General features: G+C 30.6%; 2 protein-coding genes and 1 long non-coding RNA gene across 6 annotated transcripts; 1 reads left to right on the top strand and 2 right to left on the bottom strand.

Moving 5' to 3' along the window:
• Positions 1 to 14,146: 14,146 nt before the first annotated feature.
• On the bottom strand, positions 14,147 to 20,644 carry LOC139097410 (uncharacterized). The gene has a single exon (XM_070649232.1). The coding sequence runs from the start codon at positions 20,642 to 20,644 to the stop codon at positions 14,147 to 14,149; it is 6,498 nt and encodes a 2,165-aa protein (XP_070505333.1).
• An 11,108-nt stretch (positions 20,645 to 31,752) lies between these two features.
• On the bottom strand, positions 31,753 to 33,934 carry LOC139097402 (uncharacterized). Of its 2 annotated transcripts, XR_011545060.1 has the most exons (4): positions 33,860 to 33,934; positions 33,768 to 33,810; positions 32,754 to 32,855; positions 31,753 to 31,992 (listed from the first exon to the last, which is right to left on the bottom strand). It is a non-coding gene; the product is annotated as an uncharacterized lncRNA (long non-coding RNA). The 2 variants fall into 2 exon arrangements; XR_011545061.1 differs by lacking the exon at positions 32,754 to 32,855.
• A 984-nt stretch (positions 33,935 to 34,918) lies between these two features.
• Positions 34,919 to 63,309, top strand: Dop1R1 (Dopamine 1-like receptor 1). Of its 3 annotated transcripts, none has more exons than XM_070649210.1 (7): positions 34,919 to 35,156; positions 58,242 to 58,359; positions 58,921 to 59,100; positions 59,554 to 59,683; positions 59,962 to 60,207; positions 60,439 to 60,653; positions 62,910 to 63,309. In XM_070649210.1, exons 1-7 carry the CDS (start codon positions 35,097 to 35,099, stop codon positions 63,227 to 63,229), a joined length of 1,269 nt encoding a protein of 422 aa, XP_070505311.1. In that variant the 5' UTR covers positions 34,919 to 35,096; the 3' UTR covers positions 63,230 to 63,309. The 3 variants fall into 3 exon arrangements, with proteins under 3 accessions (XP_070505311.1, XP_070505310.1, XP_070505313.1); XM_070649209.1 differs by having other exon boundaries at positions 34,919 to 35,168; XM_070649212.1 differs by having other exon boundaries at positions 35,094 to 35,143.
• Positions 63,310 to 72,089: the final 8,780 nt, after the last annotated feature.

Raw genomic sequence — 72,089 nt, 5'->3', positions numbered from 1 at the left:
TTCGTCCTTTTCAGTGACGTAGCTGAAATTGAGGTTAAAAGTAATTTTTTGGCTATTTTACTATAGTTTGTAAAATTTACAGGACATTCATTACTCTAATTGTTCAAAATACTATATGAAAGACATCATGATAAGGTAAGTGCTGCAGCATGCTGAATAGATTATTGTGAAGCCAAAAAGCGCATTCATATTTAAACTACCTTTTTGCACTTTTCGCTATCGAAACTCAACGTAAAAGTTGTCACAAATGATATCGATACAAATGTCAATTTTCTTCCGTTCGCTCTTTCGATGGTTTTTAAAGCATGACTGCCAAATTCATTGCTTGAATATTTTTTGATAAAAAAGTTGTTTTCTGATATTTATTATTCATTTTTTTTATCGAGGAAATAAGGCTTATTGTGTGAATGTCAAAATATTTCCAAGCTAAAGTATTCTTACTCATTTTGTTGCTTTAAAAAGTTTTCGATTAAGATTCATGACTTTGTTTTTTATCATTAACTAGGGTATAATTTCGTCAAGCATGAACAGTTTCAGTAAAATGGAGCGTGGCTTAAACAAACTTAGAATTTTTAATCATTTTCGCAGCCATTTGGTATTGGTAATTGGAATAAATCAGCCAACGATAGAACCAGCTTCAGATGCTTTTGGTGCTAATATGTTAAAATTCCGTGAGGGAGCCTTGATCATATGTGTCACTCGGGTTGTTCATTTAAGTCGCTCGGAAAGGAAATTAATATATCCAAAACTTAACTGTGGCATGACAAAGTTTTCATGTCTTCAATTTGTTCATTTTGTCTTTCTGTGTTCATTCCATTCTTCATAATTGCTATCATGACTTATTACTGACTGAAAATGTAAACGACAAAGAAAAAACAATAAACTTTATGAAGGAAACTTTTCTCCTATTCATGAATGAAATTGATCTATTTATGTTAATTTTAGGTTGAAGCTAATTGCTTAGGAGGAAGAAGAAATTGAAAATACAGCGTAAGTTAATTTAAGAGGGTAGATATTCTTCTTGTTCCTAGAAAATTTTACAGTTTATTTTATCGAGTTTTAAGTGTCTAAGCCAGCCTTAAATATTGAAATTGGTAATATCATCCTCATGTAAATTTTATATTATTTCCTAAAAAAGTTTCTTGTGTCTTCAAATATCAATTATCAATTTTACACCAAGCAGCGGCTGGTAAGCAAACTTAGAAGCATGTGAAGCTTTCCTATTTTGTGGAAAATATTTAAGTTGTATCGTTCGGGTCTGTTGTTTTAAGTAAATTTTGTAAGATTATAGAGTAAATATTTTTAAATGAAGACTTCGCATTTTTAACTTCATTCAATGTATAATTTATTCACAAATTAAAATTTAGGTACTTTAGAAAAAACAATTGTAAATATAAAAAAATGTATAGCCATTTAAGAAATTTAAAACCCTAGGTAGAGAGTAACTCTTATTAGCAGAGTAAGTTGAGATCACGCTTGTGAGGATGTTCAACTAGTCTGTTTAAGTAGAGCAAGTTCTTAAAAGCACGTTTTTTGCCTGATTGGGATAAGCAAAACCATTGTTGTACAAATGCTGCAACACGGATCGCTGATTAATCACAGGAAAAAGCTCAAATGTGGCAAAATTTTCTACCATCAAAGTGGCTCAAAAAAGTTTGTCTAACACTGAAATAGATAATGAACCACAAAAAGCATTTAATTGAAGACCATAGAAATCTTCAAGCACCATATCATCAACAGCATTTCTGTACAGCAAGCACGAAAAGTGCAAAAAGTAATCAAACTCTTTTTTACAGCAATGAACATCACTTTACTGTTTTCAATCCGCACATTTAATCAAATTTGTTTGATATATATTTTGCAAGTATTTCAAATGTGCTCATTTGCACTACGAGTACAGTTTGATGAATGTAAACAGTTCGCTTAACATTTCTTTTTCCGTTTAATACTTTATTCATTGCAATCTATTGAAAAAATTGAATTAAGTTCATACAAAAACTCGTGGTGTTGAAGAGTATTTTAAATTGCATACATTCAGGAAAAGTTTTAATTCGGAAGGTATCTCGCGTGATGTATGTAATGTGTACTTAAGTGAAAATTGGATTTTCCACTTTAAATTATTTTTTTCATTTTCTATTAAAACGCTACGGTTGATTAGCAGTTGAATGTTATGTTAGGAAATGGGAAAATGAGAGAATGACTTTATGAATTCAAGGTTTTTTGAGAAGGTAACGTCAATTTATATTTATTCTAGTATAACTGACATTTTCGCTATTTCATGTCAAATAAGGATGCATGGGGATGCACATTTTAGTAATGAAATGTATATGCACACATGATTATTTAACTGTCTTCATCAAATTTTATTCATTTTACCATCAGTCCTTTATTCATGCATGAACTGATAAATTCATTATATTCCCCGAACATGAATTATAAATTACAATAGATGTGGTATGTAAGTATAATGAATGTGGAAATGAGGCTAAAGTGAAAGTTTGTAGATGTGAGAAAAATTACAGATGTAAATGAATAAATTACTTCCGCAAAATTTGCAAATGAATTTATTTGAAATACTAGAATGAAAATCTGGCAAGTATGGTGGGAAAATATTCGGGATTCTATTGGAATTTATGTGTAACTGTAAATTTAGAAATTAAAATAAAAACAATTGAGCATTTTGTCAAAAAGTTCTGGATTAAAAGCGGAATGACAGAAAGACAGAATAGCGTGACATTGAGCTTACAGGCATTGAGCTTGCTCTACTTAAATATACTAGTTAAGCACCCTAACATACAAAGAGCATGCTCACATTAATGAGCATACTCAAAGCATGCTTTTTCATACAAATGAGCATGCTCACAAAAGTAAGTATACTCAGAGTATGCTTTTTGTCTGTTAGGAGCATGCTCACGATCGAGCTCTCAGCTTACTCTGCTCTTTAAGCTTTACTCTTACTCTTCTAAGGATGATGATCTAAATTATATTAGTATTAGAATAATGTAAGAAGGAAACATTTTGCTGGTTTCATACATAATAAACTAAAGTGCAGTTCCTTTACAACTTGACGGATAGACATTTACATGCCCTACAAGTGCTGTTTCTATGGAGATTACATATATTTTAAGTTTATACGGAAGTCGTCCTAATGTTAAGAATTTATGAAAGTGGGGAGACTTAAAGGATCTTAAAGTTTACAAAAATTAGCTAATTCTTAAAAAATTCATGATTTCTGATTCCGTAATTTTAAAAATTTTATTAAAAGGAAGCAATGCATATACCAGAACGACAAACAGAAGAAATAATGGCTGTAATTATACAAATAAAAATTCTTCTGTTTAAATTATGATATCAAGAAAAGTTCCTTTTGATTTATGATATTAAGGATAGCTAGAGATGCATAAAATAAGTATATTTTTAAAAATAGATTGTTTTTAATAACTTTATGATTACAAACGTCTGAACTTTCACATGCAAGCAATGTATATTACATATTTCTGTCAAGATTTCCATGTTCAACTGTAGTCAACAAGTAAAATAAGTACAGTGAACATGTAAGTGCAGATTTTCCATCAGTAGTGTTAAGAAAAGTTTGGAATTCGAAAATTTAAATAATGAACTTTTACATCAGAATGAATAAAAAAAATTCCAGAGCGAGTAGAACAAAAAAAAAATGTTCACGCTTCTCTCTTATGGAGCTCTCATGAGCATGCAATGCTTAATGCTATGCAAATTCATGTATTTAACGATAATCATAAAAAATTCAAAAGGATTTTACATCGAGATGTGAAGCGACTGACTTTATATTCCTTTAAGCATTCCTATATCATATTCACACCAAATTTTCAATTTGGGTGAATATATTGCTTTTGGTATTTTGAAATTTCAGTTTTTTTAATTTCCTGCATCAGACTTACAGAATTGACAAACATTTCCAATGGTGGAAAGTCTGTGCCTGAAAATACCAATCCAACAGTGAAAACCGCATCTTGATTGGTGCTTCCAGTGCAGAGAAATCGCAAAAAAACACTTTCTGTTATTTAGTTAGTTAGTTAGTTAGTTAGTTAGTTAGTTAGTTAGTTAGTTAATCAGCACGATATCTCTCTTCAAACTCAATACTAAGACTTCGGGTTTTTTGCTTCTGGTAGGGAATGGATATGGCAAGAACTGTATTGTTTTTGGAGCCATAAGATGCTTCCATTAAGGCACAAGATGTAAAAAACTGTCTTTTTTTGGTCCAAATTATAGTCGATTGTTGCAAAATACATTTTTGTAAACAAACAAAAAAATAAATTGAACTGAATCTTACTGGATCTCATTTTAATGGTCTAGAAGTGAACTGGATCCTACTGGATCTTGTTTTTATGCATCTGGAAGTTGTATGGATCCTACTGGATCTTATTTTAATGGTCTAGAAGTGAACTGGATCCTACTGGATCTTGTTTTTATGTGTCTGGGAGTTATATGGATCCAACTGGATCTTGTTTTTATGTGTCTGGGAGTTATATGGATCCTACTGGATCTTATTTTAATGATCTAGAAGTGAACTGGATCCTACTGGATCTTGTTTTTATGCATCTGGAAGTTGTATGGATCCTACTGGATCTTATTTTAATGGTCTAGAAGTAAACTGGATCCTACTGGATCTTGTTTTTATGCATCTGGAAGTTGTATGGATCCTACTGGATCTTATTTTAATGGTCTAGAAGTGAACTGGATCCTACTGGATCTTGTTTTTATGTGTCTGGGAGTTATATATATCCTACTGGATCTCGTTCTAATGGTCTAGAAGTGAACTGGATCCTACTGGATCTTGTTTTTATGCATCTGGAAGTTGTATGGATCCTACTGGATCTCATTTTAATGGTCTAGAAGTGAACTGGATCCTACTGGATCTTGTTTTTATGTATCTGGGAGTTATATGGATCCTACTGGATCTTGTTTTTATGTGTCTGGGAATTATGGATCCTACTGGATCTTGTTTTTATGCATCTGGAAGTTGTATGGATCCTACTGGATCTTGTTTTTATGCATCTGGAAGTTGTATGGATCCTACTGGATCTTATTTTAATGGTCTAGAAGTGAACTGGATCCTACTGGATCTTGTTTTTATGCATCTGGAAGTTGTATGGATCCTACTGGATCTCATTTTAATGGTCTAGAAGTGAACTGGATCCTACTGGATCTTGTTTTTATGTATCTGGGAGTTATATGGATCCTACTGGATCCTGTTTTTATGTGTCTGGGAGTTATATGGATCCTACTGGATCTCGTTCTAATGGTCTAGAAGTGAACTGGATCCTACTGGATCTTGTTTTTATGCATCTAGAAGTTGTATGGATCCTACTGGATCTCATTTTAATGGTCTAGAAGTGAACTGGATCCTACTGGATCTTGTTTTTATGTATCTGGGAGTTATATGGATCCTACTGGATCTTGTTTTTATGTGTCTGGGAGTTATATGGATCCTACTAGATCTTATTTTTATGTGTCTGGGAGTTATATGGATCCTACTGGATCTTGTTTTTATGCATCTGGAAGTTGTATGGATCCTACTGGATCTTATTTTAATGGTCTAGAAGTGAACTGGATCCTACTGGATTTTGTTTTTATGCATCTGGAAGTTGTATGGATCCTACTGGATCTCATTTTAATGGTCTAGAAGTGAACTGGATCCTACTGGATCTTGTTTTTATGTATCTGGGAGTTATATGGATCCTACTGGATCTTGTTTTTATGTGTCTGGGAGTTATATGGATCCTACTGGATCTTGTTTTTATGTGTCTGGGAGTTATATGGATCCTACTAGATCTTATTTTTATGTGTCTGGGAGTTATATGGATCCTACTGGATCTCATTTTAATGGTCTAGAAGTGAACTGGATCTTACTGGATCTTATTTTAATGGTCTAGAAGTGAACTGGATCCTACTGGATTTTGTTTTTATGCATCTGGAAGTTGTATGGATCCTACTGGATCTCATTTTAATGGTCTAGAAGTGAACTGGATCCTACTGGATCTTGTTTTTATGCATCTGGAAGTTGTATGGATCCTACTGGATCTTATTTTAATGGTCTAGAAGTGAACTGGATCCTACTGGATCTTGTTTTTATGCATCTGGAAGTTGTATGGATCCTACTGGATCTCATTTTAATGGTCTAGAAGTGAACTGGATCCTACTGGATCTTGTTTTTATGCATCTGGAAGTTGTATGGATCCTACTGGATCTTATTTTAATGGTCTAGAAGTGAACTGGATCCTACTGAATCTTGTTTTTATGTTTCTGGAAATTATACGGATCCTACTGGACTATAAGGCTTAGTGATTTATAAAAGTACTGTAATCTCCTCAAGTCGGGCGAGCGAAGCTCAGCCCGGCTCGTATAGTGATCTGTAAAAGTACTGTAATCTACCCAAGTCGGGCGAGCGAAGCTCAGCCCGGCTCGTATAGTGATCTATAAAAGTACTGTAATCTACCCAAGTCGGGCGAGCGAAGCTCAGCCCGGCTCGAATAGTGATCTATAAAAGTACTGTAATCTGCCCAAGTCGGGCGAGCGAAGCTCAGCCCGGCTCGTATAGTGATCTATAAAAGTACTGTAATCTCCTCAAGTCGGGCGAGCGAAGCTCAGCCCGGCTCGTATAGTGATCTATAAAAGTACTGTAATCTGCCCAAGTCGGGCGAGCGAAGCTCAGCCCGGCTCGTATAGTGATCTATAAAAGTACTGTAATCTGCCCAAGTCGGGCGAGCGAAGCTCAGCCCGGCTCGTAAAGTGATCTATAAAAGTACTGTAATCTACCCAAGTCGGGCGAGCGAAGCTCAGCCCGGCTCGAATAGTGATCTATAAAAGTACTGTAATCTGCCCAAGTCGGGCGAGCGAAGCTCAGCCCGGCTCGTATAGTGATCTTTAAAAGTACTGTAATCTCCTCAAGTCGGGCGAGCGAAGCTCAGCCCGGCTCGTATAGTGATCTTTAAAAGTACTGTAATCTACAGAGTTGAGAAATGGTTCGATCGAAGCTTGAACTCAAGTAGTTCGAACGCAGCTCGAACTTGGTTGAGCGAAGCTCACAAATTTTTACGACCTGAACGGAGCGAAGCGAGTGAAGGCGTGAAAATTTTCCCAAGCACCAGAAACTGGATATCTATGAAAATTTGTTGCCGTTAGTAAAGAAAAAGTTCGAGCGAAGCTCAAACATTAACAGTTCGAACGCAGTTCGGACTTGGTTGAGCGAAGCTCACAAATTTTTGCGACCTGAACCGAGCGAAGCGAGTGAAGGCGTGAAAATTTTCCCAAGCACTAGAAACTGCATATCTATGAAAATATGATGCCGTGAGATGAGAAATGGTTCGAGCGAAGCTCGAACTCAAGTAGTTCGAACGTAGTTCGGACTTGGTTGAGCGAAGCTCACAAATTTTTGCGACCTGAACGGAGCGAAGCGAGTGAAGGCGTGAAAATTTTCCCAAGCACTAGAAACTGCATATCTATGAAAATATGATGCCGTGAGTAGAGAAATGGTTCGAGCGAAGCTCGAACTTTAATTGTTCGGATGCATTTCATTCATTTAAATAATTTTAGTTAACGTGTAAATAATCATTTTTTATCACATTTATCTCATAAATCAATTATTTTGTTCAAGTTGTGTTTTTAATTCTTACTTTTCTGTACAGTTTTTTGATCTACGTATGGTGTGAATATTCCCATGAAGCGTGATCCGCTTCATTACTAGTTCTTCTTATTCCACTTTGGTGCATTCTTGCATCATTTTATGCATTTATTCAAAAAAGAAGAAAAAACAACGTGCTAAATCCACTTCACACTTTGAATTTTATCATAGAGTTTTCTTCATATTCTATTTTGATTGATTGAAGCTGAAAATTGCAGTTTTGAAACTTTACCTGTACTTTTTATTCCCTCAGCAGTTTCAAAAAGTTGAAGTATTTGCTAAAGCGCTTTGTCACTTCTTTGTACAAAATCAACAAGATGAGCATTACATACTACATAGAATAAATGTGAAGCTTTCAATTGAATAATTGAAGCTTTTCATTTTGGCAAATAAATTTCAAAAAAAAAGAAGATAGAAAGTAAAAGTGAAAAACTAATGAACTCTAAAGTGCTTAAGCCAACAAACTTAGCTCTATTATTCGGTTCCTGTTTTGACAGCTTCTTTTTATTGCCGTGTATAATTCTCAAGCAGCTCTTAAACTCAATATTGATTTTGTGCTTCAGAACATTTTGTAAATACACTTTCAACTAGAGCTCGAAGTGGACTTGAATTTCAAACTGTCTAGAGGAATCGATTTTTTCTAACAAATCCTGACCCTTATAGACATAAAGACCGATTTCAGGTACCGTAGTATTTACCATAAAAGCATGCTTTTTTGGGCCATTCACTTATTACGTTCGCTTTTTAGGGGGGACCACCCTCCGAGTGTACGATTTTGTAACAGCCTAAACCAAAACTTTTTTCGCATGGTTATTTTGTAACGAGGGAGGAGGAGAGTTCTAGAAGTTCGTCTTTTTTTTGCGTAAAGTAATAAGTGAACGGCCCCTTTGCCTATTAAGGCTAGTCGATTTCGATTTCAGCTTTCAACTGCGGGTCTTGGTATGATTGCTAATATATTTATAAAGATTTTTTATTTTATTTTAAATCCTTTATGAATAAAATATATGAGAAACACAGCAACCAGAACATTAATGGTCTTATGTAATGGCTGTTCCATTTTCTTCTATTCTATCTATGGTATTTACGACTTACATCATAATTTTCAACAAAACTTTATTATGATTGCAGTTGTCATGAAAATGTTTTTCATTAAAAAAATAATATTTTTTAAATTTTTCTCACAAAAAATGTGCAGAATTCTCGGTTTTTATTGGAAATGGAATCCGGTCTTATAAATTTCAAACATTTTTCTCTATTTTACAGAGTTTCATATACTATTTGTATGTGTACATTTTATAATTTTAAAGAATTAGGGAAGAATTCTTTTGTATTTTATTTTTTTAAATTTTAAGCTTTTGTAAAGCTTTTATAAAGTTGTGAGAGGTACTGGAGATGGAGTTCAACTTTCTTGAATTTTACGGTTGATACGAGATAAATAGAGATGCTTACATTGGTATACGAAACTCCGCATGGTCAAGTATTGTCCAGTATGAGAGTGTTTATGTATCTTGGGCTGAAAATATTAAAAACATCGGATCAGAATGTAGAAAATTTGTTTAATTCCTAGAAATGTTTCGTGAAAAAAAATTGAAAAAGAAATTCAATCTGTTTACAGCAGACAAAAAATAATAAAAGGAAATACAACGTACAGAAATGAATGGTAAAATATTAAAGAAGATAAAAAATTTGGCATAAAAGAATGTTTTTTGACTCTTATCTTTCACAAGGCAATAAGAAAATTAAATTTACCTCCATTATTTCATCTTCATTCGCTTACATAAACATTTTTTTTTTCTTAGATAATTTTATTTCATTTACTTTAAATTCACCTCAGCGTGATCAATCTTTGTTGATTAAAGTAATGAAATTGTTGTTGGTAAATAGAATTTAAATGTGACAAAATAAAGAGAATAAAGGAATTTTTAAAGTTGAATTGAATTTTACAAAGTTATTTCTTTATGAATACCAATACCATAAAGTAAATATTTGGAAAGCCAACAGAACTTTTCTTATAAAATCCAGTTTTGAGCTGTCATATTTCACCCAGGCAACTGCCACAAGTCATTCATTATAAAAGTCTTTATGTTTTCACTCCAGTGCTCCTATAAGTCCATTATGATTGAAAAGTGACATCTGGCATTTAATTTGTTACTAATGTAACATTTTTTGACATCATTACTTCCGAATAACTTGACTTATGATTAGCACGTTTACATCTTCTTCGAAAATTCCATCATTGTAAGTGAAATGGGAATTTTAGAAATTATTTTCCTAAAAAATTCTTAATTTTTAAAATTTTAAAGGTAATAAAATCACAAAATAGTGAAAATATAAAGCTTAAAGTTAAATAAAGTCAGAATTCAGTGATTAATGTTTAAGCAGATAAGTTAATAATATGACTTCCTTGCTTTTATTATTTGAATATTTATCACAGACTACCGACTACTCAGAAATCTTCCGTTAAGAAAAAATTTAAAATATTTGAATTATTTTTGAACGTTGAAAAATTCCATGAATTTTAAGAAAATCACACTAAATACTATTCAGTTTGATAAAGAATCATGACTTTACTCCTTATTACAGTTTAAAATCAAAAATTATATTGTAATTAACGAGAAAAATGACAATCTATGATTGCAAAAGTTTGGAAATGTTTTGTAAACAAATCTTTGTATGTGTTAGTGCGTGAAATTTTAGAAATTTGCAATTTCAAAATTTTTACTTAAAAACAGAGAACAAGAGTGCATAAACCTAATTAATAAAGCATAAATTTGCTAAATTTTGGTTTAAACACTTCAGTACTGTCCTAATACAGTGGAAGGAAAGGTTTTTCAAAAATTAATTTTTTCATCCAAAAACTGTCAAATGAAATTCAAATTTTCGAAATAATTGTCGAATTTTTTCGAAGTAAATGTCGAATTTTTTCGAAATGAGTTGTCGGTAGTCTGATTTATCATTATTTTATAAGACGATAAATTTCATTATTTCACTGTTTTCCTCACATTCTGCATGGATATAATTTATTACTATTAAATGAACATTTTCAGAAATTTTATGACTTTAAATAGGCATTAATATTAATATATATAATGAGAATTTCCGAGTAAAGCATCCGTTCAAACTATTTGATATGCCATAAAAATGATTCCTTTATGCTTCAACTTTGTGAATGGATTTTCCAAGAACATCATTAATGAGCGATCTTTTCATAAAGCTTTACAAGCAACTTTTTATTGTAAAATAGCAAAAAAATTGTAATATTTTTTAACGCATTAACAATTTATTAAGTCACAAATTTTCATTAATTTTCAATTACATTTTTGATGACAAGCGAGCTCAAAAACAAAGTATGTGTCATTTATAAATGATAAATTATGTTCAATTTTCTTTTTTTTTTAGTTCTTTTCATTTTTTAAATTTGACACTTTTTGTTTTGAATAATTAAAGGAAAATCTCGGTTAATTAAGTACAATGGAAGCTATAAATTCGAATTTGAATTCTTCGAAAAACAAGTTAGGACATTGGTGGTCAATCTTAGTACTTCAGCACACTGGTGTGTCGTGTGTCGATTCTCAGATGTGCCGCAAAAATTCTTCGAAAAATCACAAGTAGAAGATTTTTGAAAGTTCAAATAATTTGGTGCAAAAATGTTTTAAGCTCGGTATGCTTCCTCTTATTTTCTATAGTCATTTTCCGTTGATTTTCTATTGAATCCTCTATTTATTGTAATTTTAATATTAAGTACTTTACTCAATGTTAATTAATTGAGTAGAGCAAAATATAATTTTTACCAAGTGGGGTACACAATTTCATCCATTCCAGCTGATAACTTCATCATCTTAATCTACTCTCTCCCTTAAAGCTATAAAAAAGTAATTTTCTTCATTCTCATCATTATTATCGCGAAGTGAGTTTACTGGCTTAATATATAAATTTCATAATTAATGAATAGATAATTTACTTTTCAATGGATTAGATGTTGAATAAGGAAAAGTGAAAATTACTGCTGAAATTGATGGAAATAAAAGAATAGATGGGAACGATGAAATATTAATAAAAATTCTGTTTAATAATTTCAGATGAATATAAATTTCTAAAAAGATACAATGATGAGAATAACGTATGAGGGAAGCTTTAAGGATATTATTAAAAATATTTGAGGTTCTCAATTAGCACAAAGATATCGATGTTGAGTGACTAAAGGCATTACTAATTGATATACTGAAGAGATCTTCATAGGTTAGGCATTATTTAAGGTTAAAAAGTCCCAAATTTCCAAAGAGTATCAAATTGACTTGACATGTTTGTGGAACTTTGTTTAAGATATGTCGTGATGATACCTTTGTATGAAATAATGACAAATAATATTAGTACTTCCTTCGTTAGAACCTCTAGACAGCACACAAAATGATACACCATAAATGAATGTACGATAAAAGATAAATGAGATGTGATAATGTCTCATTGCTTTATTTTCCATCAGTGCTTCTTTTGTTTTCTTCACAATCTCGTATAAAATGATAAAGCATCACATGAAATAATTCTATTTTTAAACTTCCATGTCTTTTACACTTCACAGGTTCTGCTTTTCTTTTTTGACAATATTTTACATACAGGTTCTCATATTTTTTGAAGGTAAGGAGTCGCTTTTTATGTGCTGAAAGTTTAAATTTCAATAAGAATTTTTTAATAGGTTTTTAATTAATTTTTTGCACATTTTTGTATTAAATTTCATGTGGCATGGCTGCTTACTGTTTTGTTAATGAAAAATATTTCCAAAACTTCATGAAAATTAAATTTATTAAGCATTTAAACAATCGAAAAAATTTGTTTAATTTTGCACCTTTATTTACTAACTGAAACGCACATTTGTCTTTGAAGCGGATTCAGGCGCAATTTTGCGAACGGGTTAATTGAAAGACCGGAATAATTTATTTCCTCAATTTTGTTTATTTATTTCAATATTTGCGAGTTCACACTTAAAGTAAAATAGGAAGCGTTAATTCAATATATATTAATTATAAGATTTGACTTACAATAAATGCTGGTTACAGTCCGTCTTCAATGACTATAAAGAACTATCACTTGAACAATAAAAAGGGGTCTTAAAATAGTGAAAAGTTCAGGACGTGTAACGGTTTCAAGGTGGATACAAATTTTAAATTCAAAGCTCTGATCGGTTATAACTTCTGTCATTCAGTAAAAATGACATACTCAAAAGGGGGGAGAAAGTATTAAATTCATAAATCTTTATTCATAAAGCAAAAAAAAATTAAATTTAATCGACTGTAGATTCAGCTCCCAAGTCAATCTGCAATACTTCCTCATCAGAGTCCGAAACAATGTCCTCAAATGGGCTTTCAGGTGAGTCACGTATCTCTGGAATTGTGTTGCCCTTTAATGTTTCATCTACCGGTTTTACGATGATAGAAGATACCTTTTTCTTTGGCGACTTGCTTGAGGTAGCCTGAGACTCATGAACCTTGGCGACTTTAGGATTTTCAGGATGAGACTGGTAAGGAACATGCTCACGCTTTCGAGTAAATTCACTCGAATACTTTGGGAATTCAACATCCTTATATTTCAAATGAAGCTTTTGCACTAGGTCACTTTTCTTGATTGTCTTTTTTCTGCCAAGTGCATGGGAAATTCATAAGTCATGACAAGTTGATTAATTGCTGCTGCTTCCTCTCCCCATTTTGTGATTCCTAGGCTGAATTGGTCAAGATCTTCATAGCTTACCAGCATCGGAATGTTCTCACTTAAAGTAGCACGAATATCACGGCATTGTATTACATGATTTACAAAAGCGCCGTCTCCACTACAAGCTCTAGCATCTGTTTGACTCAAAAAAGTGACAAATCCCTGACTAGTCGACCAGTTACGTTTGTCGTTGAAACCCAGGCGAACTCCTGTTACTGCTCCTTTTTTCTCAAAATATCTAGCCAGTTCCATTAAGTAATAGATGGTAACTTCCTTTTGTCGTTCTATTCCTTTGAGAAGAATCGTAACAGGCGCGCCATCAAAGGAACTCTCGAAACTTCTGTCATTACGAGTAGCTCGTCCTACTTTCATAGGAACAATTGTGGGAAAAATGTATTCGCCGTTGTATTGAAATTTGATGGATTCTAACATTTTTGCACTAGAATGATTCATACAGTACAAAAATACCGTTTCTCCCAATCTCTTTGCCTTATAATCACTAACTCTCATGACACCAATAATGTCTCTGGCATAAGGCGAAGAATCCATCAATATTCGACTAAGTTTGACGTTTACGGGAATTGGAGAGATTTGAACAATAGTATAAAAATCATCTTTTGTGCGCTTAAATTGTGGATTGCTGATGGTGACTTCGATTGTCATTTTAAATTCTGAAAATAAAGAAATAAAAAAACAAATTACTTTATACGATGCGTATAAACATAGAACTGATGAGTTCTGGAAAAATTTAAATTTAATAATATGAGTGCATAACATGTCTAGTCATGCGAGTTTTTGTAAATTTAGTTTCGCAAGTCTATTGACACTACGACGTTTTCGAATTGTGCCGTCAGGCATCTGGACGTCCGCTACGCGACTTTTATTATCCTTAGACTTATATATCTTTATTATTTTGGCTCTCTCCCAAGCTGATCTAAATTTATTGGGATCACATAGCAGAACTAAATCATTGACACGAAGCGGCGGATTATCTTTGAACCATTTATCTCGCTTGGTTAGGATAGGCAAATAATAAGCGATGAATCTTCTAGCCATGTCTTCGCCTAATATCCTTCCACGACGGTACACATTTTTGTCATTGACAGGATCATGAACTTCTTTCATTCCATGAATTGATGGTAGTAACGGCCATCCGCTTCTGTTTTTTGCGATATGATGAGGCGTCAAAACTTCTTCATCCTCTGAGCTTATTGAATTATATGTCAATGGACGACAATTGATCCTGTGGGCGGCTTCTTGCAAAGCGATATTGAGCTCAACCTTGGAAACCTTTCGATTCTCCGTTGATGACTGTACAGCTCGTTTTACTTCCTTTATAAGACGTTCGTAGAAGCCGCCAAACCAGGGCGATTTCACGGGAATGAACTTCCATGAGCAATATTTGGTAGCTGCATATTCTTTGTTCCATGATTTGTTAGCTTCTCGCATTATTCTGCACATTTCTTCCCTATCACTGCTGATAATTCTTGAAGCTCCAATAAAGTTAGAGCCATTGTCAGAGATAAACTGGCTTATTGGGCCATGTGCTGCCCATAATGATATTATAGCTTCTAAGACGCCAAGCGTATCCATGTTATTCAAGAGATGTAGGTGAATGAAGCGTGACATGCAGCATGTGAACACTAAAATCCACACTTTCTTAGCTTTGCCATAGTTATAAATTATCAAGGGACCAGCACAGTCTAGTCCTGTGACTTGAAATGGACGTAACGATGAGTCTACTCTAAATTGTGGAAGTGCTGCCATTTTCGTTGGTAAAGGGTTTGCACTCATATAATTGCAGTGGTTGCATTTAGCTTTCGTTTTCTGCAAACCTGCACGAAGTTGAGGCATCCACATAGAGGACCTAAAGTCGGCTACTTGACTTTCTAAACAGACATGATTGTAACGATAGTGATAATGAAAGAGTAAAATGTCACTTAAAGCATTTTTCCTCGGGACCACGGGAGCATTTTGTTGAGCATATACATCATGAGGTAAGCTGACGCGAGAACTTATTCTCATCACTCCATCTTGATCTAAAAATACATTAAGTTGTAATAATTCCTGACTCTTGACACTTTTTCCTTCTGTTAATCTTTTATAATCTTCTCCATAAGACTCTCTTTGCATCTTACGGATTAAGAATAATTGTCCTCTTTGCACTTCTGCTGGTGACAAAACTTCAACGTTGACGGCATCCTTAAACTGTCTCCAAGAATGTTTATCATTCCATTTCTTAGCCTTTGTAATTGGGATTATGAGGTCGAAATAAATTTTTAACGTACGAGATGATGCACGCACCAACTTTGTCCAGTTGCTAGTAATAGAGGCTGGAAAGAGATCGATTATGTAATCGGAAGCGAATAAACAATTGATGTGTGGTAGTCTAAATGGAAGATGAACCATTTCTTTTAACCCCACTGTATTTATGTTGAATTGTTGACTATTGAAGTCAATTTTCTGTGTAGGCCAGTATGATTGCGGAAGTTTTAGGAATTTGGGGCCTTGAAACCACTCTGAATTTATATCGCCAAAATTAAACGGCTTGATTTTAGTTGCAATGTCAGCAACGTTGTTTCTCGTATCAACATGTCGCCAACTTTCAGCTTGCGTTATCTCTAAAATTTCCTCGATGGGCGATACTGCAAATTTTGGCAGCCTTTGATTTGGGTTTTTGATCCATCTTAGCGCGACTTCACTGTCTGTCCAAATATATACTGAAAGTTTTAAATCTTTGTGAAGATTCAGGATCGTATTTGTTAAACGTGCTGCTATGAGACATGACAATAACTCAAGCCGTGGAATTTCAGTTATTTCTGTCTTACTTTTCATTTTGATAGGAGCCACCTTTGCTTTGGCCATAACTAGACTTGTATAACGATAAGAATTTATCGTTGCCACGAAATATGATGATGTGGCGAACGCTTCTTTGCCAGCGTCACAAAAGGTGTGTAATTCCAGTACGTCGACATCTGACATATTGGCATAACTGAATCGCATCCGTGGGATTTGAAGCTTAGAAACCATTTGTAAATCGTGCAACCATTTTGTCCATAATTGATTTTCTTCCTCTGAGATTTCTTGATCCCAATCAATCTTATTTCTCCACGATCTTTGAAGTAAAATCCTTCCACGAATTATGCAATGTGCCAAAAATCCATTAGCATCAAATATTCTAGCTATAGTGGAGCACTGGTCTCTTTTTGTCGGTCTGTGTCCACAGTCTTTAACCATCTTAATTAGCTCATTCTTATCTAATTGAAAAACAAATACGTCCTTTTTAGGATTCCATGCTAAGCCAAGAACTTTTGTTGTATAAGTGGCTTCTTGTTCTGTCATTAATGGCATAATTTCGCGTTTTATATGTGATTCTGGCAGTGCTTTTAAAAATTCTGTACTATTGCTTTGAAAGCCAATTAAGTCCCAATTAATGGTTTTTAAAATTGCAATGCTTTGAGTAGCAACTTCAATCGCTTTTTTAACTGTTGGTTCGCTTGTCAATAAATCGTCCATGTAAGTATAGGACTTCAAAGCGTTTGCAGCATTAGGAAATTTCTCTATATATTTATCAGCGATTTTATTTTTGACGTACTGGGAGCAAAATGGACTACAGTTAGGTCCAAACAACATCACCATTTGAATAAAAATTTGCATTGGCTGATCCGACGATTCTCTCCACAATATTCTTTGACATTGTTGATCTCGGGGAGAAATTTTTATTCGATGAAACATTGACTTGACGTCTGCGGTAAACGCGACATAATTCATCCTCATTTTCATAAGTGGTTTGAGCATATCTACTAATAAATTCGGTCCCATTAATAGGTGATCATTGAGAGATGTATTTTGATACCTCGATGATGCGTCATAGACTATTCGTGTCTTAATAGGCTGTTTATTTGTGTTAACTACTAAAGATATGGGAATGTAATTAATGTTGGGCCAAGAACCTTTCATATCTTTTTCTGTAGCTGCCCTCACGTATCCGTCGTCAATCAGTTTTTTGAAATCCCTGTTAAATGCTTCTAGAAACTCCGGATTTTTTCTCAGCTTGTTCTCATGGGCCAATTGTCTTTTGAGGACCATAGGGAAATTATTTGGTAGTTTCGGGATATTCCTCTCAAAGTCTCTATTCCATATAAGCGGCAATTCAACTGAACCATCGCTCAGAATTTTCATTTCTTCTTCCATTATTTCGATGGCCTTTTTCTCTTCTAAAGTAAGGTGGTTGTCCTTATGCTTTATCCCTAGGCTCTCAATTGAACATGCATAAGCAAAGTTTTCATCTAATTGCTTATTTGTAAGCTCTTCCTTGCTGTCATATGATGGATTTTGCGTCGCCACAGCTTGTAAGCAATATTTATCATTTTGATGACATTCTGGAGCACCACCATAAATAGTGTAGCCTAACTTGCATCTAAGCGCTACTGGCTTACAGTTTCCGCCTTGTTTTACAGGCTCAATAGCTTCAAACATGTGTGCATGACGTGATCCAATAAGTACACAAGGGATTGCGTCATAATAGGACTCGAATGGAACGCCTCGCAAATATGCAAATTGCTTTTTCAATTTTTCAACATTGAGCGAACGAGGAGGGAGCTGTAAATTATCAATAGCGTAACATTCATTTAGCATTAACATTTCACTATCAGGTAGAGTGCCTGATATGGGCAGGTCAACTTTTATGGCATTTGTTGTTTTCACTATCGAATCGGTCCATAGTAATTCAATCGTACAAGGTTCTCCAATAATATTTAAGTCTTCAATCAATTCCCGCTTAACTAGGGTGATCTCAGCCGCTGAGTCTCCAATTGCATAACCTATCGCTCTTTTATTATTACCGTAAAAGTATGTATTAAATAGCTTAACAGTTCGTTGTGAACTTTCATGCACTTGATGACTGCACGTATTACACATACGATATCCGTTAAAGGAAATTTCATTTGGATGTAACAAAGATACTGTGCTGGCTGAGTATCCTCTGTATTTATTATTCGATTGTTGACTGGTTGATGCTTGATTGGTTATATTTTCCTCAATTGCTGGAGCTGTAGGCGCTTGTGGAATTATTTGAGAAGCATCTTTAGCTTTATTGTCGCTATTACTATAACTTGAACGTCGTTTGCCCTTTCTATACGAATTATTTGAATAAAATGATTTACCCCGATGAAGGGTAATGTGATGTTTTTGAGAGCATTTACTGTTGTTGTCAATGTTGAATCCACAACCTAACTTCAAATCACATTCTCCAGGATGATGTTCAGTTGTTAGAAGGCAGTTGTTGCAAATTCCTTTCATTTTTACTATATTATATTTTTTGTCCATTGGCATTGCGCGATATTCACTGCACTCAAGCGAAAAATGACTCAACTTGTTGCAAATGTCACATTTCTTTTTTAGTAAATTAACCTTTGCCAAATCATAGCCAATATAAGGAGCCTTCTCTTTATCTCGAATTTCATACTTGAAATCGTCTTTGTTGCCTTTATAATTTCTTACTTGAAATTTGGAAAAGGATGGCTTCGTCTGTGTCTCGGGTTTTGGACTGCTGAAAGAAGTTGAAAATACACCGAAATTTTTTCCTGATGATTCTTTCTTGTCACAGACTTTTGCATCTCCCATAGGCAATGTATTCGCAAGATCGTTTAAAAACTCGAACTGTGCATCGAGTCTTTCAGTTCTAGTCATTCCAGGGAATTTCTCATAAAAATATTTATAATATTGTTGCTGATGTAATTGATCCAGTTGATTATGTATATGGATAGAAATGCTCATATCCAGAACCGGAAGTTGTGCATATCGACATGCTGCCATGTACGATGTAATTTTTGTCGTCACTTCCATCGCTGAAGAATGAGTCAACGGTCTTGCGAGTTTAATTGAAAGCAGTTTCTTTCTAGCACTTGCCACAATATTGTTCGAGCAGCCATAACTAATTTTCAAATAGTTCATGATTTCGGATGCCGTAGAAAAATTATAAATGCTGTCGACTCTTTCTAAAGGTTGTCCAGTTAGTGCTTGACGAATAATATTCTTAGCAAGGCTGTCTGAATATTGTCCTTCCCGCACATTTCTTTCTATTGCTCGTTCAAATGTCAGCCATTTGTCCACACTTCCATCGAATTTTTCAACTTTAGGTAAGCACTTACGGATGTCACGAAGACTAAATGGCTCTGTTGGATTTTCATTCGTAGGTAATGCATAGCTGGAAGCATTTTGAACGTTTGAGGTGTTGGATGCATTATTTGTAGATGACGATTGTTGAGGATTCAATTCACGCGTAATTTGTTCCATCATTTCATTCGCTTTAAGTACTTTAATGCTGTAAGAAAGTTCTCTCAATTTTGAAGCCTTTCTATTTGCATCTTCCACATGAGTCTGACTCAAAGGGACAGAGTTGGATACATTACTATGCAAGGATGGATTAAAGTCACTTTGGTGAGAAGGATGTTTCATCACCATTGTTGATGATAACTGAGGAGGATTGTGTATCACTTCTTTCGAAGTCGATGCGACTTGTAAATTATGCAGCTTCGAGTCTTGTAAAAAAAGTCTTTCTTGGATGGTTTGTTCTAATTGCTGTATTCTGACGTTGAATGACTCATTCTCCTCGACTTTTTTCGCCAATAAATTTTTTAATTCCAATTTTTCTTGCTCAGCTTTCAAAATATTCATTTTCATGGCCTCAACTTCGTCTCGCTGATTTATGAGCTTTGTGCCTAATACACGTGAAATTTCAATTGGCTGTAAGTCACCAAAATTGATGTGTAGCGACTTCTCAATCCCAGAAATGTCAAAAAATGATTCAAGATAATCACGTTCGGACTCATCTTTGCCTTTGTCTCGTAATGGTGATTGTAAGTCCACTTCAGTAGTAAATTTTTCTAATCTGTCCTTCAAAAATAATTTATGTCCCCCTGCTTTGAAGAATTGTGTAGCATATTCATTAAGTGGATCCTTTAAACATTCTTGACAGATCCAGGGAGTTTTATCATCTACTAAATCGACATCCGATACGTTCGCACAACGTTGATGAAATATTCTATCGCACGAAAAGCACAACAAAAATAAACGAAGCTCTTCTCTGTCTGGATCTTTACAATCTCTTTGCAATTTTTGACACCTAACGCCAGTAGCACACGAAAATCCCTTTTTTAATGTTTTGTCGGATATCATATAATTATCGATTATATTTGCTCCTGGATTAGTTGCCATATAGCTCATAAGCCAATCTTTGTCGACACTCAACAATTCTTTTAGGGATTTTGCTGTTTCCATGATGACAAGTGATTAAAAAATTTATTAAAATTTTGAATTTAGTGCCTTTTGATGGCTCTTGAAAATTGTAGACCTTTTGATGGTTTGTTGACCTCTTGATGGTCTAATTGTAAGTTTTGAAACGTCCTTTGAGTGACGTTTGTATTGGATGATGATGGGATCTTTTGATGATCCAGTGGATCTTTTGATGATCCAAATTTGAGTAAGGAAATTAGTATATACCTCGGTTTAGACACCCTGCGTGCATAAAGCCGAGTTGTGCTCGAATCTATAACCGGGGGATGCCGTATAGTTGTCCGAGGCTTAAGATAAGTATAAAAGTAGCACTATATATATATTTTTTTTTCACAAGGTTATGCACCCAAATTTTTTTTTTTTGTAATCACTATTTATTGCACTTAAACTCACCTAATTCTCTCCAATTGTCTCTTTGGATCTCCGATGGTACTTCTTGTGTCTTTTAAGTGATTTCCGCCTGTCTATGATCCAGAACTGCGTTTTTTGAAAAATTGGGGGTTCTTGGAAATTTATACTTAATTCCTGGAAGTGCTATTTTTTTTCTTCTCTCCTTATTTTTTTTCAATTTTCTCGATGCTGATGATTATTTATCACCAATTTTCAGCTGATCCTGATCGTTGGTTGATACACCTCGCTGACTTTTCTCAATTTGACCCTTAATAATGGCGTCTTCGCGTTTAATTCTCGATTTAAAAAATTTTTTTATCGCGTATGATCCACGGGATAATTTTTTTTTCACGTAATTTTTAACGGAATTTATTTTCGTTAATTAAACTGAGTTTAAGAGGTGCTCTATTTGCAATCAACTTTTTCACTTGATTTTTGTAAATCATTTATTTGTGAAAATGTCTTTGAAGCGGATTCAGGCGCAATTTTGCGAACGGGTTAATTGAAAGACCGGAATAATTTATTTCCTCAATTTTGTTTATTTATTTCAATATTTGCGAGTTCACACTTAAAGTAAAATAGGAAGCGTTAATTCAATATATATTAATTATAAGATTTGACTTACAATAAATGCTGGTTACAGTCCGTCTTCAATGACTATAAAGAACTATCACTTGAACAATAAAAAGGGGTCTTAAAATAGTGAAAAGTTCAGGACGTGTAACGGTTTCAAGGTGGATACAAATTTTAAATTCAAAGCTCTGATCGGTTATAACTTCTGTCATTCAGTAAAAATGACACACATTATCTGCCAAATTCATTAAAATGAAGTTCAAGAATTCAATGAATTTCTAATTTAGTAGAAAAATCTGGAAAAATTCTTCAAGGCATTCTATTCGTTACGAAAGAATTTTTCTTGTTTTTATATAATAAATGTAGCATGAAATTAACTTTGGTTGATGATCTAGACTTGTTGTCATTTTTGAAAATCCTAAGCAAAATATTTTGCCATCACGAAAATCATTTTCTTCTTCTTTTACCTTACCGACAGATTAATTAAACGATTTAAAAGCTCTTGTTTGTGTTATTTATTTATCAGCAAGTTGCGTGTATCCTTATTTTAAATTTTGTTAATATATACACGTGTTACAGCACCTTTTCAGCATCAACACTTTTGAAGTCATTACTCATTGATAATTATCACCATGGTAACGTGGCTTCTTCTTAGAAACAGAACTGAATAGATTAATATTAATCCTTGCAGTCATTATATAAAATAATGAACTCTAGATATTTAAATTTGAAAGATCCAGAGCTTATGTGAGTTTCACGACTAATGACAGTTTAACTAGTTAGAGTTCGCCAAACCACCACACTCAAGCCTAGAACTACAGTTTATGGTGGGATCCAAAACACACCAGCAGTCATTATACAGTCATTTTAAAGCCATCACATAAACCTATAAACACCAAATGTTAAATTTTATTAAATATCTGTCAAATACATCCGATTTGAATGGATATGATTCAAATAAATTTTTATTGAATATAAACATTTCAATAACATTGATGACAGGCAAAAAATGACATATTGATAAACATCAGGCAACAAGTGTGCATCAAATTGATGTACACATACAATCGAAATGATCCCAATTTATTTTATCTTTTAGCAGCCTACAGGTATACATTTTTCAAAAATTTTGTTGAACCTCAACGACACAAATAAAGGAAGCTCCGCCAAGGAGCTTTTAAAGTTCTGCTGATGCTCTTTAAATGAGGTCGCCTGCATTCAGCATTCTAATGTCGGACCATTCATCATTTATGTCGCAAAAGCTATAAGAAGGATAGCATTGACTTCTTTAAAACAAAATTGCATGGATATTTTGAGATAAAAGAGCGTCTAAAAATGTCATCTTTGATGTACGTCATATCATGGAAGTCAGATCAAATTGCTATTCGAATTTTGAGATAAAATTCAATCGTATCAATTTTTTTTTGAAGGAAATAACCTTAAAAATCTAAAAATGGAATTGACGTTTTCACTACGTTTGAATGGTTCTCCATAGATTGTATTGGGAAGGAATCTTACTTTTCTGTGAATGTTGCTGTGTCAACTTATTTTTGCAACGATAAATCTTCAAAAAAAGTCAAAAGAGCGACTAAGGAGGAAAATTGATTTATCGGCTGAAAGTCACGGAAAAATTTCTTTGCCATCTTTATTTCTATTTCTTATTTTTATTCAGTAACAAGTGCTTCAAAGGAAAGCAAGCAAAAAATAAAAACGATTCAAATTTCTTTCTTTTTGTGCAGGTTCAGTATATTTCTATAAAAAATTAAAACGTGAATTGAACAACGAAAAAGTGAAAAGCAAATGAAATGGAAAATCGATTCTCAAACAATTCAATATGCATAAGTCGATTGAAATGTGAAGGCGTAGGCATTAAAATTACTTTTATATTCATTGCTTAATCTTATTTTTGTATTTATTGATAAATTCATCATAAATTGTTTAAATATTAAAAAGATTTTAAGGACCTAAAATTGAAATTAGTTTTAAATATTTGATGATATTTGACAGATCTCGAATCCGGCTAAGATTTTGTGTGCAAGGTCAAATGAAGTCTAGGGTAGGGTTGTCAAAATTCACACTGACGGCATTTGGCATTCGTCGCTTAAAAATACAATTGTAATTAAATTTAAGTTACTAATTGAGATTTGTTTTTGAAATTAGTGTTTAATGCACAGTGAATTACGATTTTCGACCCTTCTCTGTACCATACTTAAAGTCGAAAATGTCGAAAAATAAAACCCTTTAGAAATTGTAAAAAAATGTAGGTACTTTGAAATAAAACTTTCTATTAGAAACCCTTAAAGCAGTTGTTATTTCATTGGTACTAAAATTGATAATTGCGGTCTGTCTCCTTAATTACATATCACAAAGTCAACAAAACCCTTAAATTATTTTCTTTTTAAATATCACATTAAATTTATTTTTGAAGCTTTCTATTCAAATAAAGTCTGAAAAGGATTCACAATTATTTCAATTTCCTTCTCATATTCGTTTCTTTTTTTTGGAGTATTCAACTAGGACCGAAATAACATTTCATTCAATGAAAAAAAAAGCTCGGCATCACATTGAATCAAATTGTTCGTAGAATGCCTTTTAGCCTCCCACGTATTGAAGAGCACCAGGAGTTTCTTCCTTAATTAATGTTTCATCACGTTTTCATTAAAATTAAGCATCGTCGAGGGAAAATTTTCCATATCTAATGAGAATGTAACAGTATAACTTGACCAATATTAGTTGAATGGTGAAGCTTTCATCATGTCAAAATGTTTACCTTGAACAATCTTTTTATTAGTTTCTGCGTAGTTACACAATATTTCTTTGGTTGTTTCTATTTTATTTATCTTGATTATTTACAAGTAAGAATATTTATGTCCAATTAAATTTTAAATTTCATCTCGAGTCCCTTTTAAAAGGTTTACATTTTTTATTTTCTATTTAAATATAGAAAAGATTCTCAATTTCAATAAAATTCTATTGAGAGCTGTATATCTATAATTTAAAATGTAATATAAACGTAAGAGGATATATCAATGATTCTCACATGTCGGTTTATTTTATTGCATTCGACTATAATCTTTTGCGATGATTGAATTCACCTTTCCGTTGTAAATTCTTAATGAGACTCTGGGTTTTTTCGCTCCTTTAGAATTTTATAAAAAATTTAAAGTCTTAATAACATAAAATCTGTGACGTCAATGTTGCGATCTTGAGTATTACACTCGCTTAGTCAACTTCCGTGCTTGTGAAAAAGCTGCTTTGTAATTTAAAATAAAGAGTATGTTTCGCTAACAGGGAAAGAGCAAGCTTTAATGGTCCAAAAGTGCCACTACGATATATAAAAGTGGCCTCTTTGCCTGTTAAGGTTCGTCACTGACATTGATTAAATTTCTTGGTTTGGAAGAACAGATTATAAATCCTTTATTGAATTTGCTACTTTAACTTGAATAAACTGGTAGCTATTAAGTTATTAAATTCTTTTTAAAGCTTACTGCTCTGCTGTTGCATACATGAAATCACACAGTAAGACGGAGAAGATAAGCAGTCATCCACAAACGATGTTCATAGATTTTTAATCTTTTGTGCTCTGTTTAAACAATTTTATTAACAAAAGGGATTTTTTGTGTATAGAATCTATACTATATTATAGTATCTGTTGAACTTACTTACTTAGTCTATGTTGAACATCTGGGTTGGACGTCATTTGTGAACGACATCCTGAAATAATATAAAATGCAATAAAAAATCATAACGCCTTAAGATATGTTATCAGCATAGATTAATCATTTATTCCTGAACTGTATAACTTTTAACGGTTGAGGTAAACCCAAAATTAATGTAATAATAAACAAATTATGTGTTGATTTTATAGCTTTTGAATTTTGCTTCAATAAATTTGATTTATTACTTCAATAAAACTAAATTTCCATTTAGGCATCAAATAAGCCATGCTTAATTTTTTTATATTTTCTCGATCTTGGGAAACGTGATTAAATTAGGTAAAGCGAGTATACGTGAGGTGACACTGGCCAATATTAATATGAAATTTAATTCATATTTAAAAAATAATTCATAATGCTCTGTGCATATAAATCAAGTATCCGTGATTCAGATTGCAAGGTTATTCATGAATAGCAATTTAATATTTTAAGGCAGTAGAAATGGATGTGTACATACATGTGCATACCGTTTTGCAGAGCTCTAAATTAAATTGATTGAATTTTGTTCCTCAAAAAGCTCATGGGACCATCACCAAAAGCAAACTTTTAACTTTTATTGCAAAAGTTTAGTCAGATATAAATTAAAGTTTTTGAAATGACAGAACCCACATAACGAATTGCTACTAATAATTTGAAAGAATAATTCATTCTTTTATATGATTATAAAAGAGTTAAAAACTTTATCTGATTAATGTATAATGTAAGTTAGTTAGTATGTGGCGTTCCACATATTGTGAAATTTTTGGAAAAAATTAAAAAGTTGATTTTTATGCATAAAAGAATTAAAACTTTCTATTTTTCTCTATTTTATTAAGGCTCAGTTCCGAATCACATACTTTTGAAATTCAAGTTATTTTTACCAATTTGCAAAATTTCAGTTCTTTCAATATAATAGTACCTAGTATAATATAATATAAGGGTACCTAGTCCACAAGCTTAGGAAATATTCTTCATTTTAAGTGCCATAATCCGTAAATAAGTATGCAGAAATGTCATTTCGGCGTCTTACTTCATAATACTTAAATCTGAAGAAGGAAGAAAAACTGCAAACGTCAAAGAAGATCATTTGTAGTCATTGAATTTGAGAGAATTAATTAAATGAGAGGTTAAATATAACTCTTTAATTGCTCTGAAAGGTACAAGAGTAAGAGTCATTATTAAAATGAAGCAAATTTTCATTCGACATTCCATGACTGAGGAAATTATGCATAGCATTAATTGGCATATTTACACGAATTTTTCAAGTCAGGTCATCGAGCGAAAATTGCACGATTTACAAGGAATATTCCATTAATCACCCAATTTGAATAAAATTCTAAAAAACTCAAACCTTTCCAAAGTAAAGATCTCCCACGCCAGAAAACAACAAGTTTATGTGTAAATGCTTAACAGCATGAAGCATAAAAAATTGTTTACCCTTGAAAATGTCATCAAAATTATATTCAACCTTTTATTTTCCTTTTCTATAACATATAAAAAACAAAAATTTATTATTTATGTACCTATATTTTTCGTTATATCATACGCTCATTCATTCTTTAATACGAAAAGAAAATCACTAACTTTTCCTTTCATAAGATATTTATTTTGTTCCTCAAGAAAATAATTTTATTGCGTTAGGATGAGATATACTTATTTTTCTTATTCCTTAACCATCAACATCGCAATAAATGAGAAGATTTTTCTTCAGTTTAACAAGATTTACAGAAATAAAATTAGCTTAAATGTGTATAGTATAAGAAATGTGCGTAATATTTCATCCATTCATTAATTTCTGCAAGTTGGGGTTGTGGCTCAGTGATAGGGAAAATTTGATTTCATTTTCTGCTCAAGTTTATGCGTGTTTTAATTACAAAACTTTTTATGTTTCTCAGGAATGAAGTATTAGGTTTTGTTTATGATCTGAGAATTTTTTTTTGGGGTGCTAAGAGTGATGATTTTTATCGCCTGTTATAAGCGTTATAGTCCGAGCGACACGAATGAAGAAAGCTCCGTCAAATTCCTTTCAATGGATGCCTTGAACATCGCAAGTTGCCTTTCTGTTTAGCCTTTGAAGCTCCGAGATGGAACGTTCTTCATTTGTTTCGCTCGGGTAGGTAACTTTTATGCTGAAGATTATTAAGCTCATTATGAATCAAAATAAACTTTTGGTCCAGACAAAATCCAAAATAATTCATAACTGAATTTCTTAAATGAAATCAACTAAGCACAAAAAGTTAGTCACCCAATTATATTGTTATTCTTTTCATGCATGAACACAAAAACCAGATTAATGCTCTTATTTTATTAGAATATTTCAGAATAAGATTATTTCACACGAAAGCTTGTTCATTCATATCAAACAATAAAGTATAATATCATATTCGATTTAATAATTCTCAGGTACTATAAGCATATCATACACAATGATAAATGAAAAGTAACCTGCTGATCTGACAAACTTCTTTATGTGTGTTAAGATGAACATGCATTATTGCATAACTCACAACGTGACAAAATATATTTCTCAATTTTATGTGCTATTTTCCATTTTTCAATTATATTAAATGTTCCTGTTTTCACTTCACGTATGTAGAAATGCATGAATTTCTGGTTCTAAAGAGTAAAAGACAACGAATGTTCAAACTGATGAGAACTTCGTTTTGAACATTTTTTTTTTCGTTGCTACTTTTCACGGTTCTACGTCAGGCAACCGTACTAAGTCAAACTTTTTTCAAAGTGCATCACTGATCTAGTTCAACGTCATTCAGTCATGCAGTTTTTCAGTTTTTTTTAGACTACGTCACACCTTAAAATGTGAATGGAAATAGTGAAAATGACTTTTCTGTTGAAATTTCTTTCGCTTAAAAATAAAACTCATTAGTGAGTTTGTGCATATTTTTCTCAGGAATACATAAATAGATATGAACACATTGTAGTAGTGCGCTTTTGTATTTAAAATGAAAAACGACAACCTGCGATATGTACTCATTGATGCCATTACAGCATTTTATTTAAAATGTAGAGCAAAGTGTGAAGTTTGAGCAAAAATTCATTCATTTTCCAAGCAAAATTTTCACATTTTGTAGAATCATCTAGTCCTTGTGAAAGTTGTGTCTACTATTTTTAACACATCGACACAAATTAAGAAGACTCAGTCACTAATTGAAAGTCGCCTAAATTTAGCGTAATTCTGTCGATTGTAAATGGTTTCCATTTGGCGTTAAAATAAGATACTTAGCTGAGCCTCTAATGTTCTCTGTTGAGCCTGCTTCATTTGTGTCATTTGATGTCTAAACAGTGTCTAAACCTGAAAGTTATTTAAAATTTGTAAAGTATTTAATTTTTAAACAAAACTTATATTATAATGATTTAAAAAAGTACGAAGAATTTAATTAAAAATACACACAGGAGCTCCAACATATATGTTCATACATTTACTCTTAATAAACTCATTGCAGCATAATTATTATGCTTCCTTATGCACGCGATATTTACCAATGAGAATTGTGAACGGATAAGTTTTTAGAGAGAAGATAAATGAACACAGCTTGATACAAAGAATGCATGTTTACATTGACATCATCAAAATTGAAAGGAATAACAGAAGTTGATGAATGCTCGTACTCAGAATAACAAACAAAAAAATATATTTCACAGTTTTCGAGTTACATACATGAGAAATAGAAATAACAAATTGAGGAATAAACTTTTGGAATAAAAGCATTTTTGTTTTTCAAATACTTTTATGAAGGTAAATAAATGCAAATAGAGTTAAAAAAGTTGATTAACTCTCTGTTGAATAAAACTTGCAGCTGTTGTCAATAAGCAGCTTGCGATGCATATACATGAAATGTCAATCTTTACTGAGAAAATGAGAGCAAATTTGCTTTGTAATTTTAAAGCAATTTTCTAGTAAATTGTTTCAATTATTTGTGTTTATTCACTTTATCGTTTGAAAAATTTTATTTTGATTTCATCTGATGTTGTGCTGCAAACTGCACACAATACGTCACTGTTATATTTTGATTGTCTTGTAGATTTTGATCGAAATTTTTTGGGGTTAGAATATTTTCAATCATAAAAGTTCTCATGTGTATTATGAACATTTCATTCTTAATCATAGGAAAAAGAGGCGGTTAACAAATGATTTTCGGATTCTGTGAGGGTTTAGAGATGTGCACAGCTGTATGACGCTTGCCATACCGAGCGACACAAGATGCGATTAAGATGCCATTTGAAGGCAGCTTTCATTTGGTTTCAATAAAATACTGTAACAAGCAAAGATACCGCTTTTAGGTGCCGTTTATGGTTTATGGTATTTCTGCACCATGGAAGCAAGCACTCTGTCTGCTAGGAATAGGCTAAGCGAAGCCCTAAGAACACCGTAACGGAGCCTTTTTCTTCTATGTCACTCGGACATGTTTCGCTACGAACAATTTTCTAATGTTCGTCTACAATCTCTATTAACGTCACTTGTGAAAAACTCAACAAAAACTCATTTTCTTAATTTTTCCACATGAGTCTAAACCTTTGTGCTACACAATTTTTTTAAACGTATTTAATCTCAATTTTCCGTAAGAACAAATTTTCAACTTAATTTTTTTTTTTTGTAAAATCCTTAGAAAATCCATTTTATTTTCTTGAAAATAAAACCAAAGAACAGAAGTAAGTAGATTAAAATAACTTTAAATCCTCTTTAAAGATTTTCTAAGATATAAGTAAGGAAGAGTAGAAGCAAAAGAAGGAAAAATGCAAATGTGAAGGAATGAATTTTGTTGCCTAAAACATCCTCATTTGCATTCCTTTTAAGAGCACATCTCTTAATGAAAAAGCTTTAATGTTCCTGATGGTTTCTGCTATATGCATTATTTGTTGATGTTGATAAGAGCTTTTCTGCTTCAGCGAAACATTTTTAGAAAGCAACAAAGCTTTGAGCTAAAATTAGAAAAATTGGGTGACTTTTATATTTTCAAAGAAAATGAACTCTACATGCAACCCATATTGCTCTCAGTTTCATTTCTCGTCAGCTGCATAAATATAAATTTCAATTTTCATTCACTGCATTTAATAATGTTTACTATAATGAGTATAAATGACATTAGAATGCGCAGGATTATCAAAACTATTTTAATTTATCTTGATTTCAGAATTTCTGCAGCTCAATATGGAGACATTCATTCCTTGCAATGGATAATTAAATTACTATTGTTTTTCATATGCTGTAAATTCACATTTATGTCTTACGCGCAAGTATGATTCTGAGAAATCTTATTATTTAGTCCCAAGCGACACATATGAAGAAGGCACTCGTATGGCTTCCAAATTTAGACGACTTCCTTTTGGTGCTAATAAAAGAGCTTTAAAAGAATCTTAAATGCTCCTGGAGGAGCATCTTTCATTTGTGTCGCTCGGGAGTAATATCATGTCATATAAATTTATTCCCCAATTCCAAAAGCTGTTATCTAAAAGCTATGTAGTTGAAAATCGACTTTGGCTAGCTTTCAGTAATCAAAAAGAAATCCATTGTTATTGGAGTTTTCAAATCACTTTATCAGCAAGCAGAATAGACATTGATAAATGTCTTAAATGTTGAACTACTTTGAATTGATCCTATAATGTTAAAAGTGTAAAAGTGAGGTGTAATGACGCGTAAGTAAATTGGAAAGAATGAGGTTGAGTTGATTTTTCCTTGCTATTATCTAAGATTCTTGACCTTTTTCATTTTGAGTAATGTTCGTCCTTAATATTTACACACGCACCATTCATGCGAACTTCCTTTGTTTATGTATTTATGTGTTTCTACTGAAATTTTCATTCATGAAGAAATTGGAAATAGTAACATGGAAGGATTGAACAATTTTATTGGATACTACAACATGTTTTTTAAATCAGTACAGCTGAAAAATAGTTACTTGTCTGAAATAAAATTTATGGCTCCAATAAATTTTCAATGAAAATTGCTAATTTTATATAAAGTTAAAATGAAAATTCTCCAATCCAACAAACATCTTAAGTTATAAAAAAGAACAAAGGAGTCTCGACACTTTTTTTACTATTCAAGAAAAAAGTACAAAAGAAACTAAAACAATAATAAATCGAACGAGAAAAATAGTGTTGTCATGCACATATGGACAGCAAAAAACATAAATCTCAGAGGAGTTGTTTCAAAATGTTCTTGGAATTTTTAGAAATTGGATATTATAATTCTAACGTTGAACAGTTCAATGACTAAAAGAGTGATGGATAACCTGTGTGCCGCGGCACACTATTGTGCTACTAAAATTTTTTGGAATTGCCATAATTCACATGATGTGTGCCCTTTTGGTCGAGGCTTACCACGAAGGTGTGCCACGGAAAACAAAAGGTTGCTCACCAATAGACTAAATGTTAAGCTCAAGAGTCTGATGAAAATCATTTGAATCAGGTGTTGGAAAACATTAAGGATGATAATGCTTAGTATTAAAATGAAACAGTTCCCCTGAAAATATAATTTTTCCATCATTGCATTCATTTCCATTTACTTTTCTCAAATATGACAAACAATAAGCTTGACCTATCATTTCATTAAATTATTTCTGCTATTACATCGTCCGCATAAATTACAAATGTGAATAATATTTTTTCCTTTTCTTGATTCTTGCCATGCTCCATTCTCTTGCTATCGTCATCAATCTAAGTGAGAAAAAAAATTGAAATATCACAACGGCAATAACAAAAAACTCCCTGGAGATAGGATATAAAGTAGCAAATTGAATATGAAACCTAAAAGCATTTTCGAGTGAACATTAGAAATTTGAGACTTTTTCTTAAGAAAATCTGTCTTTTAGCTTGTGCCAAAATGTTTCTGGAATCCTAAGCGGTACAAATGAGGAAGGCATTACGTATGCAGCTTTTAGGGCTCCGCTAAAGTTCTTTGATTTGCTCAAAAAGGTTGTCATAAAGAGGCGACTTTGATTTAGCGTCAATAAAATTGCTTTAACGGAGCCTTAAAAGCGCATTCTTAATTTGAATAGCTCGGGTACAAAATTTTAATCAAATATTGTAAAAAGTCAAAAAAATAAGATTGATTATTTACACAAAGACATCCAAAGTTGATCTAAAGTCCAAAGTTCATCATAACAAACTTTTATCATTCAAAATGGCTTCAAGAAGGTAATAAACCATAGCAGTTGTTGCAAAATGAAGTAACAAAACAGTCACACCAAAGTGTAATTGTATAATGAAAGACTATCATTTATTAAGTGTAGTGAAAAGGAAAAATAGTTAGAACGGAGCTAAGATTAACATGAATGAGCAAAATAAAGATGACATTTAACAAGAAGAAAAAAGGAAAAAAAAACTATAGAAAAGGAAGAGTTCATCGCTATGGGCAATGAACAGAATAAACTTTAATATAAATGTATATGCGTATACATAGGTCGTTGACAACTCACATTTAGATATTATGGATGTTATGACATGCTCTATCGTTTATCTAATTGAATTTTTATGGGTGAAATTATTATTCAGCAAAGGGGCCATTCACTGGTTACGTGCTGGGGGAGGAGGATAAAATAGCTCGTTAATCTGTTACGTAATAAGTGGATGGCCCCTAATTTTGCAATATTTTTACATTTTAACCTAAAACAATAAATTTTATTCATTTTTACATCCCTGATTCTAATCGAATCCATCACAATTCAAATAAAATAGACTATGATAATAATAATCAAGAAAAAGTCATAGACTAAGACGTGGGAAAGATTTATTGCATCAGGTAGTAAGAAAACAATATCAAATGACTATAGGAAATATGAATGAATATAACATAATGACCCATATTTATTACTTCTTAGCCATTTCGACTCAAGTCATTCATAAAATGCTCGTGATAAATGTGGAGATGCTAGATTGGAATTTTTATTATTCAAATTTTTCTGTGGCAGAATTTATTACGTAATTTAAGAATAAAAGTGATGAATCAAAAAGTAAAAGTAAAACTTTGAGGTGCTAGCTAATTATTCTTAATAGAATAATTGATGCTGCTATTGAGCTTCAATATGATTTATGCATAAATATATGCGCAATGAGAATGAATAAATCATAACATGCGACAGCCATTTGACAGATAACTTAGTATCATCAGCCTATCTTACTATATTATCATCATTTCCTCTCAAATACATTTTATGTTTATTTTCCTTGTATTTATTGTTTTTTTTACGTCTGTACTCATTCATTCATTTGTATATGTTGTGTTGTATTATATTAACTTGTGCGACTTGATTCATTCAACTGAAGCATGATAAATAAATCAATTTATGTGTTAAAAGCTCATGACGATACATTTTGTTTGATATGTTAATATTTTTTGATTTAAGCGACATTTTAATAAAAATTTGACTTTTTTTAAACTTTTTGAAAAATTCATTCACAAATTGATTCCTTCCGAAAACTAATAATCTTACCAACATCTAATTATTCGTGTTTGCATGTCTTCTAGCAATCAGCCTACAAAATCACTTCTTATCATATAAATCGCTTCCAGTTTGTTTCTTACCTTGTATAATAGATAGTTTTAGTTTTTATTTTATAAGAATAAAGTAGGAACCAGAAATAGTTGGCATAATGCCATGACGGTATGAAAGGAAATGAAGTCAGACCATATACTGTCATGTAGCGTGTGAGGATAATTTGTAAATGAGAGAAAGAGAGAGAAAAAGTTTCGAGAGAAGCTTTCGCACTGGAAAAAGAGAGCCTGGAAGTTTGTCAACATATCCTTCCAATATGCTTGCATTTCATGTTTCCACTTGCATTTTCCAAAAGTGCATTAACCAACACATGTAAATGGAATGCAATTAGGGGAAATTGACTGTTATAAAAAAATCCTGTTAGAATTTATTTTTGTAGAACATGCGACAATCGAATAGTAGTAAATCGTTTTCGGGGTCAGGAAGCGATTTTCAAAATCATCGCGACCGTCAAGTGAATTGCACGTGCTTCTGATAAATAGAAAATAAATTCTTGAATATTACTTAGAGATAAAGAATTGAAGAGCAATGAGAAAGTGTAGAAAAAAATAATATTGTGGTCATTTATTAATAAAAGATGGATGGAAATAAAATTGAATGATTGCTCAAAATGAGAGGAAGTAAATTAGTGACAATTCATAAAGATAAGTAAATCTCCTTGAATACGATTTAGGACAATCAATCATATTCGTGTTATTAAGTAGGTGCTTAAAAGAATTGAAGAGCTGTCACAAAAATGTATTTAATCAAGTGGCTAAAATTAGTCGATAAGTCGAATACAGTCAAAACGGATTATAATGATGGAGATTACTTAAAACAAATATTTGGCATATATTATTAGGATCCCTAAAGTAGTGAGAATGTCCAAAAATAAGTTTAAGAAAAAAAGTAAAAAGAAAAATCAAAATATAAAAAAAATTTCAAATAATGTGCTCAAAAACTAAATTCAAAAATTCAAAATTTGAAATAAATTTAAATTTAGTGAAAATGTTTAAAGTGCCAATGGCATCAATTAATTCCAAATAATATTTTTTATCACATATCATAATTCGATCATAATGAAATGCATAATTCTGTGGTAAAAAAAAAATGTCTGCGTGTAGATTGAATTAATTCAATTTTAGTGAAAATCCAGTGTAGTGATAAATTCCTGTTGAATGTGAATGCAATAGAATTTTATAATAAAAATTCAGCAACAAATATTTTTCATGCACAACAATAAAAAAATAATATAGGAACTAAAACAAAATTAATCTTCAATTAAAAATGGATGCAACTGATGAAACGGATATTGATACTAAATGGATGGACGTGTACGAGAACTCGGTAAAGAACTATGTATGAATCATTAAAACTATAATACTTTAGCTTGAGTATTATTTCCTCGTTCCTTACAAGTTTTTAAAAGATAGGAATTTAATTAAGTTTTACAATGTGAGACAGTAATTAGTTTTTAAGATTGGTGGACAAGACATTAGAATTCTGGTCAGACAATCATCCTGGTTGTAATCCTCATTTCGCTCTTATGCTTTTGCGAATTTTTTTAAAATTGGATCTTTCTCTAAAAAATGAGCTCTTTCCCAGAGTTCGAAGTCGACTCGGATTAAATTGGAAAAGTCGACTCAACTCCATACAAATTCTGGGTCGACATTGAGCTGAAATTTGAAATTTCTCATTCATCTCATCAATTCAAGCAACAAGGAATATGTAGAATATGTTGAAAAAAAAAACTTTTTCGTTCCAAACTTTCGAACTTCATTGTATTGAATAGAAAATTTCAAAAAGTAAACTTATAAGCTTTGTATCGATATTAACTTTCATAGGGAGAGGATGTAAAAGATTCTTGGATTTTTAGATATTTTCCCAGATTCCTACAGGAACGAAGAATTTTTTAATAACAAAATTAAATTACATGATGATGAGACATTTCTTACATTTTATCTCATTGTAAACGGAAGACTAAACTTTTGACAGTTGCATGAAATAAATCTTAATTCCTTGAAATGAATTCCCAAATTTCAAATGCAAAACTTTTTCTTCGTTTTGTATCAAATTCTCTTCAGTAACTTTTTGTAAAATTAATTAAATTAATGTCTTGAGAGAACTGACTGGCGTAGTGGAAATAAATCGCATAAAAAATTTATAGTTTATAAATTTGTGTCTTGGGAATAAAATTGTGTAAACAAATTTTATAAGCCTAACTTGAGTCATTCAAATAGAAAAGAACATAAAATGTCCTTCTCGGAAATGTTTCATTTTAAATATAAATGGACAAACATTTATTGCATTATCACCTGGGAGACATTAATAATTAATTTGGGTGCTAAATTTCTAAAATCAAGTTTTATTATCAGAATGAGTTTGCTTATTTTATTATAAATTTGAAAGGACAAGGGTCTTGCTAAATAAACATGGATACAACAGTAAGAAATGTGCCTTTAAAAAAGAAATCATCGTCGATGAATTTCCCAATCAAATAAACAACGTGAAAAGACAAATTAAGCTTTATGCCAAAAATTCAAGCTGGTCTTTGGAATTTCTTCAATTGGAACTTTCAACCTTTAACAGCTGAGAAGCAGACATATGCTAATCTTATTACATTAATCTATTTATTTCTGCTCGTAACTTTATTTCTAGTAGTAAAAATAATATTTATTTTAAGCTTTTTCTTTTTGAAATCTTTCCATCCCTTGTTCATCTCTACTGAATATCTATCCTCATATGGAATAATTTAACAAAGCGTACTCCTAGAATATATGCTTAAAGTGATGTGAAACGAAGGAGGATAATGTGAAAAATGTAGAACATCATCATCTGTGAAAATTGAACAAAAGATTATTGTATTGAAGTGAACTGAATAGCAAGTGAAAAGTATCATATCGTGTTAATAAAAGTATCATAAGAGCGTGTGAGAAAGTGACTTATTTGAATAATTTTGGAAAATACTAGAGATCCTGCTTTTTGCTAGGACGATAATAATTTAGTTTGACAAAATGATGTTAGGTATTTTAGACTTCAAATAATTATTATTTCTGACACATATACATATATAAAAGTCAAATCTTGAGTGACACAAGGTGGTTTTAAGGATCCATGCTAAGATCAAATGGTAGCCATCGGGATGCTTTTTCATTTGTATCACTCGGGATCTAAAATATAAGCTATGCGTGTTTTTGTTATTGAACTGACTAATTGATTAAAAATAGCTTAAGGCAAACGTTACCAAAATATTTAAGATATCAATAGAATATCGTTAATGGACTTTCTATTGATGTTATGAATTGAATTTAAGTTGAATCAAGCTCCATGGCTGCAACATTTTGACATAAATATGCATTTAAAATTATTACAGAGACATCAATAAACATAAATTTCAGACTAGAGGTCGAAGTTGACTCGCAAATTGCATGAAAAGGTCGTCTCGAGTCGACTCGACATCATGTAAAATTCGAGTCGACTTCGAGCTCAGTTTAGACTTCATATTTGAATGACCCACTTTTTCTGAAGTTTGAAGTTCAACCAATATATTTTACTTTATTCTTAAATTTTTATGAATAATTTTTTCTATTGTCATCACCATTTTTGTAGTTTAAAAACTTAATTAAAACTTGTAGATGACTTCATTAAGATCTTTTAAATCGGTTCATGCATACTAATTGATTATAATTTCCTTTACAAGTTTAGGATCTCAAAAGTTTTAAATACTTTAAATTGTGAATTAAAACTTTTTTGTCCTGAACGGTAGTTAAGCTTCTATATTATTACTCAAACTAAAATTACGTCAAATTTCTTAACAAATTAAAATTCCACCAGATTCAGCATTAGTTTTATCGTCAGCTTTAGTATTTGCTAAGGTATTTTCAACAATGTAGACTTTTTTCATGAAAAATCTGTGGATTTTCTCAATTGTACTTTTTATGCTTCTAAAAATAGCTTAGGAATTCAAAATAACCTCTTAGAATTTATATTGATGACTGCAAGGATTTTCGTGAATACTCAATTTTATTAAAATCCCTTCGCTTAATAAATTGAAAGAAAGTTGTATGAAAAATGAGGGGCAGAAAGGATTTAATTCTCTTTTTAAAATGCTTTATAAAACGAAATTGCGGAAGTTTTTGCAATATCCAAAATCCGTCTAAACGTCTTTAAGGAATATTGCCAATTCGCCTTTCCTCTCTTTTCAATTTAATGTCTGTATTGAGAATTTATTTCTCCTTTTCATGGCTACCATCAATTTCAAATAAAGTGTCAAGAAAATTTCAATGAAAGGAAGCTAAAATGGTGCAATTTAAGATTAGGATAAAGGAAAGTCTTAGAAATTTGTGTTGAATAAGCCGACATATCAATAATGTAATGGCCAAGTATAAATTTTTTTACTGCCTTGGCTTTTACATATTAATGCTTCTCATGCGCATTTTCTTCTTTTTTGGTTCAGCTTGTTGAAGGAGAATTAGTTTTTATTGACATGATTTATTGAAAAATTGATGAATCATCCTTAGAAGAAAAGTTTGTAAAAATGACTAAATACCTTAAAATTGCTGTCAAATGAAATTTTACAGCTGGATTTTTGATCGGAATCAAGAAGTCTAATTTTCTTAAGTGCTTTTCAATTTTACTGGATTGACTTATGAGCTTCAATACTTTTTCCATACTCTCATTCAATATGCGTCATCTATTCCCATAATAGTACGTGATAAGATGGAATATTAGTGCTAATGAAAAAGCTAGATAATATTCTTCTTAATTTATATGTATGGCATTTCTTCGAACATAGTTTTTATCATTTCTTAGAGAAAAATATCAAACTAACTTCAAGATGTATCCATTTCACATACATGTTCACTATTCATTTTCTGGAGACCCTCAAGACATATCTTGTTCGGCATTTTTTTGCTTCTCTACTCCTTTGTGCCACAATAAGTATTGAATTAATTTCCATTTGCCATTCAAGTTAAATCTTCTCATATTTCTTTGCAGAAGTTGTGGAATAATTTTATCTCCTTTTTGTAAGTTTAGTAAAACGGCGGACAGAACGAAGAGAAAGCTAATAAATATTTCGTACTAGATATCACCAAGATATTACGCCTTTGATAATTATGGCGATAATTTCATTATTACGCTTTGTTGGAACTCGTATTTATTTCGTTTGTCAATGAATATTTCTTCTGGCCTGGACTTTGTTTCTTCAGGGTAGAAATTCATAAAAGTGGCTGTTCCAGTAATTCTTAATATAACATCTTAGAAATTCTTAGTAAGAATTTACGAAGGTAGAATAATTTTTAAAGTAACATAAAATCCCACACTCTGTTACTGCCCTAGTATGTGCAGTAAATACGTATTTTTATGTAGAAAATAAAACATCTTGAACTTGTTTACTTTTGACGTCTATAAAAAAAAACGATTTTAAGTTCTTCATGCTTGGCACAATGTTTTGTTCAAAAGTCAAAGACTAAAGTCAAGTCAATTTTATATTTATTTCCTTCGTTGACTGTAAAGATCTTATCGCTCTGAAATTATGGCTAAAGTTGAATCTATCAATTGCTAATTATTGCAGATTACCTATTCCAAATCTTCAAGGTACATAGTGAAGAAATATCTAAAAATCAGGACTTAGGTCAACTTGACTCGAGCCTGATGCCTGATTTCATCGAATCTCTCACAGAGTCAGAGTCACATTGAGCTGGTGCCGGATTAAATGGGTCGTGTAATTTAATGAAGGGATTAGTCAATACAATAGTGTCTTATTCATGATACCATCCTAATCATGATCCATAATCCATTTTAAATAATGTAAATCAAGCGTAAAGCTAGAGATTTGCTTAATTGAACATCATCTGACAGTCTAAATTTGTCTTTAAGTTTTGAAATTTATTTTCACAAAAACTTTGATTTTTGAAATGTAAATTAATAAAAATAAATTAAATGAGGTTGTCAAACCAAAAAAATTTAGTTTATTTTAGTAAAACTTTCTTTCAAAATATTTGATCTGTATTAATAGAAAAGGAATGTTACCAATTCATTAAAGTTCATTGTCAAAGGATTTATTTCTTTAAATACTGAGGGGACTTTTTTCATTAATTAATTTAAGGAGAAACTTTTCAATTAAACCAAAAAGTTTGAGCAAGAAGACATAAGCCAAATATCCACAAAAAGTTTTCAAAATATTACAAAATTCAATCTGAACTCTAATTAATTAGAATCATGTTGAAGCAAAAAACTTAATTGGAAAATTGCAAAATTTGTCTTGTAATAATTTCCTTTTTCGTCCTTTTCTTCCCTCCCCACTTTTATTGAAGAACTTTAGCGAAGTTTATATTGAAAACTTTTTTTATTTCCTCTTCTTCAAATGTAATTTAATGATGTCGTACCAAATTGACTTAAGAATCACGAGAGGGCCTCTTGTAGCAGAATAATTTATGGCTATTAAAGTATGAACCCTCACTTATATAAAAAAAATTTATTCATTCAGTTTCTTCATTAAAATCATTTCCATTTCTTTTCGCCGCATGTTAAAATGAGAAAGTTCCTCAGTGATAAATAACTGATACTGAGGAGATGATAGGACTTATTACAATAATTCAACCATGAGAATATATTTGATTATTTTTTTAAAATTACAAAAATTCAAGCTTCATTCTTAAATGTAATAATTCTCTTGTTAACCAAAAATTAGCATAAAATCGATGAAAATTTTCGGGTTGCCAAATAAAAGTTTTTCGCCTCTATATTCATAAAATTTTCCTTTCATTGCTGCTTTATCATGAAGCCTTTATGAGACCCTAAAAATAAATCGTATGATAATCACAACTAAAAATAGAATTAATGTCTCTTTCTTCTTTTGATGATAATTAATTATATTGATCCGGCTATTTTCTGAATGAATTAACATTTAGGTTTTAATCATGTCTATAACATGTGTATTAATATTTATGTACATATTTAATGGTTATATATGTGTGTAAAGGATAAAAATCTATATTCTGTCATTTACATACATAAACAGAGGTTTTGATGGTGAAAATCCTCAAGCTATATCTAAAGCAGACGAAATTTATTCAGAAAAAAATTCTTCTTCTGCTTTAATAAATTGACAATATCAGAAATTGTTGCTGAAAATGTCTTTTAAAGCTTCGATTTATAAACTTAAATAGCTTGATTGTAAAGTGATTGAAGTCATGTATTTTTATGGTTATTATTAGCATTTGTTTTAGATTTAGCCCCAACAATACCAGAAGAGAAAATGGAACTAAAAGTCATATTTGTCTTAACTTCGTTTTATGTTGACTTGTTCCTTGGCCGAGGGACACAGATGAAGAAAGATCCAGTACAAAATTTCAAAGGCTCTTTTAAAGCTCTGTTACGTATAGTAAATGGAAGTCCTCGTTATTTGACAGCCACACCGATACAACTTCCATTTGATGTTTACAAAAGAGCTTTAAAGAAGCTTTAATGTCCAATTGCGGAGCGTTCATTATTGATGTCGCTCGGGATTCTCGTTCCATAGTAAATTCTGGATGTTATTTGCAAGTTCTTTGTAAACAAAACTATAAATTGTATTAAATGGTACTTTAACTTTTTGATTTTTATTTGATAAGTCAGTTGAATTTTGCAAGTTTCCAAACTTGACAATGTTTTAAGGAATCAAATTAAATTTTTAAGGATTTTCCAAACAAAATATTTAAAAGAGTTCTTTAGAAAATTAAGGATGTTTTATTAAGTTGAAGTGAAAATGAAGCAAAATTCCTTTAATCACTTCTTCTTATTTATTTTTCTATGGCAGTCTTAATGATTCCATAAATCTTTTCATTTAAGCAAAATCTTTCTAAATTAGGGGAGATGCGATATGAAAAGGAAGTTTTTATAAAATTATACAAAATCAACAAAATTTACTTGAAGTGGGAAGACTTAAAAAAGTTCCTTAAGAATTTCATGAGAATATTAAAAGTACATTGTAATTAGTAAGATTTAAACTAATTAGCATAAAAAGTTCTTTTTTGATGAAAATTATTAAGTGTTTTGTTTTTAACATTTTTTTATTCGTGTTAAAATGAGTTAACTTCTTAGGATTCATTTTTCTGAGAATAATTTCTTATAACAGATTAAGCATCTGTTCTATTTTGTATACTCAAAGTTTAAAGTCAATACATTATCTTCATGCTGTTTTGTTGTAAATGAAAAAATCTCCAAAATAATCTTATTTAAATTTTATTGATTTTTCTAAAATATTCGTAGTGTTTTCAACACAAAACACAGCTTCTTAACATTCATAAACTTGCCTTTGTTTCACTGTCTGGATAGAAAATTCAGATAAAATTCTTGTGCGATGAAACTTAAGCTTTTGTAATACAAGAGCAAATATTTGATGTTGAAACAAAGCCACTATGAATTGAACCACTTTATCCATAATTATGGTTTGTGGGAAAAATGTTAAAGGAAGAAAATTCTCTAACGAATTTTCATATTCAGACTTTTTAAAATTATTGATTTATAATATTTGCTAATATATCTTTCATGCATGTATTAAGTAACCTAAATAACCATTCTTTGTTATTCATAAAATTCTGTAGTTTTTGAAACAACAAAGAGAATACAAGATGCACAGTAAAAGCAAATATCCATTAGCAATAATAAAAGATTCAAAAGGTTTATTGAAAGATTTGTTTGATCAGCTATATTCTTTTAACGGAAGAAACTGTCCCTAAATTTGGAAAGGTCAAAAAGAAAGTATTTAAAATTATTTTTAGGATTTGTCATGAAAATACTTCTTTAAGAGAAACATTGTTTTTAGATTTGTTATAAATATCACAAAAAGCACAAAGGTTCTTTAATAATGTAGAGATTTATAACTATTTTGGTTTACCAGATAAATTCTAATAACGTCATTAAAACTAGGGTTTCTTGAAGTCTCGGTTTGGACTAAATTTCGCGACCAAGTTAAATATTGAGATTGCAAGGGAATTATCGTCGAATCTCGAGACTGTGACCAAGACTATAAGAGAAGTGTTTGAAAGATCTCGAGACCAAAAACAAAACTTCCAGACCCTTAATTAAAACATGATAATTATTTAGCAACATCATCACGAAATATCAACTTTAATTCATGATTTCATCAAATCTCATCTCAATATTCTGTTTCTGTTTGCTTTTCATATTTTCAAAAGTCATCAAAAACCACAAACTCATTAATTAACCCAATTTTACAAGTCTCACGCATGGTGGAGTAATTAAATGTCTATAATTTAATCAATTAATTTTCGACTCATTATTATCTGTGTATTTCAAATTATCTACACCCATTTCCATTCATAAGTACTTGTGTTTTTCATGAATGAGCCTACGTGATGGTAAAGACAATTCAATATACAATTTCAACTTTCTTTTTATCATGAATACTAAATTTAAATTTCATTGAGTTTACAACCATTTTATTTTTAAAGATTTTTATAACATCCTACTCAGAATCGCTTGAATTTACACATAATATAAAAATAATATTCGGTGAAGAAAAACTCAAAATTGTAATAATTTGAATGTGGGAATTTAAATAAATAACTGAATTGGCAACACTTATTTTAGCTTTTAAAAAATATATGAATGGAATCAAATCGAAATATTTCAATAAAAAGCTTGAATATATAATTATTTAGTGTAAAATGAAAATTGAATAATCAACAAGTTTGAAAAATATTTAAATAGCTAAAAAAATTTAATTTGGAACAAAAGTTTCAATGAATTTATAGCTAAGACACGAGTGGGATGATAGCATAGACGAACAAAAACTAAGGTGTAATTAAACATCAAGAAGAATTACAATTAAGCATGTACCAAAAGAGGGAAAATTTTTATATTTTTACACAGAATGAAACATAAAATCACTGTTATTATAATTAAATTATATCTAGGGTGTCCATCTACTGTATTTTTGTCAGGATGTAGCTGTAATTTCCTCTTTTGCTGCTTTGTCCTCACAAAGCCTCAAAATGTTCTGATTCTTCAAATAGTTGAGAACTCAAATAATAATAATAGGAATTTTAAATGAAATGTGAATAAATTAGGAATCCCTAGCACTAAACTTGTATTATTACTTAAAGCCTCAACAAAAATTCGTAATTTAACTAGTTCATCGAATGTTAAAAACTCAATTAGTCTCAAATCAAGACTCAAATTAGCCTCAAATCTAGACTCAACTAGTCATCCTAATTATGTCTCAAGGTTCATCATCAGCTTAATTATTTTGAACAATATCAATTTATTATTCACACGAATTCCATAATTTAAAATGCTGTGTTTTAAAATTCTTTAAAGGAAAAGTTCAAATGTAAAAACAGAAAATTTAAAAATTCTTTCACAAAATTCTTTTTATTTTGTTTTCATACACAACAAGATGAAAATGAAGGAGTAAGAATTTTTAATTAGCATTTTTATTTGCTGCATTAATTAAGATTTAATGCATTAATGAGTTTGTAAATTAAAAGAATCAAAATTGCCAAGGGCGTAGTAATTTGTACTTTTTGACTTTTGGATTGTATGTGTGGAGGTTTTTGAATTTTTGTCTCGAAAATCCAGCAAGATTCAAGAGTTTTGTTTCAAAAAGGAGATGGAGGAATCTCCCCCTTTAGATACACCCCTTTGGTTTATTTAATATGTAAATGAGCTTTAAATTCTTTGGAAAGAATTTTGTAATAAAATTGAGAAATTTGAATTCTTCATGACATTTTGACTGTCTCCAGGATCACATTCAGTTTTAATATTTACAAAATTCCAATAATTGTTAATAAAACCAAAATCTTTTTACAAGCATCTCATTAACCTTAAAAAACCAAGCCATAATTTTTAACTTCTTATTATTAGAAAATTAAAAATTTCAAAAGAGATTCTGCTGTTGGCGTGTGTCAATGTTGCGAAAATAATATTTTACCACGAATCAATTTATTGTTACTAAACGTTCTTCCTTTCTTATAATTTGTCTCAGAGACACGTGTTTATTAGCTTTTTTATTATCATTGCAAAATGATAAAACCCTTGAGTGAGATTTGCTGTGGGATGAAGATGAACATTGAGTAACGTTTAGTTGATAAATCGGAAGAAGATAATTGAATTATAATTTGGCTCTGATTTTAGATAAGATTTTCATTTAATAAATATAGACGAAAAACGCTTATAAATATAGAAATTTCAGCATCGTACAGTCAGCATATTTATTTGGATTTAAAAGGATCAATTATTGATAAATATTCCTTTTTGAAATAGATGAAGTTATCAGATTTGAAGGGTAAATAACAAATAATTTACAAAATAAATAAGACACTTTGAAGTAAACAGAATTTCAGGTCAAACTATATTGACAAAGTTCATATTTTGTTTGTGTTCAAGAACCTTTCATTTTCAATTTGTTTTAGTTACAAAACAAGAAGATAAGTAAAACTGATCATGTGAAAATCTTAATGACTCTCAATAAAATAGAAAATGTCGATAACCTTCGTCTTAATGATGCTAATAAAAATGCTAAAAGTGTAATTAATTCTTGAAAAAGTTGATTAAGCCATTAGTAATTGAATAATGTGGAACATTTGACTGCCTTAATTGAGTTCATTTTTGGTCTATTCTTATCACTTTAAATCTTTGATACTTAAGTCAAAATTGATAAAAACAAAGTATCAAAACATTACTAAGGCACATGTCGCGACCCATCAGTATATTTTTCGCTTATTTTCTACTAAGAAGATTTTTCAAAACTCCAAAAAATATTCATAATTTACATATTTTTAATATGAACATCATACTGTATACATTAATTTTCGCATGCCTTTGAGCTGTGTAGTATAAACATCAGTCAACATCTCGCTCTTCTATCACATCAAATTATAATTCTACCTCAGACATCAAAATTCCTTGCTTAGTGAATCTTTGAATGTTTAATTTTATTATATTTACAGATGACGAAGAAGCTTTCTTTATCAAAGTAGAGAGAGTAAATTTTTGTGGTGAAGCTATGCGGCTTCGGAAATGAAAAGAAGACAAAATTTATTTTTTTTACGCTTAAGCTTCTTTACGAAGAGATGATAACTTATGAGATTCAAATTTACATACATTTTTGTTCTTCCATATTTTACATTAATAACTGCTGTGGTTTATATAAAAAGTCTAATAAATAAACTTGTATTTACCATCATTATGATTTTTGATGGAAATTAAATTTACACAAAGATGATTGTAGAGGAAATGAAAGCAATAAGGGATAGGAACTGATATTAATATTCTTAATGTTTACAGAAGGTCTGACATTATGGTGGAAATGGCTGTTGGCAAAAGTCTCATAAAATAATATTTTTCATATAAAAATGTCAAATTTTTTCATCAACATGCTCTTCTTAATTATATTTCTCGGATTTATGGGCTCGAGATTTTTACAGTAAACCTTTGCCATATACCAGGGGTGCATGCAGGGGGAGTCAAACCGTGTTTATTGGAAATAAGTCTTAAATCTGCTAGAGTTTTTTGTGAAAAATTCCCAAAATCCTTCCTAAATTTCTGTGATCCATACAATAAAAATTCAAACCTTATCCCTTCCCCCAGTTCCTGTCACATACACATTTCATCTACATATAATATCAATAAGTTGAAAAAAGTCAGTAAAATATGTATCCACTTGCCTATTTCATTTCCGGTGACATAAACTATAGTTTGAATGCAGACTTTCTGACATTAAACATTATTGACCTTACATAAGCTATAAGTTGACATACTATGCTACTTTATATAATTTTTTTACGAGTTGCTCATTGCACACATGAAATGTCCATAAAAAACTTCCCTTTCACATGTTGCACGACACTTTCGATACATTTGGTTCCATTTTCCTACTTCTTATTTACTTTCCTTTTTATTTAAGAGCCTGGTGCAATAAAAAATATGAACATGAAAAAAGGAAATTGAAAAAGTTTAAAAAATGGAACTTTCATGAATGGACTTGAGCGCAATATTTGCTCAAAATTTCAAATTAATGTAAGTTTGGCTTGTTTTTGGGGAAAACAAGTTTAAGCACATAAAATTTTCATGAAAATCATAAAGCAATTTTTGAAAAAATATGCTGAGCTTCATGTTCCTGACAGCTAAGCAAATAAAACTGTTTTCGATGGAAAAACGAGTCTTAAAACTTCTTTAGAACTTGTTGTAGGGGTTATGAATAAAAATAGAAATTTCATTTCAAAAATTGATCATATGAGGGTTATAAAACTTTTTCAACAACTACTTCCATACTATATGTATGATGTTTCCTTAAGAAGATGGAAATCGTTTAAGAATTTCACAGACATGTCATGTGTGCTGAAAGGAGAGAACTTTTGTGCTTGTAAAATCTCTTTTGACTCATCTCATTTTCTCAGTTTTCGAATAAAAAAGTTCCTGAAAGCACTTTTTCATGTTTAGATATCACAAAGGATTTCCATTCAAGAGTTAAGAGGAAATTCAAATAATGTGGGTTTGAAATTTCATATCAATAGTTTTCAAATATGCCTTAGAGGTATTCAATCGATATACTTTGTAGAACTTTGATCATAAAATTCAATTATATTCACTTGTTCATGCATTTGTTCCAAGTGTTTGCAAGCATCATAAAGTGCTGAAAGACACTTAAGCTTAAAGTTATAATGAAGAGGAATGAAAGATTTCAAGGAAATGTCATTTGAGTTTGAGTCAGTCAGTCGTATTCCATCTCAACCTATTTCCTTTATATATTATCAATAGTTAAAGGCTAGCAATAATTGGAAATATTGATCTTAATTTTGACCACCTTTAAATAACTCTATCATATGAAACTTAAGTAAACCTGTTTGAATTACTCAACAGCACTCTATTTGAGTGCTTTGTTTATCTTTTAATAAAGTGTAAAAAAAGTATACTGCAAACAATTTTACGCCACTTATTTCTGAATCGTTTCCCATATCATTCATCAAATCTTCTGTCATTGTCTCAATCATTTCGTGCTATGGGATAATAAGCATGCTGTGAATTCAAATAGTCTGTAGTGTTGTTAGTAAAGGATTTTGCTCTCGACATTTTTGCTTCTATTATTAACAGAAAAAAATACTCCAATCACTCAATATTATGCTGAATAACAATAATCTTTTAAATTGTATGTAATCATAAAGATCGTTGAACAGATGTAAGCATTCATGTCACATCATGTAGATTGATTTTCATATATGTTTTGAGTAGTAAATTTATTTCATGTACTTTAAATTTTATCAATCTTATTTTTGAGTGACTCACACACACACGTACAATTATGTGCACTGATACATATTCACATCATTCATAGAAAATTTTATTGAACTCGTTTTTAAATTAGAATTAAATTATACTCATTTATGTTACATAAATTTACATGATATAAGTCATTTCATATTTTGCATCGTAAATTAGGATAATAAAATATGATTATGTAGACCAAATTATACCTAGTTTGCATATATACTCAGATCATTTAGCTAGAGAACTTATCACTAATAAAATTCTATGAAAATGATGTGGATTAATGTACATAAGTAAATATCATTTTAGTGCCATTAAAAACTTTTATAGTCGTATTGTCTCTAAAGAAAACGAAGCAAAGGGAAGGAAAGAAGGATGATGATAATGAGGTAGAAATAATCTCATAAGAGCAAGTTAGGAAGTTATTTAAAATTACTGAAAGTTGAGCTTCGTTATGGAGTTGATTACTTTGTGGTGTTTTCATTTCAAGGCAAGAGTTGGCAGGACTCCAATGTGAAGGCGCCTCATCTAGAGTCTGGATCTCGTGGAGTCCGGACTCTCAAAAAATCGACTCAACTGAGACTTTTTTATCAGAATCCGGACTTCAAAATTACTGCCAACTTTAGTTGAGGTTATGAGACACTTATACAGTCCTAATGTTTCATCCCGAGCAACACATTTGGTCATATGTCATGCTATTTGGAATTCACATGGAGGTAGCTTCCAACTGATATTAATCTAGGAGCTTTATCGAAGCTTTTAAAGCTTTGTAGTTTAACCATCGCTATTTGTGTCGCTCGGGGATGAATGTTTTAGATGCACATATGTACAGAAAATTATCGATTTTAATGCTCAATTTTCTCAAAAACAGCACCATTCAAATGAAATCTAATTAAATCGAAGATCAGTCGGACAAAATTTCAACTAAATTTTCACACAAAGGAGCATGTTTGGTTGCTTTTTCATGCCTCATCAAGTAATGTAAATTTGAAACAATAAATGAATAAATAAAACTTTTTGTGTACACAATGTTGCTTTTTATATGAAACTTTCTTCATAAAATGTCGCTACATATACTCAAAAGCTGATGAAGAATCTAGTTGAAAATTTGTTGACATAACAAGTAGCACATTTCTAAGACTTGTAGGAGGAATAATATAAAATTATTTCTGCCTTTCATTTTGTACTGTACTTGCTGAAGCTTCAAAACAAGTAAAATGAGTGATGATGATGACGATGATGACGAAAAGTTTAATTAAAATAGTTTAAATATATTCAACAACAACATGCAAGAGGATGATAATGAAAATGTTCATGTTAACGATAATGATAACAATGAAGCCTTTTGCATTATGTACTAAAAATAATTTGCTATGTTGTGTTGCCAATTAAAATTTCATTTTGCTTGTTTCTTAAAATCATTAAATTAAATTTTATGTTTTTCTTGAAGAGATTTGGAAGGATTGGACATAAAATAAGCAGAATCATGATTCAAGTGATTGATGTGTAAAATCAGTTTCGGTTGTCTCTGTGGCAATTTTGGTTTTATACATTTCAAAACATTATAGTTAAACCTAAAATTCATTTAGTATTTTACTAAATCTAAACTGACATTTCGGTTAGAATTTTAGAGTATATTTTACTCATATAAAGTCTACACAATTGAGCTACCATTTACTGAAGCATTTCACAGTGTGCTCTATACATCAGGTCTTAAACACTGGAATCTTCATAATCGTCTTTACAAAATTAATCACATTTTATGAAAATTCATACATTTTGTGTAATAAACGTGCAAAATACTATTAAGGAATTTTATGCTAAAATTAATTCAAAAGTCTTGTTGAAAAGTCTCATCTATTTTTGTAGCAAATTTCCTTGTTGAATACAATAACACTCCATAAAAGCTAAATATATTTAATAGAGCATTTAAAGATTAAATTCCCACGAAATGGTAAATATTTTCTCATCACAAGCAAAGTAAATAATTTTTCATAAGATTTACTGACAGGAGCAAGATGTTACAGACTTTTATATACTGTTGTTAAGTCCCAATATAACAGCAGTAACCTCAGTTCTTGTAGTGATTTATGCAAATCTCTAAATGCTAACATTTACAAATAACAACGGCATACTACACACATACTTATAGGTTTGTATGTATTGATTTTCATAAGAGGTAAAAAGGAACGTAAATGGACCATAGTGGTTTGTGCTTTTTGTGTTAGAGATGGATAGATATAATCCATCATCATCATCTCCTAACAATTTATTCATTCTACAAGTAATAGCAAGAAGATTGGATAGCAAAAATGCTTAACCAGCAGTTTGTGTTGAGTTGTAGCTCTAACTTTTTCAAATTAGGATTTCAGACTGTTTCTGAGTAGAATGTTGATAAGATTATTGATCGCTTTTTCTATTAATCGATTTATTAGTTTGCAAGTTTGACTGACATTATATGTTTTGATGACTGTGTGAATATACTATGAACTGCCTTTAAAGTTTAAAATTAAAGCTCTATCATGTCCATGAAAATCAAGAAAATTTCAAAAGTGCTTGCAAAATGGCCTTCTTGACACTTCCTCCCTTTCTGTATACTAATGCAATAATGCTTTAGACTACTTCCTTCCTCTATGAACTTCACTGCACTTTCTGAACTTCACACTACACTTTTAAATGAGACTTGTGCATATCATGAATTAAAAATTGTTTACTGGTTATCTCAAATAACATTTTAAGGTCTCATATGTGGAATAAGAAGTTTCATTATAATGAAAAAGTTTATGAAATTCAAGTAAAAGAATAATATAGTACAAAAATTATAGAAAATTATCAGGGGAAATTGAAGGAACTTTTTGAGCTCAAAAACTTCATGCACCTTATACAATTTATATATATATTCTTCCTTTAAACTTTATCAACACTTTACACATAAATATCATGTTAATGAATGAAAAGTGGATGAAAGAGATGTTGGCTTTGCTGTAATGTTTGAAAAACTTTCTCTTTGGTACTTCTTGTGTTGTTAGTATTGTTGCTGTTTCCTGAATAAAAGTTTTGTTATATTAAAAAAAATTGTTCTAACCTTTTTTTTACTAGAGACTAGAAGTACAGGAATTAATTAATTTTTACAGGATGAAAATTTGTTTATATTTAATAGACGCTTATATTAAAACCGTAGGCACAAAAAACATTAAATGAATAGCCTCATTAGATCCTACTTAAAAACAATTTTTCATGTAAGGTACAAATTTAAGGTGATTTTGGAAGAGCTTTAGCTTTTATTGAGGCTTTTAAATTTATTGTTGAATTCTCAAGATTAACTTCGTAATAAAATTATTAAAAGTATTATAATTCTAGAAATTTAAATTTTATATTCAAACTGTATGCGAATATTCTTATTATATATTCATCATTTCACTAGAATAATAAAAAAAGCCTCGCTTTAATGTTAAGCAAAATTACAAAGTTGTAAACATTATTAAAATTTTCTTCACGGTATTTCGCAAAAACTTGTTTGGAATTTTAATCGAGAATAATTTTAAATAATCAATAATTCAAAAACTTATTGAGTAGAAAATAGGATCTGAAAATTTTTCATTGCTTTTCCCGAACTATACGAATTGAAGAAGGTTCCGCATCAGAACATTCAGGACTCTACTACATTTCTTTTGTCAATTCCAATCCTAAGCCTAAATAAGACGTCCACTTGTTTGCCGCATTATAGAGGCCTTCATTTAGTATTAATAAAAGAGCCAAGCTTTAAAATTCTTTATCGGTGTCTTTAAAATTATGTAAAGGAGCCCTCTTCAATTGTGTCTTCTTCTTCTTTGCTAGCCTAACAGATCAATTGTGTTCCATGGACTCCCTCAGATGTCACTTGAATCTTGGCTTTATCTCTGACATCCGCATGCTATTTCCTAATACCAAATCCAAAAATGTCTCTGTCAACAGGATATTCTTCAATTGTGTTGCTCGGGTTTATAATCGAATTCTAATATTCGCAATTTAGTTCGAAGAATATTACACAATTAGTTTTGAAACGTGTTTTAATTTTCTTTGATAGACAATTATTTCAAAATGGGAAGCAATAAAGATTATTAGAAATTATTAATATAAGAAAAATTAAAAATTAAAGTTGCCTATCGGAAGTAATTTTACTTTGAATTGACTTTGAATGAATCGAAGGTAGAAAGTAGAAAAATCGATTTTTAGCTTTTTACCCTTAAGGTCTTTAAGCAATTCAACCGTTTCATTTAAGAAGGATCTAACGTCTATCATTAAATGCTCTCTAAGTTTTTAAAAATTATTCTTCCTACACAACATTAACTTTATTATTTGCAATTACTAATGATCCGTATCTTTTTCAAACAGACGAGGACGAACAAGGGTGAAGATAAAGTTGAAAAAACCAAATAGCTTTATATACTCTTTAAATTTTAATTTATATTTATATTTTTACTTCTTACTTTATTCAGTGGGTGGATAGCCTAAATGAGAAGAATAATGTAAATATTTTGTTTGAAGCATCGTCAGGCAAAAGAGATAGCATAAACCAAAAATAAAAAAATCAAAACAATTCTTTCACAATGTTAATGAGTTTTTTGGGTCAATTCTGTATAAATTGTAAAACCACATCTGGCTTTGACAAAAAATGTCTCCCCTTTTCTGGGAAAACTTGCAAGAATGTATGATGGAACAAAATGATTTTTAAATGTTACTTGTGTGTAGACTGAATAATTTATGATATTAGTTTTCTATGTTAAATAGAATCAGAAACTTTTAAAAAATTCAATTTGCGGTTTAATAGTTGAAAACTTTTTAAAAAAGGCTATCATTGCCAGAAAACTGTAACTGGTTTGCATTTTCATGCTCAAAAGTTGGAAAAACATTATTAATATAATTTTGGTCATTTGTCTTTTTGTCGTTCTGTTTTTTAAGCTTGTAGACAATAAGGTGAGATTTTGTTACGGAGTTGAGGAAGTTGAAGAAGTGGTCAAAAAGACAACTTGTTCCGTTACGATGTAAGAGAACGACCCCATAGAATCTCAAGTAAACGTTAATTTAGTATCTTCCCATCATGCTTGATGGGGTATTCTTCTAGTTTGAAATAATTGCCATGGAACAATTTAATTTATCCGTCATTCAGGCTCCAATTGAGGGTTATATATCAGTGTCAATTTCAATTTCAAACTTTGCAAATTCATAAAGTTGCACTTTTTTTATTAAACAAACTAAATTGAAGGGTTTGACCCTCAAAAATAATTAACAACCAAGCACTTTAAAGCTATTGAGAATAAAAGGCATGTAATGTTTAAATTTACAAAAATGGTCCATCCTTCTTCGTCCATATTTCTTTATCTACATCATATTTAAAATTCTAAAAGGCAAATTCTCTGACTCTATAATTTTCATCACCATTTTAAAGCACAGGCATGAATAATGGAGAAGTATATTAAAAGAGCCACAGCAAAAAGCCAACAACAAAAAACTTTTTTTTCTGTTTTTCCTTTTTCTCACTTTTTTGTGGCATTTTCAGTACACATTAAATACGGAAAGGAAGTGAAAACATGAAGAAGGAGTGTTGGTACATATACAACAAGATTGTTTTTGCTTCTTCTTATCTCATTTGTACTCATTTTTTTACGTCTCGAGACTCGAGTTATGAAAGGCAAACATTAAACATTTACAACATCCGTCAACTTTGATCTGATTGTTTTACGTGCCACAACATGTTTCTTACTGTCCTATTTTTTTCTTCTACATCCTAAGCTTAGAGGAGGTTTCTTAAATTGTATCTAAATTTAATTTTTCTACTTTGTCATTCGTGGCACCATGATTTAAAAGTAATGAACGAAATGAGGACTCGGTGAAAGAAAAACACATCCTACGCAAGAATTGTAACCTTGAATATTCGTAACGTAAGGCAAACGGGTATGGAAAATGAAAATTTTGTGGAAATTCAGAATATTTTCTCAACAAGATAAAGTAATGCAATTATGAAGGAATTTTTGTTTCTCGAATTTTAATAAATTCTCTCACGTTTTTGTTGGAAGCGATGTAAGTCAGATTTCTTTCAATTTGTATTTGGTATTTGTTTTAAGTATTTTTGAAATGCTGTAGATGTACTTATTTACTTTGCTGTCCGTTCAGATCAATTTAGTCCTCTTTAAGATGGCGCCTGAGGCTCTTGTCTCTTTCGTTGGCTACCGCTTGCCAATTTTCAATACTTCATTCCAAGTGCTCCATGAGACCTTTTACGTTCTACAAATTCAGACTGAGAAACTTTATTAATGGAAGCTTTAAGAGCTGTTGATAGTGACAATGTAACATTAGGTAATTGACAAAGGGCAACCAGCGATAAAGACAGCTTCAGGCGCCAACTAACAGATGCCATGGATCACTTTTGATCTGTACGGCTAGCAAAGTAAGCAAGTAAAGTAATGTGAGCTTCAACAGGTCTTCTGACAACAGATCCAACTCAAGCCTGTCAACTCTTATTCGTCTTATAATATCAGGTTCATTGAATCAGAGGAAAATAAAGTTATCATAAACCAATTTTTCAAAGTTCTTATCAATCATAAAACTGTCAGGAAAGCCATAAACCTATAATATATTTGTAATATTTATTGAACAATTCAATAATTTCTTTATTGTCAATAACAATATTGAGCATGGTAGAATGAACGCACTCATCCAGGGAAACTATACTACAAAATTGCTTTTATTTATTATTAAATCAACTCAATTCAAAAAGCACGAGTATTGAGAATACAAAGGGAAAAAGGGAAGAAAATAGAAGCACCAGCAATGTTAATTTTATGTCGTGCATGCAGAATTTTTCGTAAGCTATAAAATAGCATAAAGTTCCTTGCGTGTCTGAATCTGAATGATAGGAATTACATTGTGGGTCATTCATTAATAAATTTTGTCTTTTGTGCTGGATGAAAACTTTTGTAAGAACCTGAAATGCTTTGTTTGCCTTGACGTTATTTATGAACGATCCATAGCACCTTTTCCATATTTATTTTCTGAGTTGTTAACTAAAAATATGCTTTGTTTCTCACAAAATTTCTTGTTGAATTTCATTCAAGTCACTTCTTATTACATCCTTAACATTAATAGTCTGCTTTTTGTCATAAATTTCTTTTTCGTTATTCTTCATTTTTGTGTCTTTTTCATTTTTTGAAGAGAATTACTTTTCATTAAATATAAAAGCTGAGATTGATGAGAATTATTTTGATGGATAATTAATTTATAGAACAATAAAATTAAGAAGCTTGTCAGACAACTGCTGGAAATATCAAATTTTTCATAATTACATTTTTATTTTTGACATCTTGTGATCCTTCACAGCTTTACAAAAGTTTTAAAGTAACTTTAAGTAATTTGTGAAAATTGACTCGACCTTTTAATTAAAGCTTTTAAAGTTTCTGAATTTTTCTATTAAAGCTCTATTAAATTTTAGATAGTTTAGCAAATCATTAATAATATTATGCAGCATATTACATTTCAATTTGAACTAATCGACATAAATGAGGAAGTACTCACCTTAAGGCTCTCTCAAAGCTCTTTGACTCTTGAACTGACGTGTGGCATCAATATAACTGTCAAACAGCATAAAAAGCTCCATAAATTATGGACCTTGATGCCTTCTTCGTTGTGTCACTCGAGTATAAAATTCTCAAAAGTAACAAAAGTAAAATTATTTTACGCAACAATACATAGAATTTTCCAGTAGCATGTCACCATAATATTCTTTGTACAATACAGCTTCAATCAATAGCCCATAAAATACATAATATAATTCTTTTATATGATAACACTAAGAAGACCAAAAATCAATTTTCAATACAATAATGAGGAGTCAAAAACAACAAAGGAAAGAAGAAGAATTGAAATAATTCTTTATAAGTAAAATAGAACTTTACCATATGTTACGGTCGAATTATATTTTGATTGTTCGTTTAAAGAATAATAATCATAAAAAGTGAGGATAGAAAATTTAAATTGTAATGGAACTTTTCCCAATTTTATGACAAACATGTCAATTTGAGTTATAACTTTATTGAAATTCATAGCACCAAATAAAAGGAAATGACAAATTCAATTTATTGCCTGAAATTCTATCGTTATCGAAAACTTCATGATTTTTTCAATTTTACTGCATTTTCCTCCTGTATTGTTAAACCCACAGAAAAACTGAAGAAATAAAAAAGAAAATAGTTGAATAAAATTTATGGTATGTAGACATTGATAATAATACCAACGTACTTGCTATAGAAAACAAATTTTATTGTACTTTCAAGTCTTACACATGAAAAAACACGTTCACAATGTAATAACGTATCAATACTTACAGCTTCATATCGATTATCTGTTATTACATTTTTTCCATCTTATTGCTCCCTCCTATAGAAATAAAATTTGTATATAGAATACCATAGTTGCTGAATATTCCATTGCAAACATTTGCAGAGCTTTTCTACAAACTTTCTTCTAATTGGTTCCTTTTAAGAATATGAATCATTTTGTGCATCTGCATTAAATTAAGTATTAGGTTTGAAGTAAAGCTTTTAGAGAAATTGAACACTGTAATAAAAATTAATTTGAAACATTATCGAATAAATCTTACTTCTGAATCTCATATTTTTTGTTCCGATATTTATTTCCATCCTGGGATTAATATATATCCGGAATAGCACAAGTAGGTTAATCGATTAAGATTCTGCATCAGATCAGCACGATGGGACTTTATCATGATTCCGGATTCAAATCGAATTGGATTTAAATTGAATTAAGAACCAAGTCAGAGTAACGTAAATCTGGGGCCGGATTTTTGATCGATTAACTGATTTAAGTTATTTGGGATTTCTTTATCTCGTTCTGGCTATTTCTTGACGAATTCGGCCATTTTTCTGTCGTTTTATTGACAGATATTTCAATCGCAGATTTTTGAACAGTTTTTAGCCGTTTGAAATTTTCTTGAACAATAAATTGCAGAAAAACGCCGAAAACTCGACAGAACCCGGTCGAAAAATTGATCGATCTCATGAACCCCGCCCCAAAGTTACCTAAATTTAAGTAAAAAAAATTCCAAAATGTTTTAAGCTTATTTAAAATAATATTGAAATACATCATTCCTATGGCATACGTTCTCATAAAAGATATCGAAATGTGATGGGAAAAAAACATTTTATTTCTTTAGTGCAAAACTTTTTTTTTCCTCACAATTTCAAAATAAAATTCTGTACAGAGCTGTACAGTAAATAAAAAGTTTCTAAGAAGAATTTCAATTGCAAAAAATAAATTCAACAAGGAATTTTTTTGTTTTTCAACACAAGAAACAAAAAATGTGGAAGTAATATGAACCACAGAAACAGACTGTACAATTTTTTTGTATTTCATCTACTCGACTGTAAATACCTTAAGAGTCTTATACGAATTCAAGTCTACTCATATTTCCACCATACCTATACTTTTGAAAATTTAAGTATCTCTTTAAAGCTTTTTTTTACGATTACTTTCCAATGAACATTTTTCTCGTTCCGGAACGTGAGTTAAATATCCATCATCCTTTATTCATTTAATTTTGCAGTGAAACTAATGCTTGTTGCTATAGTAAAAGATTTTCAAATATTAATAAAAATTTAATTTAAAATTGAAAAACTTCCACCTTTATTTTATTGAGAGGACATAAACCGTTTATATACATTGACTTTAGGATATATAAATTCAATTCCGATTTTGGAAAAGAGAATTTTAAAACCAATCAAATTTAGAGCAGTGAAAGCAATCAAATTTTCAGGATATTGGGAGTATAAACTCCAAAAGTCCATAAAGCCGTCTCCACAATGGAGTCCTTACTACATTAACTTCCAAAATGGATGAAAATCCTCCTGAATTTACCAATATGCTCTCATAAAAGTGTAAATGCAATAAATATCTTCTTCAATTTTATATATGATTGACATTCATTTGGGATTTTTGAAATCAATATTCCTTTTGGGTATTTTAAAAGAAGAAAGATTTCTTCAGTATTAATTTTGCCAAAACAGATTTTATCAAGCTCTGCTCATTTTTGGGTGGAAAATAAAGTTTTAATTGCCTTTGAAATTTATTTCAATAATTAACATCCATCCTTTTATATTCTTGCAGACTTCTCTTTTATTATTTAACGATTCGTGGCCAAATTCTGAAGTCCTACCAGCAGACACAAATGAAAATGATACCGACATACCTGACGCTTTATCATCTTTAACAATCTGCTTTGTAGGTAAGTACAATGCTCTGCTTGCTTTTTTGAGCGACACAAATGAAAAAGAATCCGTCAAAATTCTTTTATTAATAACAAATGGAAGTCACACCTGTATGGTGAACATATGCCTGACAAATAGAGTGGTGATGATAATAAAAGAGCTTTAATGGAGGCTTAAAAGCTTCGTATTAGATCCTTCTTTATTTGTGTCACTCGGGAATCTAATTTGAATTTTTAATGAGATTAATTTGATTGCTGTAAATTAAAAATAAATTAACTTAAGTAAACTTGTGCTCGAGAGCTCCAATCAGACTACATTTACTTTTGTTTGAGAATTTTGAGCAACTTTATTGATTACGTTAAAGCTGTTTCCAATAATATGAAATATATTCTAACGATCATAATCTTTCGCGTTGTTCTTTATTGAAATGATAGACATTTCGATTTTTATTGAAAAATTTTTATAACTTCTAAGTCAAAAAGTTTCATTGGGAATCAATTCCGTTTTTTTTGCTGTATTGAAATAATTTTTTATTCAAATTTTATTCATTCTTCTTAATGGAATTTTTTATTTTAAAGGATCATTTCTAGCACTTCTTATCTTCCTTTCAATTGCGGGTAATATTCTCGTGTGTATTGCCATTTATACGGAACGAAGTCTTCGACGAATCGGCAATCTTTTTCTGGCATCCCTTGCCATTGCTGATTTGTTTGTAGCATCTCTTGTGATGACATTTGCTGGCGTGAATGACATTTTAGGTAAGAAAATTTATTTCGTTATTAAATATTTATTCAAATTTATTGATTTTTTTGTGGATTACTTTACGTTCTGCGATAAATATTTAAATATCTTTAAATAAGTTTCAAGCGAATTTCTAATATTTCTTGAATATTTAATAAGCTTATTGAAATTTTCTATATATTGTATGACTGTAACTTGTAGCAATTGAATCAAGTCTCTAGTTGAATCAAGCTAATTTTTTGAGAATTTTTCAACAATAGCATATCAATACATATCAGGGTAACCGACTTCCCTTGGAGAAAAAATCATATATATTGACATTTATTTACATAATTCCTAAAAATTCATTTTCTCATATAAAACCCCATCGGAGGTTGTCAAAATCATAAACTTCGACTGAAAGCTTTCCATTCAACTTTTGTAAATTTAAATTGCGAGTTGATATCACATCTTTTTACTATCATTCACAGGATATTGGATTTTTGGTGCTAAATTTTGCGATACATGGGTTGCATTCGATGTAATGTGCTCAACAGCATCAATATTGAATTTATGTGCCATTTCACTGGATCGCTATATACATATAAAAGATCCATTAAGGTAAGGAAAAAAAGGAAAAAAATAAAAATTATTTTTATGTGGAAAATTCGCAAACATTTATGGAAACGAAATTATTTATTAAAAACTGTATCTAATTTAAAGTTAAGCAAATTTTTATATGATTTAGTTTATTTTTAAATTTCCCTTGGAAATTTATCACAAATTAGAAAAGTTTCTCTCAATGCAATTAAATAATATTATTTAAACTTATCCGTACCGTGTCGTACATTCATATTTAAATTAAAATTATTCTTCCTCATTTATAATAAATTCTATAGATACGGACGGTGGGTAACGAGGCGTATTGCTGTGGGGACGATTGCGGTTATATGGCTTCTCGCCGGTTTCGTTTCATTTGTGCCAATTTCATTAAATTTACATCGTCCAGATCAACCATTAATGTTTGATAAAGACGGAACTGAGTACCCAACGTGCGCACTTGACTTAACGCCAACATATGCAATTGTATCGAGCTGTATAAGTTTTTACGTTCCATGTATAGTAATGATAGGTATTTATTGTAGGTAAATATCTCATTATGAAGCTCAAATATATTGATTATAGAAATGAAGTTATTAATAGAAATTTTTTTGCTTTTTCTCTTTTCTTCTACAATTTTCTACATGAATTTCCTTCAATTTCATTGTTATCCATAACGTTTACCTTTTTGTATGTCCATCTAACCCTATAAATGCATTCACACGCACACACAAATATTTCCGGTCTCTATTTATTCTATCGATTTTATTCAATAGACTTTATTGTTATGCCCAAAAACATGTACGGTCTATAAGGGCTGTAACAAAAGATCCCGGTGAAATAACGGAAAAGAGATACCGGAGTATTAGACGCATTAATAATAAGCCAAATAAAAAACTGAAAATGCGAAATTTACATCATTCGTCACCATATCACGTATCGGATCACAAAGCAGCAATCACTGTAGGTGTTATAATGGGTGTATTTCTTGGTAAGTTCAAAATAATAATGTTTTCATTGTAGGTATCTTATCATATGGCAAATATTATTTTTTCTTCATTTCTTGCCTGCTTGTTTTTACTTTTTTCTTCATGTTTTCGTAATTTCATGTTTATTTCATGTGATGGATATTTTTACAGCTGAGGCTGATTTCTTATAACTGCTTATAACTTGTGTTTTGTCCATCTTTTGGTGAATTCAAGTCATAAAATTTCATTAAATTTTATTTTATTTCTCTGTTACATATAATAAAATTCGCATTATGTTTTATTGCCAAAGCCGTGATGTTAAAAGACCTAAAGACGACCCAATCTTAAAATTATAACCGAGACTTGAAATCTTAAGTTCCCTTTTGATTTTAAAATATATAGCACTCAAATCCTTATGATTGTGAAAATGGAATTTAAAATAAGCGTTCATTTTGTTGCTATTTGTATGCAAATTCCATTTTTTCATGCTATATGCTTCGTTGAATAAAAATGATTTTTAAAGAAATTAATAAAGCCCGGAATGGAAACAACAGTTTGTGTATTTTAAAAAGTAAATTATTTAAAATTTTGTATGCATTTTTAAGTTTTAAAAAATCATGTTCATGCTGAAAAATACTACTTTTAATATGCTTCCTATCCACTCACATTACTACTTCATGCTTCGTGTCGCTTTACTTCTTCATCTTCACGTAATTCGAATAAATTTGAAATGACTGCAGCACACTTGAACGATAAAATCGATATATCATATGAAATTACTCTTCTGATTTTTTTGCTCTTTATTCTTTTTATTCATGACAATATGTGAAAAAGTTCTTGATAATGGAGTCATGATCTTTAGTAAATATTGAAATAAAATACATTTCTATCAGTGAGAATTGTAAGGAGCTTTTGTCAATAAAACATCTAAGATTTCATGTTAGTTTCTCAGAAGAAAAAATATATCAAGTTGATGTCTTCATCAATTACTTTGCCTTTCATTAAAAATTCCTATTGAACTGAGATTTCTAAAGTTATTTATATTGATACGAATTACAGCACTTAAGATCTAAACTTGAGACATTTAATTGAATTAATTTTCACTTTACAAACATTTATCGAGCATTAAATTTCATTCATTTAAGATTAGCTAGCTTTGTAACCTTAGTTCTTGGAAAAGCATAAAAAGCTTGATTTTACAGTCCACAGATGAAAGCTCTTGAGTAGCACAAGACGGTAAATTGATCCAGAATCTGACACCAGACCAACGTGTCACTGATATGATGCCGGATTTAAATTGCAATCGAATTTGACACCAACACAGAGTCACGCTTGTCTGGTGCTGGATTTTAGATAGATTAATGGGGCTCTTCATTTGTATTTCCACTTCTGTTTGGATATTTCGATTAATTTACCATAAAAAGAAGCTTTCAAGCATGTCATAATACTAAATCATTATAGTCAGCTTTAATGGTGGTAATAACTAACAAATTCGTATCACATTTGCTCATCAAACATGCTCCTCACATACATCATTACTGTTATTGTTATTACTAAAGGAGCTTAATTTAATTCATTTTCGTGTAGGAAAGGAAATGTATGAGGGAACTGGGCATATGGAAAATTTATACATTTTGTTGCTTAAATCTGATTATATATTTACGATTACTTCCTTTAATGTCGCTCGAAATGAAATTGATTTTTCATGCACAATTATTTAAATCAAAAATGTGTGGAATGTTTATGTAGATTAAAAATGAGGAGAAGCAACGTATGCGTGGAAATTAATGTAGCTTGGAATGGAAGGAAATAAGTTAATGTAGCAAAAAAACATTTTTTTTCGTCGCATTGACCTTCACATTCATTTGGCAACAAAAAAATGAGAGAAACATAACAAGTGATATGGCATGCCTATAAAATGGGAGTTCTTTATCTCTACGTTTTTTGAGGATTGGCTCTGAATTCACAATTTTTTTGCTTTATTCTGTGAAATCTATTTTTACGAGCAGAATAAAGTTTTGAGAATGATTTCTAGAGTGCTTTATAAATTTTTAATTAGAATCCTTAGGTATGTTGAGCATACATCACGCAATCTCCTTGAACTTGCGATATAACATTCTTGTGATTTTGGTTATCGATTTTTGTTCCTACCATGCCTTACATTCAATTCATACGACAGTAAAAATTTGCTAATGATATTCATATTGTATATTTTCTCTATTTTCATTGAACCATCTTGTTACTCAACACAAAAAACATGTGACATAAATGACAACCAGTATGTTGGGTACCATTTTTCTGTGTCAATATTGTGGCAGCATTTTGTAAAACATGCATTGGTGGCCAAGCCTTCAAAATACTCTCGTGGCTTGGATATTCAAATTCAGCATTCAATCCGATAATTTATTCAATCTTTAATACGGAATTTCGTGCGGCATTTAAACGAATTTTGACCACAAAAGCGATTTGCTGTGCAGACGACTTAAATTATCACTGTCGTAATTCGGAGAAATTTGTGACAGATTATCAATCAGCAAAATGTTCACACATACATTCGGGTAGATCATCAGCAGATTTGGAACAAGTGTCAGCTATTTAGTACAGGCAAGTGACGACTCATTCACCTTTAGAATCTTAAATAAATTTAACTATAATTTTAAAATTTTAATCTCAATAAATACCAAAAAATCAAAGAAATTCTGCACATAATATTTTGATGATAAAATTCAAATTTTAGATGAAGTTTTAAAATTTATTGAGAAGAACAGTTTATTGAAATTGTAATTTGATTTTCAAAATTGCAAAATTCTCAAAATGAATATTTTAAATTTTATTTTTTGAAAAAGTTTTAAAATTTCAGTTTGCATTTCTCTAAATAATTCAAATGAACTAAAATGAAACTAGCAGTAAATTATGTATGGACAAATGTGAATGTAAAAAATTGAAAAAATGAATTTATAAAAAAAAGTATATTTATAACAGAAGTGAACATAAAGTAGCTCGAATATAGCAATAAAAAAAATTCTCAAACTTATTAACATTTAAGAAAATTACTGCAATTTTATCTTAAACAAAATTTGTCTCAAAATTTATAAAAAAAAGTTAAAAAGAAAAAAAGTTTTTGCTCATTAGCTATGAAGAATTAAACTTCAAAGTTGATTTTAGTGAAATTTATTTATTTTTAAATTTGTACAATGTCTTTTAAATTGATTTATGAAATGAAGCATCAAATCGTTTAAGTTTAATTGAAGCCAAACCAGACGTGAAAGCTAAATGAAATTTTTATTTAATTTTAATTTGTTGATTTATACTTAATCCCTTCTCAATCTCCTGAAATAATTACAATTTTTTATTTTATCTGCATATGTATGTAAAGCATGAGGGTTTATACTCCATGCGCAAACATTCGATGATTTTAATCTGTTGTCCCTTTTTTGTTGTATGAATGAACTTCCATTATATGGAGAAAAAGAAAAGTTATTATCATAGATGATGTTCATTATGCAGATCAACGGTACATGTTGAAAAATTTTCTCTGCTTTTTTTTGTCTCACACGAGTATTAATTACTTTATTTTGAATATTCACATGTATGTACATCTCGGTCCCTTTTCTGCCATTTACGTTTCATCACTTTCGAGCTGAATGATTATACAGCAGACATAAAATTTGTCTGAAAGTCCATTGCTGAATAAAATGAAAAAGATCTAATGATAATGGTGAAATTTCAACAGTTGGATACCCATGTGATGGGAGACTGATGTGTGTGTATAAGAGGTTTTTGGGATAAATTACATAATACACCAATTCATTTTCTATATGAAGGAATTTAGATATTATTTCTAAACCTCAAATAGAGTTAATCATCCTAGAAATTATATTATAACTGAATGCACAATAAAGGATACTCACCCGAAACAACAAGCTTATAGTGTATGATACCATGTAATAATAGGAGGTAGCTAGGTAACAAAACTGTTCTAATTCTAGTTTTTTTATGAACACAAAAATTCCTATCTATGAAAATTTTACCTCATATTTTGTTTCCTGCCTCATTTAATACTACTTTTCATTTATCTAATGAAAACTAGTTCAAATTTTTGGGATTGAAATGATAATCTAATAATAGAAGTTATAGAATAACATTATGTAAATATGATTTCAAATTATGGAGATAGGAAAAATATGATATGAGCTATAAAATTCAATGTTAGATTCTTTTTATTCAAATGGAATATTCACATGAATAATTTGCTTAATTACTATAAAAACTCTCGCTTCAACGGAAAAGCTTTTAATGTAATTATTTGAGTGCTAATATTTTTGAAGGGGTCCGTATCCTATATATTCTGAAAGAGATTAAAAATTCAGGTTCCAGTTAGCTTTTTAAGTATATTAATTTTGGAAATGAGTAATTATTAAAGTTATAATATTTTTTATTATTGGTGTGTTGTGAATTTAATTGGAAAGAAACTTTTTTGAATGACATTAAAATCCCAAAGATAATGACGATAAGTTAGAGGAAAATATATACCTACTTCCATCGTGAATAGAATTTATTGATTATTTTATGAACAAGTTCGTAAAAATAATTGACCTAAATACAAATACCTCTTTCCTTAATAAATTGGGCAGCAAATAATTTGTCTAACGAAAATAAAATATTGGAGCAAAATTTTCATCAATTTCCTTTTCATTCCGATAAAATACCTTTAATAAATGATGAATTTAATTAATCATAAAGTTTTTAAGTTAGATTTATTGATAATTTATTCAGAAAGTTTCCTAAAACAGAAACCTGAGCTCGAAGTTGACTCGGCTTTAGTATGAAAATTCGACTCAAGTCGATATGAAATTCGAGTCGATTTCGGGCCTTTCCAGAAACTATATCGAGTGACACAAATGAAGAATGTTTCGCCACCATGCTTTTAAGATTGCACCAAAGCTGTCTATATGAATCTACTTCAACTCCCATTTAGGTGTTAATAAAAGAGTTTTAACAGAGCTCCATCATGAAACCGTTTTCATTTGTGTCACTCGGTTCATACCGGAGCCATAGCTTTTACAATCAATCCTTGTGAATGTTAGAATAATAGGATCTAAATGTATTTTACAGCTGGTCTGTAATCATGACTTTAGGTTCAATAATCTTTTAATGAAAATATATTCAGCAATGGAATTTCTATGCAAAATAAAATCGTTAAAATTCATTTAGCACTTCAACTAGTTTAGATTAAATTTTTGTATTAAAATGTTTCTAATTTATTTAAAATGCTCAAATTAAAAAAAGACTGATTCACTAAAAAAAGAACAAATGAAAATCATTGATAAAGCATGACACGCTCTTCTCATCTGTCTTTCGTAGCTTGAGAATAAAAAAAGATATATATCTAGAATAATGTAAGATAAAAATAAATGAGATTAATGCAGAAGAGATGAAAGCAAGATAATGAAAATTGTTTTAATAAAAATTAAAAATTTATTTCATAGAAAATACGAGTGAAAAAAAATCAATAAAGGTAGAAAGGATTTAAAAATTGATGAAATGGAAAATATGAGGATTAAAAATTCAAAAGAAAAAAATTACTACCTTTTCATTTCAAAGTTGATTATCACAGATTGTCATTGACTAAATTTTATAGGGGTTGGTTGGCATTTAACGTATATATAAATTAAGTTCAGTTTTTTTTTACAAATTTTTTTCAACCCACATAAAGTCAAATTAATGAATGTAAAGTTTAAACTGGCTTAAACAATGAAATCTCTCATTAAAGCACCTGAGTCGATAAATCAACCCCTAAAATACATTTTCCATCCATCCAAAAACCCATAAATTATTCCTTTTAATTTTCCTTTTGTAAAAGAATGATGAGAAAATTACGTGAAAAGGTAAAGAAAAAGAAAAACTGTGCTGTATCCTTAAATAATTGTGAAAATTAGAGCAACGTCGAATTTCAATGTAAATTTGTTGTGCTTATTCGTTTGATCCGAGTGGCTTATTTAAGGGCTTTACAAAGCTCTGCTATTAACACCTCCGAGTCCATTTGGTTGTCAATTTTATGCAATTTTCATTCGATGTCCTAACAGCTACGAGGTTGTATCGCTCGGGTGAGTATCAATGAACAAATTAATTCAACAAATTAAAAATCGAACAAAGTTGAACTTTATTAAAGAAAATTTACATGATCCTTACAACAGTAATATCTGTTGAGCAACTGAATAATGAATGCAGAAAAGCTGTCTTTAATCGTCATTACAAATGCAATAATCCCAAATTACTTTTCAACAAGTTTAATACAACAAAAAAATTGTCTTTAATATACTTAGAAATACTCTAGAAGACAAAATCTTCTCTTCCAGATAAGAAGACACTCAATTACGTTAAATAAGCTTATTAAAGTCATCAAACCAATCAGTTTTCCTTCTCGTACTATCTATTTTACTAAAAGCACACAATGGATAGAAAATTGAAAGAAAAGAAGAAAAAGAAAAGCATAAAATTAACAATAGTTGGAAGCACAAAAAAGAGATGAATAAAAGCACAGCAAAAAAAGGGACTCAGTGTGGAAAAGTTCCAGTGCAAATATTATTCTTTCATCACTTCAAAAGGCTCAAGTCTGAATGTCGGATAAATTATTCATTTTCTTTCTGCTATCATCACAAATGTAATGTAGATAAGAGAATATGTATGTGCAAGTTTGTGTAAGTGAGAGCGAAGAGGATAAATTACCAACAAATATTTCTAAATTGAATCCATTTGCCATCTTTATCTATCCATAGACGTAATATCATTCTTCTTCTGTCCATTAATTTATCAATCATTCACTTTTTCTTTCTATTCTTGATGATTATTTAGTAGGACGAGACAAATTGATGAATGAATGGAATAGTTTTTTGATTGAGAAGTCTTCTTATCATCCGATTAGATTTCTACTTACTTAAAGGTCATTTACTTTTGATGTTTAACATTTTAAGGTTGGGAAAACTCTGCAGCAGCCCGGGGGCGTATTCAAGGAGGTTTCCTACCCTCCTTTCTTTTTAGAAAAAATCAATCAATTTGCTTTCGTGAATAAAATTCAAATCCCGATTTTAAATTATTTTTTGCGATCCAAAAATAAACAATCCAAAACCTTCCTGGTACCAATGTAATTAAAATGAATATGCGTATTGTCCCATCCTCTTAATGGAGCTAAATCGATTTTAACGGTTTGGACATGATAACCTTTAACAAAAATTCTTTTCAAAAACCTTGGGTTCCCAAACTTCACACCGTGTTTGCAAGGTCTCTGTTGCGTTGCTCTATTAACGGTAAGACGTTGCCCTGACGGCACCATGACGACGGATTTCGATCAATTTTCAAGGCAAAAAATGTCATTTATCGTATTGTGCTGCACAGAACTCGTATTATGCTGGGTTTGATTTTCCCAGCGGCACAAAGTAAACAAAAGTCAGTATGGCTTTAATATGTATTATAAATGGAGTCTTTGTGTCGTTCGCGATTGAAAACGTTTAACCTTCCACAGAAAGTACAGCGTTTACTCTTCTGTAGGAATTTTTAAATTTGAACCAAGTTCGACGATGTATCTTTCTGATCATTAAATTTTGCATGCAGTTTTGAGACAGAATTAAGTCATTTTTTGAATCCATAAAAAGAATTCCTAGAATCCTTTATATTAATTTGTTTTGCTGCATTTACCAGCATTAATGTTTTAATCTACCGACAAAATTTTTGAGGCATAAAAAATATTTCATATCGTCAAGAGATCTCATACAATTGTATATAATTCAATTTCCTCTTAAACTCATTTAATTCTGCTCGCTTGCTATTTTTTGTGTTGGATTGCAAATTTTTTCCCTTTCGGAATAGAATATTTTTTTTTGCCACATTGTAATCCTTTTTTCTCATCTCATGTTACGCTTCCATGGTAATTTCTCATTTATGTCGCATCAACTTAAGCCCTTATCGCATCTCCTTTATCATTCGCCATAAAAGAATGTAGAAAACTAAGAGAGTAGAAAAAATGATTATTGCAGACAAAAATTGAGGAAGTAAACGAAAGAGCTTAAAATTCATTTTTTTATTTTCCCTCATGAATCCATTATATCATGTGCGTTTGAGATACTCCAAAAGAGGGGTAAAAAAAGAGAGAAATAAGAAAAAATTTGTAATTCAGATCAGATGAATGAGTTAGAAACTTTTTGTCGTCTTCTTTGTAAAATGCGTGAGACTTTTGTCTATTTCTTGATACTTCCTCTGTCTTCAGCGATGAGAAAATCTAATTTTCTTGATTCTGACGGAAATACAGTACATAAGGAAGTTGTTTTGCTGAGGTAATTTCCATTTTTGACACAACTAGAAATCACAAACTACAATCTAACAAAAGTTAAGGACATCAGCAATTCTTGGTACTTTTTTGATTGAGTTTTTTAAAATCCACTAAACCTGCCTCGATTGCTGCCTTGATGGCAAACATAGCAAAACAAAACTCCTGTACTAGATGAAAAGAGTTATGTCAATAATTGGCTGGACTAGTTATTTGACAAGAATCTCAATGGCACAGACAAGAATCCCAAATGGGATAAACAAGAATTTCAATGGGATAGACAAAAATCTAAATCGCTGTAAATAGTTGACATTTGAATGGTTTGATGGATACAAAGTATTTGATTGGATGCAGATATTTTATCCGGCATGAATTGAAATTCGTTCGCAAAATGCCTATGTTAATTGATGCTGCTGGCAACATCAATGTATAGGCGCAATTGTTGAACATTTCATATTGATTGAAAGATAATGTTTTGAAAAGTCACATTAGAGAATTTAAAGAGAATTCAAGCTTTTGAAGTGCATCAAGTGCTGTAAAATTTCAATCATTGACAATTGTATATGATGAGCTTAAAGGTTTGATAATGAGAACAAATTATTTTTTGTACATATTAGTAATTTTACCATTCATGTAGACACAACAAAAATGTCTTATTCCTTTGAATCATCATCTTAAGTTTACTCATGCAGTAAAGCTTTTTTCTCATTTTGTCATTCTTTAGTCATTAAAATCCTCTTTTATTGTGTTTATGCGTCCAAATTTTAATGTAGTACAGAAAAGGGATAAGAGTCATTAAAAGATTATTTTTTTTTGGGTAGTAAAGGAAATAAATGAAAGTCATTTGGTTTTGACTCAGTTGAGGGCGGGGGAAGATATTAACAAAAGAAGCAAAGTTTACTTTCAGTATCAATAAAGAATAAAAACATCGGGAGATAAATTTACAGGTTTTGTTTAGAAAACATTGTTTATGATAGCGACAACCGAGCGACACCAATTAAGAAGGTTCCATTTCGGAGCTTTTAAAGCTCTGGCAAAGCTCTTTCATTATTACTAAATCAAAGACGTCTTCGTGTGACCTCCATATTGCTGCCAAATAGAGACGGCTTCAATTTGTTGCTGATAAAGGAACTTGTAGCGCAGCCTCAAAGCTCCGTAGTATAACCTTCTTAATTTGTGTCGCTCGGGATATCATAAAAATTTTTTTCCACCTTTCTTGTCTTGAGTATATCTTGGTTGTTTTATATAAATACAATGTAACCTTTATTCCTTTTATTACATTATTGTTCATTATCACTTTATCGACTTTACTTGCATTTTAAATTGATATTGGCACATTTAACTTGACTTGATGTCAAAATAAATTTAAACTTCCAACCTCTTTGAGTTAATTGTTTTAAGATGTCGGAGGTTCTTCTTTTGTTAATGGAAAAGGTTTGATTAATATTGTGATTAGAGATTTGATGGTATGAAGTAGGAAAAAAGCCTGTTTATTGGTTCAAGTGTAAATGATTTAGCATTCGAAAAATCTAGTTTGATATTTCTGCAGGACAGAAATGTCAAAAAGTGTTATTTAGTTAATAGTTGTGCAATTGGGTAGTAACTAAAGGTCATTGAATGATAACCGAACCCAAATTCAAGAAACTAAGTTAATGTCTAATTAAAAAAGATGACTTGTCGCATCTGGATGTCGTTAGTCCTTCTAGTAACTAAAAATTAACTTAGGAAAGCATACTGACTTGGATATTATAGTGAAAAGGAATTTTAATCATTCTCGGAACGAAGAAATCTGTGCAACTTAACTGAAACAAATTTCCTTTGGTCAAGCTATAAACCTCATTTAATGTTACGATGTAGAACAAATTAATGGATTGTATACCAAAATATATAAACATTTTTCTATAAAATAAGAACATCAAAATCAGCTCATTGACTTAGATCAATACTTTTTAATCTTTACACACAAAATCCTTCATTATTTTTTCTTCTCAATCCTTGTTTTTTCTCTCATTCTTCTTTACAAAAGGAAGGAAAAATCAGATAAAAATTGAACCAAAATAGATTAAAGCGATGAATGAATGAAATGAAAAGAAATAACTTTAAACTGAAACAGGGTAAACTCTTTTAAATTGAATTTATTGCTCTACACATTTAATGATATTTGACAGCTAAAGAATATTTTCTTCCTCAATTTAATGTACCTCCCCCAAATAACGATGAACTACCTTACAAAAAAAGAGATAAAAAGAAAAGAGAAAGTATGAGAAAATTTAGTAAAATTTATCAAATGAAATGAAAAGTAATAATTTTAAAAAGAAGAGTTTCACATAAAATATTGTTGAGAGATAAGAAGAAATAGAAGTATTATAAAAGTTGAAATGACTGAACGTCAAAGTAAGACATATTTTTTGATGTTTTGTAGTTGAAATGATGTAAATGATTGTATCATAGACAAATTTTGTGTTTTTTCTTTGTCAAGTTTTACAGCCACAATATAATTCTCGGTTTTGAGATATAATTTTCGTAAAAAAGTTTGTAAAAGACTTTTTAAAATAATGTTGTAATATTTTCATAAGCTTTTTTGTTATAACAATTAAAGGAATTTTGCAAAAATATCTAATTTATTGTTTTAAAGCTACAACTAGTTATGACTTCAAATAAATATGATACTATCATTTACATAATGGATTTAATATTACAAAATACATTTACTGAAATTGTTGAGACGTCATCAAATGGATATCAAAACAAATAAATGTTCATCTATAGAATCCTGCGATGATATGTTGTTTTAATGAGAGTGAAGCTTCCATTATGAAATGTTTGCTCTTTTTACACATATCTTGATGGAAAGTGAACAGAAAAACAAACAATCCTTGGAAGAGCATGCTACCCTTAAGCAAAACTATAATTGAATTTTCTGGATTTTTAATTAAGTTTAGAGCTTGAAGTCGACTCGAATCTTTTACGGACTCTAGTCAAATTGAGTTGACTTGTCCATACAAAATTCGAATCGATTTGAGCTCTGGTTAAGTCAAAATGGTTACCTGCAAAAATTTGTTAAATAAATTTAATTTTCGTTTTAAAAACTAAAAGTTTGAAAAATCTGACAATATTTTCCTACTGTTAACGGTCA

The sequence above is a fragment of the Chironomus tepperi genome, unplaced genomic scaffold (genome assembly GCF_022539635.2).
Source record: "Chironomus tepperi strain 1889 unplaced genomic scaffold, CSIRO-AGI_Ctep_v1 contig_421, whole genome shotgun sequence".
In the NCBI taxonomy this organism is placed as follows: Eukaryota; Metazoa; Arthropoda; class Insecta; order Diptera; family Chironomidae; genus Chironomus; species Chironomus tepperi.
The sequence above is the reverse complement of the archived record's forward strand: the minus strand, read 5'-3'. Positions and strand labels throughout refer to the sequence as shown.

Coding starts and splice junctions, on each gene's coding strand:
- Dop1R1 (XM_070649209.1), top strand. CDS start 35,097: ATGGATGCAACTGATGAAACGGATATTGATACTAAATGGATGGACGTG. Junction 35,169..58,241: donor AGAACTCGGTAAAGAACTAT/GTATGAATCATT, acceptor ATATTCTTGCAG/ACTTCTCTTTTATTATTTAA. Junction 60,654..62,909: donor TATAATGGGTGTATTTCTTG/GTAAGTTCAAAA, acceptor AATGACAACCAG/TATGTTGGGTACCATTTTTC.
- LOC139097410 (XM_070649232.1), bottom strand. CDS start 20,644: ATGGAAACAGCAAAATCCCTAAAAGAATTGTTGAGTGTCGACAAAGAT.